The sequence below is a fragment of the Pinus tabuliformis genome, chromosome 1_2 (genome assembly GCF_031772625.1).
Source record: "Pinus tabuliformis cultivar Carrire ecotype Pingquan chromosome 1_2, CPIR1, whole genome shotgun sequence".
NCBI classification, from domain to species: Eukaryota; Viridiplantae; Streptophyta; class Pinopsida; order Pinales; family Pinaceae; genus Pinus; species Pinus tabuliformis.
Genome location: NC_142298.1, coordinates 25,420,950 through 25,493,038, shown reverse-complemented (window position 1 = coordinate 25,493,038; position 72,089 = coordinate 25,420,950). Strand labels below are relative to the sequence as shown.

Here is a 72,089-nt window from a genome sequence, read left to right as displayed (position 1 = left end):
TGGATGTCAAGACTACATTCTTATATGGTTCGATCAAAGAGGAGGTCTAGGTGGAGCAACCCAAAGGATTTGGGATTTATGATCGAGAATCTCATGTGTGCAGGTTGAAGAAGGCCCTGTATGGGCTAAATCAAGCACCTCGAGCATGGTATGAAAGAATCGATAGCTACTTGATGAAGCTGGGATTCACTAGAAGTGAAGTCGACCCTAACCTTTACTTTAAGGTTATAGATGACAAGCCTCTCATACTGGTGCTTTATGTTGATGACCTCTTTATAACAGGTGCAGACCCTCTCATTCACAAATGTAAGAGGGAGTTGGCTTTTGAGTTAGAGATGAAAGACCTAGGACTCATGCACTATTTCCTAGGACTCGAAATCTGGCAGAAACCAAGGGAGGTTTTCCTATCTCAAGGAAAATATGTGGTGACAATATTAGAAATATTACGCATGGTGGACTGTAAGCCCATAACTACCTTGATGGAGCTTGACTTCAAGAAGTTAAGCGGTAGTGCTGCTAGACCCATTTTATGAAACGCTACCGAGTATCGACAACTAGTCAGAGCATTAATGTTCTTGGTGAACTCTTGTCCAGATATATGCTTTGCAGTTAACGCATTGAGTCAACATATGGTTGAGCCTCACCACATACATTGGATTGGTGCCAAGAACCTACTGAGATATCTTCGTGGCACAATCACTCATGGGTTGAGATACACTGTCGGAGATGTGAGACTACTTGGGTATACTGATGTTGATTGGGCAGGCAGTGTGGTGGACCGAAAGAGCACTTCCAGGTGCTGTTTATATTTAGGTTCTGCATTGATATCCTGGATGAGCAGGAAGCAGAAGTCAGTGGCTTTGAGCACCGCCAAGGCAGGATACATTGCTGCTAGCATGACCTCTTGTGAGGCAGTCTGGTTGCGAAAGCTCTTCAGTGAGCTGTTTGGATTTACATTGGATACCACCGTGATTCTATGTGACAACCAGAGCGGGATCTGTTTATCAAAAAAACCCCGTATTGCATGATCGCTCCAAGCATATCGATATTAGGTACCACTATATTTGAGATATGGTGCAGTGAGGAGTAATAAGGCTCCAACATATCGGTATAGATGAACAGGTCACCGACAATCTGACAAAGCCCCTAGGAAAGGTCAAATTCCTGACTTTCCCGAGAACGACATGGTGTCATTTAGAGACCCTCTGATGAGGGTCGAATATGATGTATTGAGCTCTAGGAGCTCCAGGGGGGTGCGAGGTACTTCTTGGAGCAACATGTGACCATAGGGCAACTCACCATCCCCTACTAGTGCACTATGTACAGGGTAAAGGTTCAACCTTCCCCTGTGACACCCCGTGGCGACTGTGGCATATGATTAGTTCTCCTGTGGGCCAGGATGATTCGTTCTCCATGGCCACTATGGAATAGGATGATTAGTTCTCCTGTAGACCAGGAGGATTAGTTCTCTATGGCATCCACTAGACCGGATGATTCGTTCTCTTGTGGACAGGATGATTAGTTCTCCTGTCGAGGCATCCTACCCATGCAGTCTGGGACTCATAGGAAGTACCTCTTATCTGATCAATGAGAAGGGAAGTGAGGATAGGGACCATAGTAGTTCTATTGATGGACCCATCATTATATCTACCATACTCCCTATGCTAGGATGACCTCCATTGATCTGGGATCAATGATATTGATTTGGGATCAGAGAGAGTGGTACACACTCTGAGACTAACTTCGGGTCAGGTGAGGATGGTATGATACATCCTCAATCATTTCTTCTTCTTCATAGTTTGAGCAAAGCAAAGCAGAGCAGAGCAGAGCGGGGTCAAGTTGTACAGGATAGTGCATTTGATGGATGGATAGCAGTGACGGTCCGATAGATTGCAGATGAAGTTCTCCCTAGTTGAGAGGGAGTGTTAAAATTGGAAACTAGGGCTAAACTCCATGTGGGTCACCTTATTTATGGCTGCTAATATTTTTCCTAGATTCCTCTCGTCGAGAGGTGTAGGATTGATCTAAAGATCATCCGATTCCGATAAGTATTTATGAAGATATGAATTTATTTTGATTATGGACAAATTATCAAGGTTGGCCAACAACTTATGTAGGCTCAGAAACCCAAACCGTCATGTTGATTCAACCCCAACGTTTTGCATATAAATACAAGGAGCATTCTCCTCATTTGGACACTTCACTCTCACACACATCTCTCTCTCTCTCCTGCGCAGAAAGAGTCTCTCTCTCTTTCTCACACGTGTGGCTGAAAAGGAAGACGTCCTAAGGCAAAAAGGATGCAGAAACAGGACAGCAAGCATCTTTGACCAGCGTTGACCAATGTTGACCCTCCAAAGAGTGCGGATTGGGTGTGGTTGCCTCTCTTAGGCAGGCTGCAATTTTTGGCACAAAAATCGAGGTGATCTAACCTCTGGTTTGACCGGTATTGACTGCCCTAGTTTAGGGCTACAGTTGACTTCAGAAATATGCACTTTGACTGAACTTTTGGGGCTGTTCTAGGGTTGTTTCTTCAGGCTATTCGAGGACAAGTTGACCAGAAATTGACCAAGTATCTTAGAGGCCAATTTCAGCTAGTTTGACCAAGTTTGACTTTGCTGATCTAGGGTTTGCTGTTGCTAATATAAAATTATAGAATTCAGATTTTGTACTATTTTTCTCTGCTAAACTATTGAAGATAAAAAAAGGTTTGATCAAAGGGTTTCCCCAAATTTGGGGTTTGTCCTTGGCTAGCCACCACATCTTGTGTCTCTTGTCTTGGCTTGTTTTTGGTTGATCATTTAATGTTCTATCTGCACTTTACTTAATGTATATGTGATTGCTAATATGTGGCTAATAAAAAAGAAAATAAGTAAATTGTACTAAGCATAGAACATACCATAATTTAACAACACCACACAAAGGACATACACAGCTTTCGGTAGAGCAGTCGACACAGATGCGACAGTCCCAACATACAGGGTAAGAAAACACAAACAACACTCACGGATCGGTCCAAGACTAGTGTGACAGTTGATATAACAGGGTTCAGAGAAAGGTTTGTCTGGTGTTCGAAAAAGTAGTCGACACAGACGGTGACAACATTAACAACATATGAAACACATTAACAACAAGATTCATAAAATTTCATGTGAATCAGTTCATACACAAGTACGTAAGTTAAACAACATATATCATTAAGGCAACCGGAGCAGTCCAACTACAACAACAACATATGGATGAAAATGTGTTGGCTTTTATTATATAAAGAAGTGTAAATCACAATCATACAATACACCATGTAAACCTGCTAGCCCTATCAGTAGAACGTTACAGCCACATCCGCATGCTCCTCCAAAGAGATGTACTAGCTCTGTGTAGTGGAGAAGCCAAGGCGTGTTAAAAAATTGTCTAAGCCTTCTTCAAGATAGTCTCAGTAGAAGCTTGGCTAACCAAAAGCCCATACAATGAGTTATGAGGGACTATTTATAGCAAAGGGTGGGGTGACCCTTGACATTCCCCTTTGTGTCAGTTCAACTACCCTCATGACTCTTCACCTACTCTATGACTGTTACATCCAACTGTTGACACTTGACTTACACTTGACATGACTCAACATTACAATGCACATGTACTCATGTGAGACAACATGGCTTGAGCAAGCCTTGCAAGACATCACTAACACTCAGTCCGCTGTGGTGAGACCAACTCTTTGACATGATCGTGATGGTGGAGCTGGTGAGCTGATGGTGTGCATGTACCTCATGGTGGCATCTTGCTGAAGCGAACTATGCCTTACCTCTACATTTTTCAGCTTCGAGGGTGAGTTCTATGAACAGACTTGTGGGGTTGCGATGGGTTCTCCTCTTTCCCCTATAGTTGCCAACTTGTTCATGGAAGATTTTGAGAGAAAAGCTTTAGCCTCTGCTCCACTCCGCCCCAAGCGATGGAAGAGGTTTGTTGATGATACTAATATCGTGTGGCCCCATGGTCGTGAAAAATTAAATCTGTTTCTCAACCATCTTAATTCCCAATCTGACTCCATCAAATTCACGATGGAAATCGAGGTAGATGGATGTCTCCCTTTTCTTGATATTCTCCTCTCTAGAATGGATGATGGTATTGTCTCTCACCGGGTTTTTTGCAAGAAAACGCACATGGAACAGTATCTTCATGCCAGTTCTCATCATTTTCCAGCACAAAAACTTGGGGTTCTCAACACCCTTACGACCTGTGCTCTAAGAATTTCTGATGAGAATCACTTAGAAGAGGAAAAATCTCATCTTCAGAAAGTTTTTGAAAATAACAGCTATAGCAGGCAACAAGGCCTCAAAGCTTTTCTAAGGGCTAGTAAAGAATCAATGATTAAACCTTCTCATGATGATACAATCTCTAGTGTTCAACTTCCTTTTATTCAAGGGACCACCGATAATATTTCTCATATCCTAAAAAAGAACAAAGTTGCTACTACCTTCAAACCCCTTAATACCATTAGAAAATCTCTTAGATCCGTCGAGACCCTGAAAACCCTAAAGACATGGAAGGGGTCTACTCCATCCCATGTTCCTGTGGGATTCCATACATTGGGGAAACTGATCGTTCCATTAACCATAGAATCCAAGAACATGCAACAGATATTAAGCATAACTGCTCTCGTTCCTCGGATTTAGCTGAACATGCAGTGAAATCCAATCACCATGTCTGCATCGAGAATTCTCGAGTCATCACCAAGATTAATCACTTCCATCATAGGAAGCTTCAAGAAGCCATTGAAATTGAAAAATCTGCTATTAATCTTAATAGGGACAATGGTTGGAAGTTAAGTAAAAGTTGGATCCCCGCCCTCTTTTCATAATTTTTTTTTTTAATAAATATAATAATTAATAATTGATTATTTTTATTTTTATATTGCAGGGTATATCCTCTTTGACCTCCCTATTAAAACATTATCTAATCTTTTAATGTAATAATATTTAAATATAATTATTGAATATTATTCATTTTTAATAATAACCATATTAAACTTATTTTTAATTATATATTTACAAATATTCAATTCTTATTATATTATTAAATTAATCTAACTAATTTTGAATTCAATATTATTTTAATTAAAAATATTAATAAATTAAAATAAAACATAACAAAATAATAATAAATTTATTCAACTAATTTTTTAACGGCTAATTCATAACAGTTATTTCCTAACGGCTAACTCTGGAACAGATGCATCCTTGCTATTTAAACATTCTGACTGACTGATTTTTTCACCTTTGTCCTGATGATGAACCACATTAGATGGTTCGAAACGTCGACCAAAAACTCATGATGTGATTAATCCGAAAGAATTTATCAAAATCAGTATGGATCACAAAAATCTAAAATCAAGCATGTGTAAGTATGTCATGTCCTCAAAAAATAACAAAAATAATTTTAGCTAATGTCAACCAAAACAAAAACAAAAACAAAAACAAAAAAAACAAAAATTAAATAACCATATAAATAAATATTTAAAAATCGTTGATATTCTGCAATCCAATATGAGGGACATGTGTAAGTATGTAAGTCGTCAAAAAATAATAAAAATAGTTTTCGCTAATGTCGACCAAATAAAAGCCCACGGGGGTTTGGATTGACGGTGAATGGGTGCGCTGTTAAGACACTCCTTGCAATAGGTCACCAGTTCAAATCTCTCGTGGGTACGTAGGTTAGTCTTAATATAGAAAAAAAAAATGTCGACCAAATAAAATAAAATAAATAAATAACCATATAAATAAGTAATTAAAAATAGAAGAGATGCTTATTCTACAATCTAGTATGAGGGACATGTGTAAGTATGTCCCATCCTCAAAAACTAATAAAAATAATTTTCGCTAATGTCAACCAAAATAAGAATAAAAAAAAATTAACCATTAAATAAACAATTAAAAATATACGAGAGGCTCATTCTACAATCAAGTATTTCACTTTCATTCTACTTGGATCTTTGATATTTCACTTTCACTCAACTAATAAATATAATGTTTCCATGTCTATCTTAAATAATATATATATATATATATATATATATATATATATATATATATATATATATTGTTTGAATATCCATATTAACTAATATATTTCAGTATGAACTATCTCTCTATTATGTGTGTATTAATGTTTACCTTAGTAAAATATTTCAATGCTCAAAAGGAAAAAGTAATTAAAGATAAAATAATGTAGTTACTTGTTAATAAGAAAAAAATGTGTAATTCATTCAATTTTTAATATACAATATTAATAATGATAAAATATTCAAAAATACAATATAAACAATGAAAAATTACTACTATAGATCTATCTTAATCACATATTTACCAAGCACTAGAAGGGATTAAATCTCTTGACGTGTAAATCTTTTTTCAAGTTTGAAATTTGATCCCTCTCGACTCTTGGTAAATCCGTGGTTAAAATGAATCTAAAATGGTTCTACAATCCAGTATGAGGGATGTGAAGTATGTCACGTCCTCGAAAAATAATAAAAATAATTTGCACTAATGTCAACCAAAACAAAAATTAAATAACCATATAAATAAATAATTGAAAATAAAAGAGAGGCTCAACAAAAGAACAAAAATTAAATAACCATATAAATAAATAATTACGCCATGAGGCGTTCCCTCTGAGAACAACTCCCCTCCCATGCCACATGTTCTGTCGTGCTCCACTGATTTTGGTGTTAGGCGATTAAAATGATCTCAACCATGGGATTGAAAATAGTTATTGCAATTACAATTTGGAATGGATAATCAAATTTAAAAATTTAAAACATTGAAATGATATAATCACAAAACCCACTGCAACAAATCGCAACCCCTCCTTCCTGTTTATCCTTTGTTGTGAAATTCCTCTGTGACTCATGCTCTGTAGCACAATGTCCAATAAATCATAAGCTTCTTCTCCACTGCACGTAGATAAAGTGACGATTAATCTTTTGTTGATGTTCTGTTGTCGTTGCAAGGAGAGGATACACCCAATGAGGAGGATATGATCGACCCTGTTCTCTAGGTTCTTATTTCCATTCTCTGCTCACTATATTTCACTTATATTAGAATTGAACATTAAGTGGGTCCTTATGTAGTTGATTGCATTTGGGGAGGGACATTAACTAACTTTTGGGTTTTGTGTGCGCAGGAGATGATTTTTCGTGGCACAGACATGACTGCTCCGCTAACAGAGTGGACCATGGAAACATTGGTGTTGAACCCTAAATCTCAAAAGAAAGCACAGGCAGAGTTGGACCGAAGCTTGAATGATTTTGACATCCCAATTTTTTCATACCTCCAACATCCCAATAATAGCATACCTCCAAGAGGTGGTGAAAGAGGTGCTGCAAATGCATCCAAGCGGTGGTGAAAGAGGCGGTGCGAATGCATCCACATGGACCACTGCTATCATGGGCCTGTCTCTCTACTGAAGGTATTAGCATGGCCGACGGAATGTGCATTCCCCCGGGAACGACTGCGATGGTCAATATTTTGTCAATTACTCAGGACCCCAAGATTTGGGAATCACTAGATGAGTTATGTCCCCAAAGGTTAATAGTGTCGGAGGGTGGGGAAGAGGTAGATGTAAAGGGAAATGATCTGAGGCATGTGCTTCTCGGTGTTGGTCATCGAGTATGGGATAGAAAGGAACTGGGCCTTGCCACTGTTAATCTATGGGTTGCTAAATTTCTCCATTTTGAATGGCTTTCACATGCTGAACATTTGGTTGATCACTTCTCTGGATGCTTCACCAAGGCCTATCCCAATGGAGGAGAACAAATAAGGGTGGACAAATTTCTTGAAGAAGACATATTTCTGCTAAATTGCTCCATTTTGAATGGCTTTCACATGCTGAACATCTGGTTGATCACTTCTCTGGCTGCTTCACCAAGGCCTATCCCAATGGAGGAGAACAAAGAAGGGAGGAAAAATTTCTTGAAGAAGACATATTTCTATGTCTTTTGGTAGCTAAACCAAATTGGCCAAACACAATCTCCACTTCTCATTTGGCTCAACCAGTGAGGTCAGGGAGATCTGGTCTTTATTTTGATTATAAGTCTTTAATCTCTAATTTCTCTGGTTTGGTTTTAGTTTTTCTTAATTCATTAATTAATGTATTAAAATAGGAAACAACAGAGAACGAAGGTGAAAATTTGCCAAACACCTTCAAAATATTTTGAAATCTACCATCTAATTAAGTTACTATACCAAATACAAATGGTAAAATTCACACTTTGCTTTTATCTTTGGGAAAATATGATTTATCTCGTGGTGAAATTATGTTTGTGTTGGTCAGGTTTTGATTGAAGTACCATACATATTTGTGCAAGCGGTAGTGTATGGTCTGATCATTTACGCATTGATCGACTTCCAGTGGACAACGACTAAATTATTTTGGTATTTTTTTATGATGTTCTTCACGCTCCTTAACACCACATATTATGGGATGTTGACGGCAGGTCTAAGTCCGAATTCAAGCATAGCTTTAGTTCTCTCCTCAAGTTTCATTGTAATCTGGATGGTTTTCTACATTTTTTTAATTCCACGTCTGGTGAGATTTACTGCCTACTTATGTTATATTTATTGGGTTTTGGTGGACTAGAGATTTTGATAACATATTATCAGATTTTTTTATAAATCAGATAGTGAATTTAAACAATGGAATCCTTATTGAATTCAAACAATGTCTTTCTTGAATCCAAACCAAGTTAAATTTAAGACACAAAACCTTCAGATAATCCAAATCTAAAATCTATTTCTCTTGGTTAAAATCAGGTCTCTTGGATCAAGTCACTCTCTCATATTCACGTTTATTCACATGGATGGTTTTTCTTTTGTGATTGTTGTTGTATGAATAACTGAAATAATGAAGAAAACAAGAAAGCTCAACAGAATAACCAAGACAAGAAACTGAATGGATTGGAATTTGTTATTCAACAATGATTCTCCGCACATTACATTTCATGGGCATTTGTTAGTTTTATATCATCGACCGTCATTACATAACTAATATTTCGGTATAAAACTGTCTAGTTACATTTTACCCAAATTTACTAATTCGTTGTCAAACTAACAAACTCCACCTTGACAACAATTTTCCTAATCTCTTGCCCATGCCCATTCATCATCTTTTCTACAAGCCAAGAGAAGCTAAACACCACCGCAGCTTCTCTATTATAAATGGCTTTGTGAACATGTCTGCACAATTCTCTCGCTTATGGACCTTTTGAAGAGCTACTTTTCCGCCATCGATCACATGTCTCAGAAAATGATACCGTACATCAATGTGCTTGGTTCTGCTGTGATAAGCAGGATTTGTAGCCAAGTGAATAGCGCTTTGACTGTCACAAAGTACATTCACTTTCTCTTGCGTCCTTCCAATCTCATCGAGTAGACCCTTTAACCAAATTGATTCTTTACTGGCATCTGAAGCAGCTATATATTCAGCTTCGGTAGTGGACAACGCAACTGTTTCTTGAAGCTTTGACATCCAACTAATTGCTCCACCTGCAAGAGTAAAGACATAACCTGTAGTAGATCTTCTTTTGTCCAAATCACCTGCATAGTCAGCATCTACATATTCGCAGACTGATCCTTCACTACCATTAAAGATGATGCAATGGTCACTTGTGCCTCTTAGATATCGAAGCACCCATTTCATTGCTTGCCAATGTTCTTTACCAGGATTTGCCATGAACCTGCTGACAACTCCAACTGCATGTGAAATGTCAGGTCTTGTAGATACCATCGCATACATTAAGTTGCCTACAACATTTGCATATGGTACATGAGACATATACTGCTTTTCTTCATCAGCTCTAGGACTCAAAACCAAAGAAAGCTTAAAATGGGAAGCTAGTGGAACATTAACAGGTTTCACATTATTCATAGAGAACTTTTCAAGTACCTTCTCCACATACTTCTGCTGTGATAACCAAAGCTTACCATTTTTCCTGTCTCTGTGTATCTCCATGCCCAAGATATGTTTTGTTGCTCCAAGATCCTTCATATCAAACATCCTAGAGAGTTGAGCCTTTAACCTGTTGATCTCTTCCATGCTTTTGCTTGCAATAAGCATATCGTCAACATACAAAGCTAAGATAATGAATATGCCATTAAAACTTTTGAAGTACACACAATGATCATACTCACTTCTTATAAAGTTCTGGCTCACCATGAAGGAATCAAACTTCTTGTACCATTGTCTGGGAGACTGCCTCAGACCATAGAATGATTTATTGAGCTTGCAAACTAAACTTCTGCTGTGACCTCGTACAAAACCTTCTGGTTGTTCCATATATATCTCTTCGTTCAAATCACCATGTAGAAAAGTTGTTTTAACATCTAACTATTCTAACTCAAGATTAAGCAACGCAGTTAGTGCCAACACAGTACGTATAGAAACAAGTTTTACAATTGGAGAAAAAATCTAATGAAATTCTATACCTTCAACCTGAGACTACCCTTTTGCTACCAGTCGCGCCTTATACCTTTCGATACTTCCATCAACTTTCCGTTTCAGCTTGAAGACCCATTTACATCCAACAACACTTCTCCCTTCAGGAAGCTCTACAAGATCCCAGGTATTGTTATTGGCTAAGGAGTCCATTTCTTCTTCCATAGCCATTTTCCATTTCTCGCTATCTGTATCATCTACTGCTTCCTGATAACAAGAGGGTTCCCCATCTTTAGTAATCAAAGCAAAAGATGAAGCAGAATCTTCATACCTTTTGGAAATTTTCCTTTCCCTTGTAGACCTTCTCAGAGCGACTGGTTGCTGAACTGGTTCAGAAACTTGCACTGGTTCAGAAGCTTCAACGGCTTCCTTTGTGTCGTCAACACCTTTTTCTCCAGAAGTCTCTCCTTCCTTTTGACTGTCACCGAAAGGTCTAGCCTCCAACTGAACTCGTTGATTCGGCGATACCTGTTCCTATTCAAATCTTTCAACTTTGGATTTTAACAGAGAGGATTCATCAAATGTTACATCTCTACTAATGACTATCTTCCGCAATGTAGGATCCCACAACCTATATCCTTTCACTGCATAGTCATACCCAACAAAGACATAACATTTTGACTTTGGATCTAATTTTGAATGCTGATTTTTCGAAATGAGAGAATAAGCATCACAGCCAAATATCCTCAAATGTGAATAGTCACAAGACTGACCTGTCCAAACTTCTTCAGGAATTTTACAATCAATTGCTACTGAAGGCGATCTGTTAACTAAATAACAAGCAGTAGATATTGCTTCTGCCCAAACTCCTTTTGCAAGTTAGCATTGTTGATCATGCTTCTGGCTCTTTCCATAAGAGTCCGATTCATACGCTCAGCAACACCATTTTGCTGAGGAGTATAAACAACAGTTTTGTGTCTAACAATTCCCTCATCCTTACAGTATTGTTCAAATTCAACTGAAGTGAACTCACCACCATTTTCAGTTCTTAGACATTTAATAGATTTGCCTGTTCTTTTCTCTACCATTACTTTAAATTGTTTAAAGACATTTAATACATCAGCTTTCCTTTTTAGCATATAGACCCAAACTTTACGAGAGTAATCATCAATAAACGTTAAAAAATACAATGCACCTCCATATGACACAACAGGGGATGGACCCCACAGATCAGAGTGAATATAGTCTAAAACATCTTTACTATTATGATTTCCAACTTTAAATCTCTGTTTACACTGTTTTCCATACACACAATGTTTACAGAAATCTAACTTCAAGGATTTCAGATCGGGAAGAGATTTACATTTCATCAGTATTTGAAGACCTTTCTCGCTCATATGACTCAATCGCTGATGCCACCGACGAGTACCTGCTTCTTCCTTCTCTGACGCAACCGCTGCTTCACTGACCTGAGTACTTCCTTTTAACCTGTAAAGATTTCCGACCTTTTCTGCCTTCATAACCACAAGGGCACCTTTAAAGACTTTCAAGACGCCATCCTGACCTGTAAACTTATAACCATCTGAATCCAACACTCCCAAAGAAATCAAATTTTTCTTCAAATCAGGTACATGTCTAACACTAGTTAATGTCCTAACTGTGTTATCATACATCTTAATCCTGATATCTCCCATCCCAACAGTCTGACATGACACATGGTTACCCATAAACACAGAACTACCGTTTACATTTTCATACGAGGTAAACCAATTTCTATGTGGGTACATGTGATGCGAAGCACCAGAGTCTAACAACCAACTATCAAAACCCCGAGAGACATTACATTCAGGTGAAGTTTCATCTATCACTATCATACATGAATCGACCTGATTCGCTTCGTTCTTCGGGTTTTCAGATTCCTTTCGTTTCCAATAGTCCTTCTTCAAGTGTCCAAATTTATCGCAGTTCCAACATTTTGCCTTACACTTCTTTCCCTTCGATTTCGATCTGGAAGACCCCCTTGGTTTTTCTCCTCTTTCCTTTGAGCGTCCTCTAGCGACCATGGCTTTTGATGCAGCTGTTTAAGTGCTGGATTTCCTTCGTACTTCTTCAGACAGGAGAGCTCCCACGACTGATTCAAATTTCAAAGAATCAGCAGAGCTGAAGCTGATTGAAGTTACGAAGTGATCCCACGATTCAGGCAGAGAACACAGCAAGGTTATGGCTTTATCTTCTTCCTGTATTTTGACTTCCATATCTGTTAATTGACATATTAGTGTATTAAAAAACATTCAAATGTTTTGCAACGTTTGAACCTTCTTTCATTCAAAGACTGTATAACTGTCTTTTTAGATAAATTCTGTTGGTTAATGATTTTGTCATATAGAGTTTTTCAAGTTTTTCCCACAACCTTGACGCCGTAGTCTCTTCAACAATATCGAAGAGAACTTCATCCGCTAGGCATAACCGGATGGTACTGAGAGCTCGGGCATCCAAGTCCTCCCAGTCTAAAGTAGTCATGGTTGCAGGTTTCTTAGTTGCCCCATCCAATGCCTTGTGCAACCCTTGTTGCACAAGCAAATCCCTAACCTTCAGTTTCCAAAGAGCAAAATTGCTCTTTCCGGTGAATTTCTCCACCTCGAATTTTGCATTCGACATCTTGGCCATTTTCTAAGACTTTCAATCTTCAGTCTAGGGTTTTAAAAAAAATATTTCAATTGTCTCCTTCCAAAAAAGAATTTCCAATTCCAACAAAGGATTTTCAAGTTTTAACTCTCCCTACTTCAATTTAAAAAAAAAATTGCTGAATATTTTTCAGGGAAAAAACCTTTGTTTTTTTCGATTCAAAGAAAACCCTTTTAAAAAAACCTTCTTTTCTCCTTTCCTTAAAAAAAAAACGGCCTTCTTTTCCTCACATGCACCACTTTATTCAAAAAAAATTCTGAAACAAAAGTTTCTCTCAAATTTGACCACAAAAAAAAATACCCGGTCTCAGCAATCAGGCAGATTCACCAGCGTTTTCTTCTGGGCAGCGGTTCCTCGATCTCTGATATGCAACAGCACCACGGATAGAGAAAATACATTTCACTCAGAACATTGCACAACAGACTTGGTTCCTCGCTGGACAACAGCGTCTTCACACATGCAGCTTGCTCATGTAGCAATTCCACACAGCAGGCTCGGTTCCTTGTTGGACAGCAGCGTCTTCACACACGCAGCTTGCTCACGTAGCAATTCCACACAGCAGGCTCGGTTCCTTGCTGGAAAACAGCGTCTTGACACACGCAGCTTGCTCACGTAGCAATTCCACTTGGACACAGGCTCTGTGCCTTTTTTTAACACGCAACAATTCCACTTGGACGCAGGCTCTGTGCCTTTTTTTTTAACACGCAGCAATGAAACTCCTCACGCAGGTCTTTCAGCCTCACGCAGGTCTTGGTCTCACGCTCGATTCACGCACAGACAGACAACCTTTCACGCCTCACTGGTACAGCCGCTTTCTTTCACGCCCAAGCTCACCGCCCTCGGAGCTCTGATACCACTTGTTGTATGAATAACTGAAATAATGAAGAAAACAAGAAAGCTCAACATAATAGCCAAGACAAGAAACTGAATGGATTGGAATTTTTTATTCAACAATGATTCTTCGCACATTACATTTCATGGGCATTTGTTAGTTTTATATCATCGACCGTCGTTACATAACTAATATTTCGGTATAAAACTGTCTAGTTACATTTTACCCAAAGTTACTAAATCGTTGTCAAACTAACAATTGTTGCAGCAGATTCCAGGTGGTGGAGATGGTATTATTGGGGTTCCCCCTTTGCATGGACTCTATATGGACTGACAACGTCTCAGTTCGGGGATAACTCAGAAGAAATGGTGATGGCCAATGGTACAAAACAACAAGTGAACAAATTCCTGAGTAGCTACTTTGGATATAGACATGATTTTATGGGGCCAGTAGCGGTTACTACAATGTCATTCACAGTCTTGTTTGCACTAATATTTGCCATCAACATCAAGGTTCTCAATTTCCAAAAGAGATAAAAATTAACATTATATTTTGAATTTCTAAACGAGATGGAAAAGACATTATATTTTGTTTTACGATATTCACACTATTATTTGCAATAATTATTTTGAACTTCAAGAGATGGTGAAACATTATATTATTATTTTTTTGGCCATGAAAAATGTCAACCAATGTTGTACATAAGCGACAGATGCATTTTCTTGCCAATTCCAGGCAAAATTATGAATTCTTTGTGTATAACTCTTAACGTAATGGGTCTAGCAATGATGGACAAATAATTGTTGTGGCAAAAGTATTAATTTTCTATATATTGCTCTTAACTTAATAAGTCGGTGTCCAACTTAACTTAAATGGATTATAAATTTTGGAAAATATTTAGAATCCCAAAAAACCCATCTTTTTTTTTATGAAATCATTTTTCTTAACCAAATTTTAGAATATTTTCAAAATCCACAATCTACATAAGGATAACTTTATTACTAGACTTTATTATATGTTTTATGAATTAGTAAAATCGTGTAGACCTTTTGAATCTTCAATGTGCTTATGTTATTTTGTGAATGAGCAAATATGCATACGTCATAAGCTCTAAATGCATACATCATAAGCTCTAAATTTTTTCCAATTATAAGTGGATGGATTTTGAATATTGAAAATAAAAAAATTTGTTTAAGTGTAAATTTTATTTTGGAATAAGATTTTTATAATTTTAATTTAATTAATAATTATTATTATATGAATGTTAAGGATTTTTATAATTTTAATTTAATTAATAATTATTACTATATAAATGTTTAGGATCGAATTTCTAATGTATATTTACGTTGTAAGGCATTTCTCTTTGAGAAAAACTCCTCCCTCAGTTGCCACTTTGTACTCCTCTACACCCTCAGATCCATTGTCAGATGATTGAGAGTTCTTCCACCATTATATCGTACTATTTTAATTGTCAACAAAATCTTGATTTGTGCAACCATTCAAGCTTCTCCTTCTCCATTGTAATCATGGGTGACTTTTAGCATCTAAATCTAAAGTTACCAAAAGGGAAGGTGATAGATGGGCCTGCCTATCGCCTCTCGAGAAGATATGGTGTTTTGGGAGCGAAGCACCTTTTTAGTAGAAGGACCAATAGACACTTGAAGAGACTTTGTGCTCCTCTGCACCCTCAGATCCATTGTTAGACGATTGAGAGTTCTTCCACCATTAGATCTTATTGTTTTCACTGTCAACAAAATCTTGATTTATGCAACCGTTCAAGCTTCTCCTTCTCCACTGCAATCATGGATAATTTTTAGCATCTAAATATAAAGTTACCAAAAGAGAAAGTGACAAACGGGCCCTCCTAGGGCCTCTCGAGAAGATATGGTGTTTTGGGAGAGGAGTACCTTTTTAGTAGAGGGACCAACGGAGGCTTCAAGAGCATTGCTTCTTTCTTCACGTATATCCAACTTTGGATGGCGACAAACCCCATGATGAGTGTCTTTGAAGAAATGTTTTTGAGCTTCCTTCATGAACATATAACTCTCATTCTATTCTTATTTATATATCTCCTATATCTAGATGATACCTTCCAATATCTATCCATTTCTTTACTCAACATTAGTTTGGGGTTAAGTCTTATCAAGTCCAAGTATGTTTTAGTAAGTTGAATAAATTTAAGTTTAGGGTTAGTTTTAAGGGTTTAGTCTTCTTAGATCTAGAGGTTCTGTGTGAGTTTTAATTTATTTAGGCTATAAAATTGGTAACTTTGCAATAAATCACTAAATTTCTCTAAATATGGATATGCATTTCATCCTAATAACTTCATTTTTACATCATCACTTTAAAAATTAATCAGTATACATCTATCTTAAGCATGGATCTAAATGAGTGGAGAGGGATCAAATTTTATTAGGTGCAAACTTCTTTTAGAGTGCAAAATACAATGTGTAATTTTTCATTGTTTAAATTGCATTTTTGAAAGATTTTTGTTGTTATTAATAAATTTTATTCATAACCCACATTGAATATTTTATTATATATAACATTAAAATATTTTCTTTTAATAAATTTTTTCTATATATAGATATATATGAAGTTGATATAGACATAAATCAGAGTTAACATAGATCTTGAGATTTATTTAAATCCCATGTTAAAATATTTTTGAAAAGTATAAGGTTCAAATATCTTACACATTTTTTTTACTTCTAATTACTTTACATGAAATTATAAGGTTCAAATATAGATGGTGTATTGTACACCATAAATGATGGTTGGTGCATTGACAAAAGCATTACCAAGAATCAAGTTTGAGTTTTGCAAAACATGTTTAATGTACTAGCTCTTAGTTGAAAATATTTGATTAAGTAGGTGTCAGACTTGCATAAAATATAGCTGAATATTTGGGGGAATTTAATCAACAATTTAGGGTTTTCTATAATAGTAGATAGCAAATCAAATGAATGCAGTGCACATGTACAATGTTGTTGTAGTTCGTCTATAGGTTATTGAGTAAATGTAGGGTCATTTACGATGTAGAGTTTTAGGAGGGATCTTTTTCACTCATATATTTTATCTTTGTTTAGCCGAAGATGGATGAAAAATGGTTAGATTTAGTGTGTACTGTGAACACCCCATTCTCTCTATTTTTGTTTCAATTTATTAACTAGCTATCATTTTTAGTTTCAAAACCACCTACACTGAAGGTTGGTATCAAGAATCATGAATGAAACTTTGTTCAACTTGACCTTGTCATACTTATCAAAACTTCTGTCCGGAATGGGTATCACCATGCACACGGCTGGTTGAAATCCAATTTGTTAATGGATAACAATACCAATGCTTATGCATTGGTCTACCCATTTCTAAGCAGTATGAGAAAATTTGACATAACTTAATTGCACTCTCAAGTTGAATTAAATAAACCGAGATACAAAGAAAACATGGAGTAAATATATTTAAGATCACTGGTATTGCAATAATTTTAACATCACACTTGACATCATCAACAATATTTATATCTATTGTATGTATGTTGACACTTTGTTATGAATGTTGTGGATGTTGTGAGAGTTGGTCGCTTCTTCATTGATTTCTAGTGCAGGAAAGGGGCATCAACATTCATGTCACTGCAGTATAGACATGGATGTTGTGAGTACCCTTGTTCCAGAAGCAATTTTCTTGCACCCAAAACCAATTCCTTGTTTCCAATGGGAGCCTTCCCATGTTGTTCCAGGATTGTCTGAATAACATTACTGAATGCTCCATATGCTTTATTTCGATCCCCTGTAGGGTAGACATCGACAAATGTCTCGTCAGTTTGGCATCTACTCATAAGAATACCCATATGTGGATGAATACTCTGCTTCCCTTGTTGCAACTCTTTGCGGCCATATTCTAGATGGTGGCCTTCCATATGCACTTCCATTTCTTCCAGTACAACAATCCTAGTGTTGAAAATCTTGTGAACTTTAGAGTTATCCTTTTCACCAAAAAAATGAAATAGAGCGATCTTAATTTTATTCTTTATATGCATAGATGAAATAAGATGAGCTTAAATGCAAAACTTTATGAAAATTCATAATCCTTCATACTAACCTTTGGTTTAATAAAGTCTTTTATGAACAAACTATAGTGTAATTGAATTAGTAAAACTAAATACATAATTATCATGTCTTTCCTTCACATTAAAAACATGTGCAACCTTGTAAACATGAGGGCAAAGGAAAGATCCTACCATTACCATTTACCATTGAATGTGAAGGTGGTCATCTTATCTTTTAACAACTCCTTCGCCTTAAAGGTAAATGCGACGTTGTAGACATGGAGACGAAGGAAAGATCCTACCTTCACCGTGGAATGTGAAGGTAGTCATGTTATCTTTGAGCAACTCTTTATTGGCATTGTGGCACTGATTTAGAGCTATGGCATAGGTGTTGTCCTTGATGGCAACTCACTTTGGTGACAGATCTCAGTACAGGCTCTCAGAATGAAAGAAAAAGATATATACGCAGGTTCACCTAGACGAAGGCGCGTATACACGCGGTTTATACGTTACAAAGACGCGTATGCATATACACGCACTTTCACGCAAGGAAAAGCACGTATATGTTGGAGAACTTACTTTTGGTCCGTGGTAGTTAGTCCTTGGTATTTGAACCTATGGTTTTGGACCATGGTATCTCGTCAGAAGTGTTGATCCCAAGTATTGGGCCCATGGTATTGTTCTATTATGGTTTTGGACCGTGGTATTGTGAAAGGCCTAAGACTATAAAAGAGGAAGGAGATCATTTGGCAAAGGATCATCTGAATTAATTGAATATCTAATAAGTGCTAGATCTGAAATATTGGTGATTGGGGTTATGGTGCAGATCTGGATCTGAATGAAGGAGGAACCTTAGCGCAAAGAGAAGGATAAGTTCTATTGATGGGTCATAATCTTTAGGCTTGAATGATAGTATCTTTGTATGATTTTGATCTGTTATATGTGGCGCATGCTTGATCTATAAATCTGATAATCTGGGTTAATTAGTGTCTGAATATTTGAAAGAGTGAATTATCCTTTATAGATCTGTACGCAGGTTCAGTGAAGCGAAGACACGTATACACGCTGGTTCATTGAATAAAAACAGCGTATACGCAGGTTGATCCAGACACAGAAGCGTATGCACGCAGGTTTCAGGTTATTGAAGTGGCGTATATCTTTTGAGTTGTGATCTAGCTGCTTCTGTTTATTGCTGCAGTGGTCTGGGTTTAGAATTTGGTGTGTGGTTACTGTTACTGTGTTTTGGGTACAACTGTCAGAGAAGTATCTACTTGATTCAGTTCTAATTGGTGAAAAGGAGATTGTTTGATGCAGAAATTCTTGATGATTGATTGATGTTCATGGATCCAGTCTGAAAATTTATGAAACGTGGTCCCTGGAAGAAAGAGAAGGTTGTAGCCTTCTGTAGGCCAGCACCTACGTACTAGTATCTTGGCTAGTGCAAGAGCTAAGGGGGTTGTAGCTCCCTTCCAGGAGAAGCTGGAGAACGAGAGAGGGTTGTAGCTCTCTGCAGGTTGCAGCCTGCGTACTGGTAAAGGACTGCACCAGTACATTGTAAAAAGAAGTTTCTAATTGAAAGAAGATAGAGACGAATTGCAGCAGGTGGTTTTCACCCACATTGGGTTTCCACCTTATATCTTGTGTTCTTGTGTGTGTGATTGTCTTCAGATCTGTTTTACTGTTTCTGGTTACTATTTATTTGATCCGGATACACAGATTAATGAACAAAATCAGTAAGATAAATTAAATTATAAGGCTACATTGCATACGCGGGTTTCCTTCTCAACAGTTGCGTATATACACGGTTTTATCTAACTGAAGTAGCGTATATGATCTGGGTTTGAAAAAGAAAATAAGTGACTTGATAATACTGATTCACCCCCCCTCTTAGTATTATTTCCAACACTCTTACCTTCACCTTGAAGGAAAATGCAACAATGGAGACAAAGAAAATATTCCACCTTTTCCATGGAAAGTGAAGTTATTGTCTTATTTTTATCAACTTATTTTTATGATTAGGCTTTTTTAGATTCCATATTTTCCATCCTCTTGCCTAGAGTGATCATTAAGTTGGAAAATAATGAATGAAGTCAAAATTAGATCAAAGTAATTGACTTTACTGACTTCTTATCCAAGCTTCTTTGAGGGTTTATGTGATCACTTCTTGTTTTCACTATATAAGTGATTTCTCTTTATCTTCCAGCTTTGAATGACATTTTGTTTACTAATTTTTATCTTCAATGATTTCTTATATGACACGATTCTTCTCTAATTTATGTCTTACGACGTTTCCTTTGCAACATCTGGTGCAATTGCTAGTTAAAAATAAAAGAGAGGCTCATTGAGCCAAGAGGCTCATTTTACAATCTAGTATGAGGGACATATGTAAGTATGCCACGTCCTAAAAAGATAATAAAAACAATTTTCGCTAATGTCCACCAAAACAAAAAGAACAAAAATTAAATAACCATATAAATAAACAATTAAACATGACCAAGAGGCTTATTGTACAGTCCAAGGGACATATGTAAGTATGAAAGACATGTTTAAGTATGTCACATCCTCAAAAATAATAAAAATAATTTTCCCTAATGTCAACTAAAACAAAAAAAAAAACAAAAAATAAATAACCATATATATAAACAATTAAAAATCTAAAAGCTCATTCTACAATCCAATATTTCGCTTTCATTCTACTTGATTCTTTGATATGTTACTTTCACTCTTCAAGTAATAAATAAATATTTCCATGTCTATCTTACTTAATATAATTTTATATAACTTTATAGAAATAAAGTAATTAAGAATATATATATATATATATTTCTGAAATAAATATCTCAACTTAAATAAATTGTTCGAATATCCATATTAACTAATATATTTTATTGTAAACTCTCTCTCTATCTTATTTATGTATTAATGTTTACCTTAGTAAAATATTTCAATATTCGAAAGAAAACACTAATTAAAGATAAAATAACATATCGTTCAATTTTTAATATAAAATATTAATTTTATTCAATTTTTAATATAAAATATTGATAATGATAAACTATTCATAACTATAATATAAACAATGAAAATTACCACTTTGATCACATATTTACCAATCACTAGAAAGGATTAAATCTCTTAATGTTAGAAAAGATTAAATCGCTTTAAATGTAATTTTCTTTTCAAATTTGAAATGTGATCTCTCCATCGTGGTTAAAATAAATCTATACTAATGAGTTATGAGAATTGACGTAACATTCTCTTGAATTATGTAGATGATAAGAATTGAAATAACATTTTCTTGAATTATGTAGATGATAAGAATTGACATAACATTCTCTTGAATTATGTAGACGACCAACCCTCCTAAACAAACCTCCACCACTATTTTTGATAAACAAACCTCCACCACTATTTTTAATCTTGTGAACCTTAAAACATCATTTCATTCTATATCGAAAATGACTGTAAACTTCTCCTATTGGTATGAGTGCTTGGGCGGTGAAACATAGAGTTCCAACGACAGGGTTATCACTAGAATTCGTGGCCCACACGACAAATAAAAAAGAAATTCAAAAAAATTGAAAAAACGCCTGTCCGCTTCTTTATCGTTGCTTATGGAGTGGATGAGTGACGTAAGTCTGTTGAATACAGGTTGCACGTTAATTTCACGAGGGCCCCACATCGTAGCTTGCAGCTGCAATTTCTTTCAGAGAGGGGATTCGGAAGAGCAGGTTCTTGTAATAACTATGGGACCGTGCAAATCTATAATTGCCAATCTAAGGTAAATACGCCTCTTTCCCAAGGAATCAATTTGTTGCTTTTTATTATAATGTCTGTTCTGGTGGACAGATGACGATAATGGCTTCCCACCTGCTCTCATCTTGGTTGGTCCGCTTTCAATTTCGGGGGAATGCGTGTATTGTGAAATGGTGTTTTATACTTTCGGTTGTTTTTCCTCGATCAGCTAACATATATCAGTATCGATGCCCAGGTGACAGTAATCTGCTCCATCAGAAACTGATACCATGATCAGATTGAGAATCCTCGATAACAGTGCGCTTTTGTTTTTGAAAATGCCCCAACCCAGGTGACCAGATACCCCCCTCACTGCTGCTGATTTGTTAATGCGGGTATGATGGATGAATATATATCAGGGTTCTGATGTTTTACTCTATTCTTTGTGCTGTCACTTCTGCATTGTAGCACAGGTATGACTGGTTCTCATTTGGGAGTGAAGGGGAATCTAGGTTTGATAGTTGATTTCTTGCACTCTGTCCTACCTTTTTTTGATGTAATCTGTTCATGTTCTTTTGGCCGATCCTGTTGTAACTTGCTATCCTGTTGTAACTTGCTTTATGCTTTCGGTAGATTACGGCACCAGTACGGATTGGTATAATCGATTGTCATTTGTAGTGGCATTGACCTTTTTTTTGTCATTTGGTGATGATTGGTAAAATTATCATATTTTAGGCTATAGAGATGCCATCAGAATCCTAGCAAGCCTCTGAAACAGCCTTGTTTCTTGAACAATAACTTGTAGTTTAATGGCAATGTGGATAATTTGTGAGACGCGGGTCTCAAATTTCTTCCTCTCTAGCAACATCAGCGCTCCTCTGTTAGCCATTTACTAGGTTGGCTATCACTTGGATCTTGTGCCTGGACGGCATTAGTGATTATCCATCCTAAGTTTCCATTGGATCTTGTGCATCGGCACCTATTATCAGAAGCTGAAATGCTGTTGTAAACCTACTGGTGCCTAGCCATAAATAAATATTTAACTTCGCAACAGCTACATAACGGCCTTGTTTTTTGAATTTGCTTCCAGATGAGGTGCCGGCGATTATATAATTATTTCGTTTCGGCCTATGTCTCTATAACTAAACCACTGTCAACTGCCCTTGGAGCTCTCACTCTGCAGAATCATTTCGCTCAAAGGAATTATGGCTTTGGATCAGGAGGACTGCAGAAACATGGGCATCAGTGTTTTTGCTATTTAGCGGTCCTTCTTCTCTTCATCTATAGTATAATCATCACATGCCATCGATTTTTTCATCCTCAGTTTCCTGGCGAGGGGTTTATTTCTTCTAGCCAACTCGATGCTGGAGTCAACCATGTCATTCAAGGGTATGGTTCAAACAACTGTGACATTTTCAGTGGGAAATGGGTTCCTGATAGTACATACCCTTTGTACACTGCCTCTGCCTGTCCTTTTGCAGAACTGGGTTTTCGTTGTCAGAACAATGGCCGGGAAGATAAAGACTACCTGAAATGGAGATGGCAACCCCTGAGTTGTGATATACCGAGGTAAATCTAAATAACCTCATTGGCAGTTTTAGCTTTTTTTAACTATGCACCACATTGGAAGACCACAATATCATATGATCTATCTTGTTCCATCTTTTATCATGCTGTATATCGTCTATTCTAATTTGTTAGAAATTTTTTGGCTGTAACTACATATGAATTTACAGTCCAACGACTTTTGGGTGAACACTTCAGTCATCATCAGGGAGCAATAAAGAATATGACTTATGTTAAATACAGTTACAGCCAAAATATTTTCTAACAAATATATAAAACTGTGAAAGCCTATATTCCAAGCTATTCTGTTTTACTATTTTAATTTTATTTCACATATAATCAGGAGCTCTGGAGTCTTGACTAGACTTAGTGTGGATGCAGGTTTAATGCACCTGATATCCTAAGAAGATTGCAGGGTTTGCGTGTTGTGTTTGTTGGAGATTCCATGGCCAGAACACAATGGGAGTCTCTTATCTGCCTTCTAATGCAAGGTGTAGCTGATACGCAGTCAGTTTATGAAGTAAATGGAAACAAAATTGCAAAGCGTATCCCATATTTGGGGGTCCGGTTTAGTACATTTAACTTCACCATTGAGTACTATCGGTCACCCTTTCTTGTACGCCAGGGAAGTCCGCCTAAACATGCACCTAGAAGGGTTCACTCCACTCTTAAGTTGGACAAGCCAGATGTTGCAAACAAAAAGTGGCATGAAGCAGATTTACTGATTTTCAATGCTGGACATTGGTGGACACCTTCCAAAACCTATGAAATGTAGGCATCTTTCTCCTCTTTCCACATTTTTTTCTTTGCATTAAAACTAGGTAAGTTTTTGGCAGCTTTATTTCAGCTTCTAGCTATTGTTTACTTATAGACGAGTCGTTGCAGAGATAATGGGGTGTGTTCTAATATGAATTTAATACTAGCCCGGGTCAAGACAAATACTGTGGATTATTATGATTTGGGATTGAGTAAGCTACTTCCAGGTGTTTTGCACCATGAACTGAGGAAACTATTGAAGGTGGAGTATACACATGGATACTAGGAGACATCAAGGAAAATGGTGCAGACCTTTAACATTACAATAACATGCTTTCAATCACAGAATGTATTTCCTCTGAAGTGCATAACCCTAGGCAACTAGAAAAGAACAGATGATACTTAACTATAGTTACAAATCGACAATGAATTTCAGTTAATGCTAATTATTGCCAGATAAGACAGACACACACCACTTTTAATTTTTAAGTTATTACTATCTGTGCCTGTCAGGGGTTACTTCGAATTTGCTGTTTAGTCACACTCTAGTGTTATGCCTTTTCTATCGGCCTTGTGATTTCTTGTAATTTCTATTTCTCATCACGGCCTTGTGATTTGTTGTAGTTTCTCATAAGTTGTAAATGTCTTGGGTGATGATAAGTCTAGGCATGTTTAATTTAATCAAGTCTGTTTGATTAAACCAAGGTCAGCTGAAACTCAGCACATGTTGCCAATCAATCTGTTTGATTATAGTACACATAAAATTCAGCCAGATTAATTGATAATAAAAATAACTGGCCACTAATTCCTGCAAATTCTTGTTGGAGAAAGCTTGGAGGACCCACACCAAAACTGATAGTTTGAATGATGCCCCACTCTTTCCTTGGTAATCCTTTTGACAGAAGAGAGAACACTGTCTGAAAAGCACAAACAGATTACGATTCAGCCATCAGTGAAGGTTTGTCTCCAGGTGTCCTCAGTCAAATTCTGAAAACAAATATTTACACCTGTTCTTTGACTTTCTCCCCAGTCTAGCAGCAAAAGAGTGATGAAAATTGGCCTTTGCGGGGCCATGACTGAGCTAATTCCAATGAAGTGTTAGCTGTTGGTTTCTTCAATTTAAATTTTAGTTGGGTTTGTTCGTTGAGATCTGCTTCTACTTGGTAATAGGTTTGTTTATCTCCTTATTTTTCCTTACAGTTGTAATACGATGCAGTGTTTTGATGGGGTAGTGCATATAGCAGAGCATGTGGGAAGACAAGTTAAAAATTATTGGCATACTGTACAACTATACTATGAAAGTATTAAGTAATATTACAATATTCATAAGGACTATTAAAAGGACCACCTAAGATAATTGTTTGTTTGCAAGAAATGCTAAGGTAGCAGAGGCTAAGGACTATTAAAAAGACCATTTAAGGTAATTGTTTGTTTGCAAGAGATGCTAGTGTGACAGAGGACAATCAGTTGAGAGATGGAAGAGATGCTGTAGCCTGGGTTGGGGTGAAAATGTTTTGGTGCATGTAAAATGGATTACGTTCTTTTACACCAGGTTTTGAATAGGCATGTATAAAGCCTTTTGGATTTGATAGCCTGTAGAGAGATCCTATTTCATTTCCGTATTGTAGTGTTTTTCATATGTTTTAATTGTTTTGGGACTTAAGGCTATTTCATGGAGAAGGTAATGACATTTAAAAGTTTGGCCAACTATAAGAATGTGCTGCCCACATTGAAATGCCACTACAAGGCAGAGCTGCAGCAATATAATGTTTGGCTAGCTTGCAGAAAAGAACAGCAAGCATTGCCTGTGTTGTCAAATGGATATGTTATAACGCTCAATGGTTATTATGAATTAATCATTGTTATGACTTCTTTATTTGAACCAGAACACATGGAAGAGTTTGTTCTTCTATATATATACATGGAAGAGAAGATATATATATATATATATATATATATATATATATATATATATATAGCCATAGCCAATGGCATTCCTCCTAGGCCAAGAAGCTTCAAAAAACAGCTATCCAGAATATGATCAGCAAATTATTATGTTCAAAAAAATGCAGAAAACTGATTCTTAATCTCAACAAAAAATTCATTATACATTTTCTGTACCAATAGCTTTCAACTTCCGAAAAAGTCACTATAAACCTTATATATAAGTCCTTTCATCCAATTATAACCATCAAGGTATCTCCATAAATATGAGTATGTGTTATATCCCTTTGCAAGGTGAAGTAATAGTTTTAAGGCCATTAGCTCAGCATAATTATTGGTCACAGAGCTTATACTAGCTGAAAAGGAAGTATGATGAACATGAGAGAGATAAAGTATTCCCCATGCTCCCCCCCTCTCCTGGAGGGATTTTCTTGAGCAGCCTTGTCAAGAAAGCCCATGGCAAGTCGAATTGGATAATAATCTTAGGTCGTTGGGGCCTTTGTGAAGTGTCCTGGATATTGTGAAAAGAATCCATAATGGCTAAGCTCTGAACTGCAATTTTTATGAAGGTACCATATTTTAAAAAATAGCATGATTTCTCTCTAGCCAGACCCCGACACAACAGTAAGAGGAAGGGCTCTGTGATGTTTTTTGTGTTGGGCTGAACTACATTTTTAGGCCTTCTTTGAAAGAGAGTCCTTCCCAGATATAAGACTGATCCTCATGATTACGAATTTCTGCCCACACAACCTGTATGAAATGACAATGAAGGAAGAGGTGATCCACATTCAGTATTTTGTGGGCACAGGGAGCATTTGGGGTCCCTGAAAAGAACTTTTCTGAAGGTTGTCCCAAGTCAGTGCTTTATTGCAGAGGAGGAGCCACATAAAGTTAAAAGAGTATTGCTTTCGGAGGGCATTTCAATTTCCATAGTTCTTTTTCCACCAGGGATCGGATGTGGGCAGATGTCCCTATGCCATACAAAGATAGCCAGTTTTGGGGGTGTATCCCTAGTGTGATTATGCACCCATATAGGTTGATCTGGCTGATCAGAGAGAGAGAGACTAATGATTGTTGTAGAGACTAATTGAATATTTTCCAGGTCACAATATGGTGTCCTTCCAACCGAAGTTCAGCGGCAGTAGCCCAGAGTTGAGATCCCTGAATGAAGTCCTGGCAAGAGATTTGGTTTAAAAAGAGAAATCCTTCCCTGTTAAGCCTAGAAATTAATTGGTCTGACAGTGTGTGATTATTTTGGCTGCCAATCCAAGGGTCCTTCCCTATGAGCACCTGTGTTCTGTCACCAATTTTCCATCTGAGTCCTTGTTTGATGAGGGGAAAGGCCTGATTAAGGGCTTTCCATATTATAGAGCCATTCCTTCATGATTTCAATGGAGACTTGATCAATCTGAATTGGAAAGAGGACTGATATATTTCTGATGCTTTACACTGGCCCAGAGTCCAAATCATGGATCAGACGCCAAACATTCTTTGCAGCAAGATCTTTTGAGAACCAGGATAGGTGTATTTTTACCCCCACACTCCTTGAATTTTTGGCAGGTCTATAGATTTCCAGGAAGCTAATACAAAGGATCTTTTTTCTGCCTTTCTATCCCAAAGAAAACAAAGGGATATCTGTATAATTTTATCTAATATCCCCCTCAGAATCCAGGCCAAAGAAGCCCAATATACTGGAATTGCCTCTACAACAGACTTCACAATTACTGACCTGCTTGCACAAGAGAGTCATCTGTTATACCAAATATGATTTTGTTTTTCGATTTTAGCCAGTAGCCATGCCAATCCGATTTTAGATATTTGTTTGGCTTGAGAATATAGCCCAGATATTTAAAGCCTTCCTCAATGTCTGCAAGCTGGAGAGAAAGAAGATTTTCAATTGCTAGAATATCTTTATCAGATAAAAGCCTCACCAGAACACGGAAGATTTTGATCTATTAATGACCATCCCAATAGCATTGAGAATATGTCTAGTAGATCTTTTAAATGCTTCAGATGCCTTAAATTCCCATATGAGAAAAACAAAATATCATCTTCAAAGAACAAATGCATTAAGAAGCAGTTTTGACCGATGGAGACGCCCTTAATTATTTTGACATTTTGCATCGTTTATTAGTCTACTGAGGACTTCAGTCACTGATACAAAGAGCAAAGGAGAGAGGTTTCATCCTTGGCGCAATCCTCTTTCTGCATTAAAAGGAGACAAAGCTGCAGCATTTATCAGAAGGGCAAAGGAAGTAGTGCTGATGCAATTTAGGGCCCAGGTGGATGAGGAGAAGCCTAAGGTAAAGTTGACACAATCCCAGGCGGATGAGGAGAAGCCTAATGTAAAGCTAGCTAACTCTGCCATTAGCCTTTTAAAGATACACCTTAGATCATTGCTTTCTGATATCCCATTTTAATAGAGTGTAGATCTTATTGAGCCAAACTGCTTCGTGAATTGGCCTCCCTCTGAGAAATCTGAATTGCTCGGGAGAAATATTTTCAGAGAGGGCATCCTTAAGATGAAGGGCAATTAATTTTGATATGGTCTTATAAATAGAGTTGTAGAGGGAAATGGCTCTGAACTGATCAAATGAAGAGGGATGGTCGGCTTTGGGAATGAGTTCAATGATGTTAGTATTGAAAGGAGCTAAAATTTTGCTAGTGGTCATGGAGTGTTTGATATCCTTGGGCAGATCTTCTCCAATAAAATTGTAGCATTTAAGAAAGAATTCTATCGGAAGCTGATCAGGACCTGGGCTTTTCCCTAGGCAACTATGGAGGACCTTTTCCAGTTCTTCCTTTGAGAATTCCGCCATAAGCCTCTCATATTCTTCCTGAGCTATATGACCAGTGGTAGCCCTCAATTTTTCAAGGAGTAAAGATTTGAAGTGCCTTGCCTTCATTTGCGAAGTCTGAGAAGGATGTTGTGAGAGATCCATCTGCCCGGGATATATTCCAAATGTTATTTATGGCTTTACTATGATTGGCAAAACAATGAAAAATTGTGTTGTCATCACCTGCTTGCAATTTTTGAGCACGACCCTTTGTTCTTCATTCCTTCTCTCGGACAAGAAGAATTTCCTACACTCATACTCCAAGATTTTTAGCTGAGACTGAGAAATATATAAAAGGACACCCTCAGCTTCTCTGTCTAAGCAGTTCTTTATCAAAGCCCAAGAAAATGGTAGCTGCTTTACCCCTTTTTAGATTTGCTTGAAATTGGATCGGAGGTGATGCTTTGTCTGCAAAATTGTGGGGTCTTCAAATGTTTTTGATGGCCTGATAAAAGGACGGATCTTCAAACCAATGTAGGTTTTTTTGAAGGGACTTGGAGGCTGTGGATAGGAAGAAATCATTTCTAAGATGATGAGACAGTGGTTTGAATCATTGCCCACTAAGATCCACTGACAAAATCTTAATTTAGTTTTAAGGATTGATTTGGAGATAAGAAAGTGATCCAATCTTTTGGCAATCCTTGCCTCCCTAGCTTTGTTGTTTCTCTAGGTGGGCAAAAGTTTAGGTGATTGTATGCCTAGAAGCCCTATTTCTTTCAAGTGGTTCAACATAAAATCTGCTATAGAATCAGGATGAGCAGAAAAGCCCCATATTTTAGATGACCCCAAAGTGAAGTTTAGATCTCCTCCAATAATAATCTGACCAGATTGTATGAGGATTCTTTGTGGTGATTTCACAAAATTCCTTCATATATATGTATGGACCATACAAATTGAGACAATTTTTGGACATGTTCAGGTCTAGTGAATGAAACTCTGTTGCCAGACCCAATTCAATTGACCATGCAAACAAAAGCTTTAAAACATCCTTCAACCATCTCGAGATAAGGCCTCCTAATCTGCTAGACACATCCAAGGCTAAAAATTCCCAATTTGGAAGAGAATCCTTAATTAACTTTACAACTTTGTCACCATCCATCATAGTTTCTTCAAGAAAAAATATCTGGGGAGAATGGATCCTCACGAAACTCTTTATAGCCAACATTTTGGTAGGATTGGCTAATCCTCGATATTTCAAAGACAACATCTTCATAGAGGAAACTTTAAAGGGGTTGATGCTCTAAGGATCCTGATAATGGATTTTTATTTCCCTATTCTAAGTTCTGCATTTGTGTGATGTTGTGTGACAGAAAGATGTGATTTTCGCCCTCGAATAGGGGTTTTGCTTGTGGGTCTTTGATGCGTCACAAATTGCATGCAAGGGTAGAGTCAAGTAAGAGCTCCCCCAAAGTTTTCTACTTCGAAAAGTGGTGATCTTTGATTTTGATTGGAGATTGTAACTAGGAATAGAGACTATTGGGGGAGGCTCCACCTCATGTGGATGAGTGGAAAGGAGGGAATGAGGAGGTTGGATTAGAAAAAGACATAATTGAAAGAGAACAGGGGGGATGAGAGAGGAAAGGGAAGACATGAGAGATTTCTTAGGTGGTCTCCAATAGGGTGAGAAGGAGAGGGGGAACCTAGGGATGTGCCATGAAAAATGAATAAATCAACATAAAGAGAAGCAAAGGGTTGAATACGAGATTCCATACTTGAGAGGGGGGGGGGGGCTCTGAACCTCCAAAGCATCTTGCTAGGAAGATGAAGGGCTTCCAATTGGACAAGTAGGAACTACTGACTTGGACCTCCTAGAGGGGATTTGAAACTCCTTATCCAAGACCTCCTTGGGAACCCATTTTTGCCTTTTTTGGAGAGTGAGCAATCCTTTCCCAAATGTCCATAGGTGTGACATCCACACTTGAAGGGTATACCTTCATAATCCAAAGATTGCTTATGGACAAGGACCCCAAATGTAATGGAGATAGCATCCACCAAGCCTTTTGGAAAGATTTATCCCCGCCAGAATATGTGCCATACCCATGTAACTGGCTTGCAAGTATGAGAAGTCCACTCTGTAGAAAAACCCCAACAATCTCCCAATCTCTTGGAAGACATTTGTTGACTAGAAGATAAGTGGAATCCTAGAGTTGGACCCAAAATTGGGATAATTGTCAACTTCTCCAACCTTGCTTCGAAATCAATTGTCCATTTTTGGTGAAGAGCACTTTAGAGCCCCACTGCCATTGAGACTTTCGAGTTTACTGCTCTTGATGTAATGACCCATCCTAGGATCTTGGTAAAATTGGAGGTGTACTCACCCCTATTATCTGACCTCAAGACCTTGATATTCTCTATTGTCTGGTTCTCCATCTCGGCCTTGAATTCCTGGAGTTGATTGAAGGCCTCATCCTTGGTCTTCATGAAGAAGATCTAGGTTTTCCTAGAATAGTCATCAATGAACGTGACATGGTGTAGTGCTCCCTGCACTGATGCCACTTACATTGGTACATACTACACACACGTCTAAATGGAAGAGATCCAAGATCCGCTTGGATGTATTCGCTACTTAGAAAAGCATCCTTGGCATTCTTGCCAAGTGCACACCTACACATGACCTGTTGCTTAATACTGAAATCTGTGAGACCAATGTTGATCTCCCTAAGGATCGACAACACCTTATAGTGTGGGTGTTCTAACCTCTTGGGCCACAAATTCCACAGGTTGTCACTGTTGTGTACCAAAGCTTGAACAAGTTTTCCCTCTCCAACCTTGATCACTACTGTGGTTCCGGGCTGGTATCCTTTGGACAAACAAGCACTTGCCCATTTATGAACGTGGCCTTATATCTCTGTCCTCCATCACTGAGACTGAGCGCAAGTTCTTCTTTAGCCCTGGTACAAACAACACCTCCTTGTCTTCCAATGTTCCTCTTGAGTTGAGCTAGAACTTAATGGTTCCCTCTCTCTTCATTGCATACTTGGCATCATTACCAAGCTCCACATATATAGCTTGAGTGGGCCTAATGGTCAAGAGCATGTGTTTCCTCCTAAGAGGTCACAGGTTCAAAACCAGAGGGGGGTAGAGTATATATGCCTTCGTAGATTTAGCAGTCAAATAGCTGTGTGGAGGTGGGTCCCTTGTCCCACAAACAAGGGGGTCTCATACACCAATTTGGTGTCTGGCTTGGCTGTGACCTTAAAATTGGATAATAATAAAATAATAAACCCCCAAGTCTTTCTTCGTCAGACTACTAAACAACTCCCATGTTTTTGTCTTATGGTGTGATGCACCATTGTCCAAGTACCAAGCACTCTTGGTGATCGTGTTGGTAGATAGACAAGAGACCAATGAGAAGTTCTTCAACTTTGTTGCAAACACATCAAGCTGTACCTCTGCTGATGCTTCTATTTGCTGTGACTTCCCATTCCCCTTCTTCGACTCTGGACACTGATGCTTGGTGCCCATTCTTGTGGCAAATGAAGCACTTGAGCTTGATCAAGTCCTTCCCGGCTGTGATCCTTCACTATTACCCTTGGAACCCTTCCCTTTGCCCTTGTTGGCCTGGTTGACCAGGGCTAATTTCTCCTCTCCATCTCTTTGCTTGTTGGCTTTAAACTCCTCCCATGCCTCTTCCTGGATGCAATCATTCCAATCCGTTTCCCAGTTGGGAAGTTTTTCGTGAGCATATACTCCTTTGTCAAATGGTCCCATGGCTTGGTGAATCCATTCGGTGCCACATTGACGAGTTATTTCTCATCCACTTTTCTGCCAATGGCTGCAAGCTGATTCCGTATCTGGGTGATCTTCATGAAATCACTGGTAACGTTATCAAACCTCAATATCTGGATGAATCTGAGCTTGCTCCTCAAGATCATCTTCCTGTTCATGCTGTCACTCTAGAACAGGTCCACTAGAGCGTTGAACATCTCTCTAGTCAATTACTTCTTTGCTAAGTGCCAGATCAAATTATTCTTTAGTGTCCATGATAATCCGATGGGCTCTGATGTCCTTTACATGAGCCACCTTATCTGCCGGATTTGTTGGTTGAGGAACAAATTTTCTGCAAATTCCCAACAGTCATGTTCCTTCAACAACAAGGTGACCCTTACCTTCCAGGGCAGGAAGTTAGATGCTCCATCCAACCGGTCTTCAAACTTGATATTGGTAGTTGCCATTTTTAGATCTAATAATCATGCCTTGTGCTAAGTCTTTCTAGCACCCACAAGACTAATAAATGCTGTGAATGATTGTGGATTCTCTGTTTTACTTCCTGGTTGTCTCAGTTTCTGTCATCTCTGGTGGATCAACCATATCTATGCCAAATTTGACTCTTATGTGGAATGATTTGTTTCTGCCTTAACAAATGAATGTACCTGCTAGTCCCTTTGACCTACTTTTGTGGTCTCTTGTGTTGACACTCGTAATATTTTCTTATCTCTATAGTGTTGTTTTAGCCTTTAGGGATCATCTTTATCAAGTAGTAGGAATAAATTTCACACCCATTTAACAGAATGGCAATAACCTGCTTAGCAAGCAACAAAATTTAAACCAAAAGGGATTATCATACTCTTTGAAAGAGTTTTTAACAGAGTGGTAACAACCTACTTTTCAAATATATTTCTGATTTCCAGTTGTGGAAATCAGTGTCACAGTTGGTTAAGGGCCTAATCTGCTGTACTACAGATTCGAGTTCTAGAGTTATGTCCCAGGAAACTTGTTTTATATTCTTTCTATAGCCTTGAAAATGTATACTAGCACGTGTCTGAACCTGGATGGTTTTCTGTTTCTTTCGTTTGCCCTTATTTCCTTTTAATGTGTATACTGCGTGGGGGGGAGGGAATGGGGTATATGTGGTATGTGCATAGAAGTTCTGTAAGCATGTTTTCTGGATTTTTGATAGGAATCTACTAGCATTTTATCACACTAATCCTGGAAACACCTGGATCCAGACAGGGGGTGTTACTTCCAGGTAGGTGACTCTTTGAAGTTGGGCATGACAATTCGTGATGCTTATCGGAAAGCAATAAGTACCTGGGCTTCATGGGTGGAAAGTACTGTCAATACGAGCAGAACCCATGTATTTTTCCGCAGTTTTGAGCCTTCCCATTGGAGGTAAGTAGATTTCTGTACAGTTTGAACTTTGTTATCATTAAGATGAAGCTTTGCTAAGGTGGATGAATCTAACCGCTTATTCCTGGCGTCTTTTAATATAATGCATACAAAGCGGAACATATGTTAGGGAATTACTAAATACTGTAATTTGCAGGAACTCTTTTACTACAAAAGTATGCAAGGTGAGCAAATACCCTATATCGGATCCTGGAAATCTTGGGAAGTATCCTCTGTCTCAGATATTGGTGGATGTTGTAACACGCATGAAAGTTCCTGTTACAGTTCTCAATGTTACAACATTATCTGCGTATCGAAGTGACGCACATGTTGGTCAGTGGAGTGATATGCCCTCTGTGCCAGACTGTAGTCATTGGTGTCTTCCTGGAGTACCTGACATGTGGAATGAGCTTCTTTTTGGCTATCTATTGATGGAAGGACGAGGAGTCTGGGGAACAGATATTACGCTGTAGGAAAAGCAGCAGGGAAATTCCTTCTGTTATATCATAAATCTGTAACATTCTGAATGGTCATTGTGTTGCTATATCGTAAAAGCTTTTAATGGTGGCCTTCCGATTTTCTTTCTTTGAGTTGAGCTATTCAGGCATCTGGTGATAAAAAAAAATTTAACACAACCTTTTCATTTTTACAAACAATCGTGGTTCAATTTATTTAATTTGTAAAATGTGATCAGTATTTTTGTACATATTGAATTGGTGGTTGCAGTTCACTATAAATGAGAATTGATGGGACAAACAAGGCGAGGGTGATGGCATCTTCTTTGCTATCTATAATTATTGATGAGTCTTGTATTGTTGAAGGGATATGCTAAGGATCCGACATGTAGTTATGCTTGTTTCATAAAAACACCCCCTTACAAGGATTGAAACTAAAGACCGTTCTCTGATTAAGAACTAAAGATATTGTGTAATAATTTTTTTCAACAAGATGGCCCGGTAATTCATGGGAACTGAAAAATTATGAACACTTGAAATCAAGCAATACATCCACTACATCAACTGAGCATATACGTTTTTTTGCAAATCACAGTTTTAACTTTGAAAACCCTGAGTGGCTTAGAGGAAAAAATAGATGATGATTAGTGGGTAGATTGCAAGTACTTGGTTATATTTAATATTGCACCTATTATAGAGGTTATTCATCCCACAGACTCAGATCCTCCCAGTCTTAAAAAAAATCATGAGATCTTTGACAACATGATGGATCAAGCTATAGCTACCTGCTATTGGTGGGACCTTTTGGTATAGTTTCACACACAGTAGATCCAAATACCTTCAAAGGAGATGGTATAGGATGAACAAACCACTTCACATTGTTGTATATGCACTTAATTGTAATCGGTATATGGAGAGGCTTGGTAGAGTGTCTATTAGATTTCATGAAGCCAGATTGGATTTAATGTTCGATAAAATTTCTCAGAATAGAAATAAAACTAATTTCTTCAGATATTAAATTTTATAACAAAAAAATATCTGGATTCCTAACTCAGTTATGCACAGCAGAAATAAAACAGAAAACCAAGCACATAAAAAGTTATTCGACACAGTTTTTACCCTGGAAACCCCAATGTGGGAAATCCAACAAACTTGTGCTTTTTATTCAGCTTCAGAAAATTGGTTACAACTCTTTTTTCGGGATTTAACAACAGCAAATAGCTTAGAAATTTCAGCTCTTCGACACAACAAAAAATAGCTGTACAGTTTGATGCAAATCGATTTGTATGGCCCAACCAATCAGTCCACAATTCAGCCTTCTTCAGCCCACACAGATATCCAAATCGGTCCTAGCAAATTGGCTTGATCCTTGCTCAATCAAATTGATCGGTATGACTTGGTATTTCGACCTCCATAAGTCTGTTTGCTGCCCTCGAAAGATAGCCTCTTTGCTGATTCAAACAATATTGTTGCTTCGATCCCCTGTTATTGTTGAATGCCCAACTCTTTTGCCAAATTGAACTGATCTCTCCAACAACCCCTTTCTCTCTTTTATAATTTTCTAACATAATTTCCAAGTGATGGAGGGTTGGAATTGCTCTTTCATACTTGAGATCAATGATCATGATATAATTTTCAGTTGACCTCTTAACCTTTTAAAAAAAGTGGTCAGTAAAATAAAAAAATTAAATTATTGATTCTATACCTAAGGTCCAAACTTAGAGAATATCTAAATAATTCAATTGTGAGAGAAATTTGGTTATTTGATGCATATCATGGCACTTGACCATTGCAGAATCACCTTCCAAGCTACATTTTCAATACTCCCTCTTAGCAAGAAAGGTGTTCTGCACCACCTCCCACTTATTTATGAAGAATGTAAATTTGTTCTTGATCAAAGCCTTGGCCAGAGTGTTTGCACCCTGGTCATTTGTTGGTACATAATGTAGCTTCATTATCCCCTTCTGCACAAAATCTTGAATGAAGTGGTACCTTATCTGAATGTGTTTTGACTTGTCATGAAACCCCAGATTCTCCAAGAGCTTGATACAACTTTGATTGTCACAATAAATCAAAGTTGGTTCCATCTCCTGATCAAGTAACCCATTGAAAAGTTTTTGAAGATATTGCCTCATAAATTGCCAAGCTAGCAACCATGTATTTGACCTTAGTAGAACTTAGTGCAACTGACTTCTGCATCTTGCTGAACCAAGAAACTACCCTCAATTGCAAGCTGAAACAACACCCTATTGTACTACCTACCCATTCAATGTCATTGTACCCCTCTACCTTCAATCCATCCATTTGAGTATATTTCAGCCTGTAATCCGTTGTGCCTTGAAAGTATATCAACACATGTTTTGTAGCCACCTAAGGAACTTGCTTGAGCTCCATTATAAACTGACTGAGTGTAATTGATTGCATAACAAATGTCTGGTCTAGTGTTAATTGAGTACATGAGAGAGGCAATCAATTGTCTATATAATGTAGGGCTCATCGCCTTTGATATGGAAGCATCGATATTCTTCTAAGAAATCACTAGTGGCATAGACATGGGTCTACTGTTCATCATCTTGAATCACTTCAAAATCTCAAGTGTATACTTCCCCTTCCCTAGGGAGATCTTCCCATGCTTTTGCCACATCTCCAAGCGCAAAAAATAATGGATCAAACCTAAATCCATCATATCGAATTCTATTTCCATGTCCCTCTTGCATTATGTTATAAGCCTCTCGCAACTTGTGAGAAATAAGTCATCTACATACAACACCAAAATGTGACGCTCACCCTTGACCTAAATGTAATACAAGTTTGGGTCTACCTCACTCTTGGTGAAGTCCATGCCTTGTGACTAGTTGTCAATCCCGGGGAACCTTGCCTTGGGAGCTTGCTTGAGTCCATACAACGCTCTCTTTTTTGCACTCATGGGAATTCCTTCCATGCACCTCAAAACCTTGAGGCCGTTCATTGTAAATCTCTTCCTCAATCACACCATTTTAGGAGGGCCACCTTCACATCCTTTTGTTGAATACTCCAATTCATCTGCGTTGCAATAGAAATTGTTGCCTTGATGGATGAGTATCTAGCTACTAGGGCGAAGGTTTCATTGTAGTCAATCCCTTTCTTATGTGATATTGCCTTAGCCATAAATTGGGCTCCAAACTTTTCCACACTGCCATTTGCAACATGCTTAATCTTGTAAACCCATCTAGAGCCAACCATAGATTTGTCTTTTGGTTGTGGCACAACCTCCCAAACCTTGTTCTTCATGATGGAAGAATACTCTTCCAACATGACTTCTTTTAATATTCCAATAGGAAAATTACCCTTAAGGTTGAAAAGAACACATGAATCTTCTAATTTCAAACAGAGATGATATTGAATGCACAATAGTGTAAACAAGTAGTTGATTTTACCAACACTATTAGTACATAGCATGCTACAAATTCACAATCTCACTTCTGATGTTGTTACTCATACAAACTTAGTTGTAAAGTACTCATCAATTTATAAATAGTGGCAATCTTCTATTGAATGCACCAACAATATACTCAAGGATTACAACATTAGTTAATCTTATCAATAACAATGTACATTTGGCTAATTCAACACCTAAATAAGCAACTTACAAGATCATCAATTTCCTTGTTGCCTCAGGGGACACCTTAACAATGTCCTTCACTACTCAAATTGTACCTCATGGACTTTGCCACTCCAAAATACCATATCAAACCTTTACTGCCTCGGTAGATATCATAACAGGCTTTGCTGTTGCCTCGCTACTCCCATAAATGCTTTAACAAGCCTTGTTGTTTCCCTAACATACCTTGTTGCTTCCTAGAGAAGCCTTAATTGATCTTTGACGCCCCAACAATGCCTTAATAAGTCTCACTGCTATTTATAGATGCCCTAATAGGCCTCGTTGCTACCAAGAGGTACCCTAGCAACCTATGTTGCATGCCTAAAGATGCCTCAAGCCCGTGCTGCTGCCCCAAGTTTTCCTGAGAAACCCTTACTACCATAGATTAAGTCTCAAAAATTATTTCACTACCACAAATATGACCCTAAAGATGAGTTGCTACCATAAAAAATACTTCAGGAGTAGCCCACAACCACATAAGGTTTTACTCAAATCCTTGCTACCTTAGATTTCCAAGCTGGGAGTGGCCTCAGAAACCCTCATTGCCTAGAGCAATGCCTCAAAAGTCCACACTGTCATAGAATTATGCCTCATGAGCCCACATTGCCACATAAAATCCCTTAAAGATACGTTGTTGCTTCAGACACTGTCTCAAGAATGATTCTCTACCAGGTAATGCCTTAGAACCCTTGCTACCACAAAATTATTGCTTTAGAAACCCTTGTTGCTACAAAATGTATGAATGTTGCCTAAGAAATTATGTTAAACATAGTAAAAAGAAAGATGGATTAACTATGGTGGTATCTTTCACCACCAAAGCCAACCAAAGCGAAGGGGTCTTAAAACTCTCCAAGAGCCTCAGTGAAAAAAATAAAAAAGAACCACAATCCATGATGATCAAAATGGATCTCCTCCCTTCTTTTTATAGATTTCCTTTGTGTTTTTTCCCTCTTAATTTAAATTTTGAATGGCTCCCAAATATTCCTTCATTTGCCCCAAATTTCCTTCTATTGCAAGTTTCCTTCCATTTACCCAAATTATCTAATGTTACCCAAATAACATAAAAAATGGGTTCCCCCCTTTACAAATGGCTATAGTCTACGGGGTTAAATAGACTACACCTTTCATGGGCAATTTAATTAGAAGAGGACATTACACATCCATCCACACTTGATGCTTGGATGCTTCATGAACGCTGCAAGGCTCGACCTCAATCAACTCACTCACTAATGCCATATAGCTTGAATTCTTTGTGGTGCCTTGTTCTAATTGATTGAACATCTAGTACCCATGTACTCTTGTGAATCTCTTAGTGTTTTCGTTGCCCATTGGCCCTCTTCCTTTCTATGTTGGAAGTTTGAGCCTGAGAGAGAGGAACCCTTTGCTCCTTGTCCCGCTCCTCTTGCTTGATGTGTTCATTTAGCTCACTGCCATGTGTCATAGTATCATGCAAAGTCTGCACTGCTTCTATCTTTGGTGTCACCTACTCCTGAACCTCCATTGTAGAGGAATATGTGTTGCAAGACTTCTTGAGAGCCCTATTTTCCTCAAACCTTACATCCTTCCGCAACACTGTTTTCCCAAGTGCTGGAATATATATCTTGTAGGATTTTGAAGTTTCATTGTACCCCATAAGAATTCCTTTCTTTGCAGTAGGTTTCAATTTGGTTCTCTTCTTTGATGGAACATGACAATATATTAGACAACCAAAGATATGAATATGTTACAAATTTGGCTTCATCCTTGTAAAAACCTCCTTATGTGTCAACTTTCCCAACATCTTATGTGGACTCCGGTTCTGCAAATAAATAACGATATTGCAAGCCTTTGCCCATAAAAACATAGGCAGTGCTTAGTGTTGAATAATGTTGTCATTGATGCCAACGTTAGTCTTTGAATGCTCTTAATATATGTACGTGTATTGCGTTGGTTGAAACAACGTAAACTTTGAAATGAGAATTGATACGATTACCCATTTTTGTGAAGTAGCATAAAAATCAACCGATTTTGAAAAGTGCTGATTTAAAAATATATATATATATAAAACATAGTTTTTGACACTTCAATTTTTTTTTGTACATTATTTTTAACATAGCGATTTTCAGGTTGATTTGAAAAAGTGTTGATGTAGCTGCAATCCCTTTTTTTAGAAGACTTATTTTTTGACTTTAAATTTTTTAATGTGTTAAATGTAAATAATTATTTTCTAAATTTATTTTTTGAAGTAATATTTTTCTTCATATTTTTTTGTTATTTCGTAGTGTGATTTTTAGTTTTTTGCATAGTTAAAAAAAAGATCGACATTTTAAAGTTTCGATATTCTACTTATTTATATATCATTATTTATTTTTTCAATGCACATCAAATAATTGTCTCTAAAAAACAATAATTTTTAACAATCGGCATAAAAATACACATTTTAAACATAAATATAACAAAAAAAATTACACATTTTGAGATTTTTTGGCTAAAAATGACATGTCAACATTACAATTTTTATAGGGAAATAAAAAAATGGTTATATATATATATATTATGAATTTCATGTCAAAAAATAATAATAATTACAATTTTTTTATTTTTATTTTTATTTTATTTTATTTTTTCTAAAAATAACGATTCACATAAAAATTAGAGTGAAAATCACATAATACAAATATTGAACCTATAACAACATTAACTGAATACTTGTTCTTCTCATAAAATGTCAAAGTCAAAACATTAAAAGTATAACTAATTTATAGTTACAAAAATGAGCTTGATTTCCAAGCACAACTTAAATTTAATCAATAATATTACGCAATCCATACTCTTCATCTTTTAGAGTTTCATCATTGTCTTCTTTCACAATATTTTCCGCTTCAGTTTGCTCATTTTCATCTTTTGATGGATTTTTGATGTTTGTGAATCTCCCAATGTATTCCAACCATTCCATCTAATGGTGGTTGAACTTCCTTTGCCTTTTTTGCCACATGTGATTCATTAAAATCTCATTTTTTCAATCCAATTTCTTGCATTACATCTTGAAGAAATTGAAGAACATTAATTTTCTGTTGAATATATTTGCACTGTACTGGGATTTTTTCAATGGCAATGCAATTTCTTCATTTTTGTAGGCAACATGCTAGTGTTGTAATTAATTATCAAGCACAAAATAAATAATGACGTAAATTAATATAATTACATATAAACTAAGAAAAAAGATATTGAAATTCAATTTTATATAATAAAACTTACTTGAGCCTGAGAATAAATCCAGAACCCAATCTCCTTCATTTGAATATAAGTCTATAAGATAGTTAATCAATGACTGTGGTTTTTGATAAATGTTAACTATCTCTCTTTTTGCTTCTTTATCTTCATATGCTAGTTTTTGTACAACAACATGATAAACCAATATTTGGCTGACTATTTCCATTTACCCAATTAAGAAGCATATGCTATAACTATCATTTTTTGTCCAACTTTCAACATGATGAACTCACAATCACTTCTAATTGGTTGATTTTCACGATTAATAAGATTTGACTTTTGCTTGTAACATGAAATAGTAAAATTTCAATTAAGTTGTACACAAATGAATTTTTATCAAATACACAATTTCAACATCTTACCATGTAAGTTGCATTTTTGAGTTTGTTTTCCCTTTGAAGTTTGTCAATAACATTGCAAATTGTGTGTCTGAATGAAATGTCACAAATATCCATAATGGTGATCTTGTGACTTCTATAAATCCCGCAATCACTTCACTAAGAGTTTGATAAGGATAAGGGTCACTATCATAGTTAATGTTTGGGATAATAAAACTATGAGGAATATCCGCAATAACTAGGGAATAATCCCTTTTAGGTATGAGTTTAACAATTATTCACAATCACTTTGTATTTTTGATATTGAATAGTCTCAAGCCCATTCCAAATGAAATGAGTAAGACTAAGATCAAGTTCAACATTGCTAAAACGTTGTTTTTTCAGTCTTTCCATCTTAATTTTTTCAATTAAGCTTCTGAAACTATCTTGTGCTCCATTTGTATAATTCTTAATCTTTAATAAAATAAACAAATATATGTATAAGTTATAAAATAAAAATAGTATACAGACGAATAAAAATGAATGTATAAATCAACATACATTTTTAAATGCAAGATACAAATATTTTAGTGTTGATGCAGAACTTGGATATGGGTAGTTGCATACAACATCATCCTAACTATATTCTATAACAATTTAACCGTTTTTATTGTATTTTCATGTAAACCTTGTGATTGAATAAATAAAGTAAAAAAAATATATAATGATATGTATAACAAATACTACCAACAACAATATGTTATATATAAAAGAAATTATAATCTAAAAATAAGTAAAAATAATTCAACAAACTTACTTTTGAAATTTCTCACACATTTCGTCCAATGATAATTCGCCTAACTTTACATGAGATAAAATTGTTTTGACAAGTTCTTGATCATTCACTCTTTGCAATGCTCTCTATGGTGTGATAGTCATATCTTCTAGAAGTAGATTCATTTTAGGACTTGATTTACTGCTGCTAAATATCAATGGTTTAGACTTTTTGACCTTTTGGTTTTTACTGTCAATGTTCTCCCATATGCTAAAAATATCATTAATAAATTCCCATATCTCTCAAGTTCTAAATGCCAATTGAAAAATGTTATCCATACCTTTGAATATATTATAATTTACTTTGCCACCTTTTGAATTGATTTTTTCCTCAATTTGATAGCCTATTCCCATAACTTTCTGAAATGCTAGAATAACCTTTGTCTTATCCCCACTACATTTTTCTTCAAATTCATTATGAATAAATCTAACCCTTTGGATGAAATTCATAAACATCCTATACTCATTATATGTATTATGATCCCATGCCAATAACTTTGCTTATGTATCTGATAAACCAACATAAACGATACATTTCATTGTTTTAAAACGCGGGTTATTGAGATATTCCTCCAATTTCCTTTTAGCTTCTACGGAATGGTTCCCCCTAAGAACATAATATTTGTATTCAAAACATTTTGACTTATCAAATGCTTCTTTGTTGGGAACTTGAACTGGATCAACAAGAAACACGTAATCAACCACATGAGCATATGGATTCTACCTCACCAATGTTTTCAAGTTGTAATATGCAAGTGGTGTGGCCTTTTAATTTTGATATTTAAATTGTCCTTCACTTGGCTTCTAGATTTGGTTAACATTAAGCTGAAATGTACAAGCACCTTCAATTAAGTTTGTCTTTGTCAAGTGATGTCAAATGACATTTTGCTTTGCTTTAATAATGCCACCCTCTAAATCAGCTCATGGTGTAATGATTTCCCTGCTTCTTTTGAATTTTCACTAGGATCTTCACTGTTGGCCATGACTTTGTGAGAATGATCAACTTTTAATTTCTTTCTCCTCTTTTCTTCTACATAAGTAACGTCCTCATCATCAACTAGAACATAGACATTCTTGGACATTTTTTCTTTTGGTTTTTTATGGATCTTCTAATCTCATTCTCATTAATGGCAACATATTCTTCAACTTCAGTTTCAACTTCCTCCTCTTCCAAAGTAACATGTCTAGCTTTGCTAGCTTTATCCACTATAAGAATTCTTTGTTGATCCCTTGGATGTAGTCTTGTAGCATCATGAATTACTTTTTTTTTCTTGTTTTCCATATCTTCTTCTGACCCTGAGTAGAAACTGCTGACAACATTCATAATATCTTGCTCTATAAAATAAATTCCTCCCAACATAATTGAAAGATTTTCAATAAAATTATGTCAAACAAAATATCATATGTCAATAAAAACTAAGTTATAAAAGATATAATGATACAGTTACAATAACACAAAACACATAAATATAAATAACAATACTTATGATATCTTGTGCAATCTCGTTTATGATTTGTTTACACATCTTTGTAGAATCATCCGTCGTGTCATACATTGACAATGAAAACTGATATCTAATTTTGTCATGTGACCTGGACGGTTTTGTAAGTACATAAACAACATCAATATCCGGTATCAAACAGATGTCTAGTACTTTTCTCAACACCTCATAACTTCCACTATCTTTAGGTATACCAGCATATAGATATATCTGCAGATGTTGTTCGCCTTCTCTATCTTTCACAAACCATATAGGTTCTATATGCTTCACTTCTTGTGATTTCTTCTAGTAAGAAGTCAACTTCTTATCCTTAGAGGCACTTGCTAGATTGTAGTTATTAGCTCAGGTCGGGTTCGTTTAACAATATTTTTTGAGGATCCGCCTCCAGTTTTAACAGTCTTTGGTCCATAAATATTCACATAAATTTCCTTTGATGCCATTTTCCTAAAAAAAATATCCACACACACACACACACACACACATATATCAGTAAATTATAAAAAAACCAATACCTCAAGTAAACAAACAAAATGAAACAAAATTTGAAAACGAAAAAAGATCAGAAACATGCACATCGACTCCTATGACAAGTTGGATGTTAGGTTCATAGAAGGAACAAAAAAATATAATTTTTTTATAAAATTTTTCATTTTTTTTTTTATATTTGTCCTCGGTCCCTTGGCAGGCCACCCTTGCTTTCTAGGGGGACATTATGCCTTAGTGTCGTGCTTGTGTGGTGGCCGGGTGCAGGCATTAATGTCAAACGTTCAAAACCAGAAACAATTTCTTCTAATTCAGGCTGAATCTCTTCTTCAATTTCCTCAGGAATATCATCTATCTCTAAAGATATCTATTCCGCTAAATTAGCGGAACTGCTTAACTTTCCCCCAATAGCAAGTGCCTTATAAGTCTTTAAAACATCAAAAATCACAATCGCAAGTCTCTTAGGGTAAGGTTTACTTACTTATGACTGATGCGATGCAAGATTGATCTAATGTTCAGTAGCCTTGGTGATCCAACAGTGACCGTGTGATCGCTTGGAGATCTGCGCAACGTTTAACCGGCTTCACGGACCCGATGAGGTTTATAAGTCCTCAACTTATAAAAGTTCGGGTCCAGATTTTTCCACATGCTTAATTCTTTTGGAAGGGGGCGATGGGGAAACTGTAATATAATTGATGTCGGGTCCGGTTCTTGAGTTAACGTTCACTCATTTCTAAGCCCGATATCCATTGGATAACGATCGCCATTAGGTCCTCTGACTTGCGGGACTTCTATTTAAACCACGAGTTAACACCAGGCCAACCCCTGCTGTTGACTGATTGTAAAGCGTTGAAAATAAAATCAACAGCTTAGGATGAGTGCGACACTTCAATATTGATCAAGGGACCTGTATACTTCCAAACCCCACAGTCGCTAATACACGCGAAAATAAACCCCGAAATTTCTAATACACGTGAAAAGAACCCCGCATATGCTAATACATGCGAAAAGTGATTAAATGCAATCACACAATACTCGAAGTTTTAAGAACTAAACTGGAAATTCAATAAAACACAATGATATTATGGAGGGATGCAACACCTCCGAGATTGACCAAATCTACACAGAAAGACATAGAGAGATATTTTCTGCAACTAGATCATATATGGCAAACAAGCCGAATCAGTAAAAATCCCCTTATTATGATTAATAACTTACATAAGTACTGGTTCAATTAACAACCAGATATTAAATCAAAGGATTGAACTAACTAATCCTATCCAATTTTCATGATATTCTCCTCGAGAATCTCCACTATATCTAACTACTTGAATTTATTACATGATAATCTAAATTCTAGATTCTAGTTTAAATCCTATCTAGAAAGCTTTGTAAATTGACAGCTAAAGAACCCCACTCCTTTGCTTGTAACTTTTTTTGTGTTTTTGGAATAATACGAAGCATTTTTTTTTTAAGCCTCATGCCCTTGCATCAGAATCCTAAGGACAAAATTCTTCATGGGCTCCTATCCATGAGCCCTTGTACAGAACTGCCCAATTTTTGTAGTGTGGCATCTATCACCTAGGTAGCATCAACAATTATTTGATCTTTCCACTTGACCAAATACTGAAAATACCCCTGTCCCCTTATCTTCTTCAACAATTTCTTGTCTAAAATCCTCTCTGGTTGCAATTCCTTTGCTATAGGTAACTGTTTTACCCAATCAATTTCTTGTTTCTCTTGATCTTATGCCGCGTCATATGCATTTTCACCTTCATACTTGTACAAATCAACAACATTGAAAATTGGTGATATTCCAATATCAGAGGGTAATTCAATTTCATATGCATTTGTAGAAAACTTCCTCAATACTCTGCATGGTCCAATTTTCTTGAACTTTAACTTGTTATACTCTCTTTTTGGAAATCTTTCCTTCCTCAGATGTGCTAAAACCAAATCTCCAACTTCAAAGTTAACTTCTCTCCTTCTCAAGTCTGCTCTGCTCTTGTACTTTATGTTGCTGTCCTGTAACTGTTGTTTTACCTGTTCATGTATTGCTTGCATCTCTGAAGCAAAATCTTCCCCTTCAACACTTCTCATCTCAACTTTTCTAGATTTCTTAATTCAAACACTCCTCTTGGGTGCATTCCATAAACTATATGGAATGGACTCTGCCCTGTACTCTTGTTAGGAGAGTCATTATATGCATATTCAGCCTGTGCCAATACTTGATCCCATTGTTTTGGATGTTCACCTGTAAGACTTCTCAGAAGATTACCCAAGCTTCTGTTTACAACTTCAGTCTGTCCATCCGTCTGAGGATGATAAGCAGAACTGAAACTCAGTTTATTTCCAAGCTTATTCCACACTGTTCTCCAAAAATGTCCAACAAATTTGGAGTCTCTGTTTGAAATAATAATCTTAAGTAACCCATGCAATCTTACAATCTCTTTAAAAAATAGATTAGCAATTGAGTAACATCATTGGTTTTATAACATTAAATAAAATGTGCCATTTTTGAAAATCTGTCAACTACAACATAAATTGAATCATTTCCTCTTTGAGTCTTTGGTAAGCCCAAAACAAAATCCATGCTTACCATATCCCAAGGTCTATCTGGAATAGGTAATGGAACATACAACCCTGTGTTTTGGCTTCTTCCTTTTGCATACTGATAGACTTTACAATTTTTCACATACTTTTCTACTTCAGTCCTCATCTTCGGCCATAAATAAAACCTATTCAACTGCTTATAAGTCTTGTTTGCACCAAAATTTCCTGCAAGTCCACCACTATGTTTCTCCTTGATTAAATTTTCCCTCATAGAACAATTTGGTATGCACATCTGATTTCTTTTCCCATCTTGCAAAGAAAAATCAAGCCACTTATTTCTGTCTAACAAAACTGGGTTTTACAATCTTCAAATGCCTCTTTAAAATCTAAGTCTTTTTCATACAATTCCTTAATAAAATCAAAACCCAACACTTGAATTTGACTTTCTTGAAATAGTATGTTTCTTCTACTTAAGGCATCTGCTACTTTATTTGATTGACCATTTATATGCTTCAAGACAAAATTAAAACCTTGAAGATACTCTACCCATTTGACATGTTTCTGATTAAGCTTTAGCTATTGCATAATGTACTGCAATGCATGGTTGTCCGAATAAAGTATAAACTCTTTAGACACCAGGTAATGTCTCCGCTTCTTCAATTATTGCGCAACTGCATAAAAATCCTTATCATAAGAAAAATATTTCTTCTTTGATTCATTTAGTTTCTTACTAAAATAAGCTATAGGTCTGTCCTCTTGAATTAAAACACCTCCAATGGCTTCTCCACTGGCATCACATTTCACTTGGAAAGGTTTATTAAAATTAGGAAAAATCAAAATAGGTTTTTCAATGATCTTTCTTTTCAACAACTGAAATTTCCTTTTTGCTTTAACAGTCCATTTAAATGGATGTCTATATTTCTTTATAGTGTCGATAATGGAAGCATTGATCTTACTAAAGTTCCATATGAATTTTCTATTAAAATTAGCAAGACCACGAAAAATTATTACCTCAAAAACACTTTTTGGCGAAGGCCACTATATGATTGCGTTGATCTTCTCTGGATCCATCTTTAATCCATCAACAGAAATAACAAAACCCAAATACACCAACCATTCCTTCATGAATAAATACTTCTTTAAGTTTAGCAGTAACTTCTTTTGCTGCAACCGTTGTAAGACATAATTCAGATGTCTCATGTGTTCCTCCTTAGACTCGCTGTAAACTAATATATCGTCTAGATATACTATTACAAATTTACCAATAAATTTCTTCAAATATTTATTCATAAGTCTCATGAATGTACTAGGTTCATTTGACAACCCAAAAGGCATTACCATCTATTCATAAAACCCTTCATTTGTTTTAAAAGCAGTTTTCCATTCATCCCCTTCTCTAATCCTTATTTGACGATACCCAATATTTAAATCTAGTTTTGTAAAATATCTTGCTCCACTCAAACAATCCATCAAATATTAAATTCTAGGTAAAGGAAATATGTACCTAATGGTTATTTTATTGATTTCTCTTGAAGAAGTGCACATTCTCCAGCCTCCATCTTTCTTTGGGCTCAAAACTGTTGGCACTGCACAAGGACTCAAACTCTCTCTAACCAGTCCTTTATCTAACAGTTCCTGAACCTGTTTTCTGATTTCTTCATTCTCTGTGGGAGTCATCCTGTAAGTTGCTTTATTTGGTATATTTTCTCCTGGAATTAACTCTATATGATGACTGATTTTTCTAGTGGGTGGTAACTCATTAGGCAAGTCATCTACAATGATATCACAATAACTGTCCAGCATCTCTTGAATCTCAATTGGTAAATCAAAAACTTTTGTGGAAGTAATTATTAACTTGAGTTTTCAAACCAACGCAAAACTTACCACATCTTCCTCCATCTGCTGTAAGTACTCCTTTCCACTCAACAAAAGGGTATTTGCTTTAGGTTTCTTCGATGTATCTTCTTCTTCTATTGGCAGCAATGTATGATTGACACCATCTTTGCTGACTTTGTAGGTGTTCTTTCCATCATGCATAGCTCCTCTGTCATACTGCCATGGTCTACTCAACAATATATGATACACATCCATAGGCATCACATCACACAAAATTTTATCTTTATACTTTGCCAACTGCAAATCCACTTCAGATTGTTCATTTACTAACAACTGATGTCCATTTTGTAGCCATGACACCTTGTAAGGTGTTGGATGTTTCTTTGTCTTCAATTTCAACTTCTGCACCACTTCTGTAGAGACCAAATTATTAGTGTTGCCACTATCAATTATCATCTCACAACATTTTCCTTGAACCTTGCACACAGTCCTGAAAAAAGTCTTCTTTTGTGTGTGTTCAACAAATTCCTTTTCTAGCTTTAGCAATACTTGGTTAACTACCAAAGATTCTCCTCTCTCTGGTACATTTTCTTCTTTTGTCATTGTTGCTGCTTCCTCTTCAGTGTATGCAACAATTGCATTTCTATGAGATGTTCTTGCACTTTCTGGGCACTCATAAGCTCAGTGTACCAACTTGTTACATTTGTAACATCTAACTTCTCTTCCTCTTCCTCTGCGTCCTCTTCCTCTGGAAAAACTCCCTCTGCCACTTGCATCACCTCTTGTGGTTGTATGCTGACTTGAGCTGCTGCTAGCTCCATCTCCAGGTTCTCTTCCCCTTCCTCGGAAAATACCTCTATTTCTGGCAGACTGCTTCGTCATGAGTTTTTCTTCGGCTTTCAGTACCATCTGATAAGCCTCTTCTACTGTTTTAGGAGACAATACACTTATCTCATCTTGAATGTCCATTCTAAGACCATACACATAACTGAAAACCTTCTCATCTGTATCTTGGATTTGTCTTGCTCTTATATTCACTTTGTAGAATTCCTTTGTGTATTCCTTTACTGCCATAAACCTCTATCTAAGATTCTGCATCTGTCTAAATAATGTTCGCTGATAGTCACTTGGCAGAAACTTACTTTAAGTTCTGTCACCATCCTGTTCCAATTCTTAATTGCTTGTTTGCCAAGTCTTCTTCTTTCTGCCTGCACTTCATCCCACCAAAGCACTGCATATCCTTTCAACTTTGTGATAGCAAACTTTACCTTTTTTTCATCCTTTGTTTCTTCATAATCGAAGAATTTCTCCATGTCCTTAATCCAGTCTATCAGCGCCTCAGGATTTAATCCTCCTGCATAAATTGAAACCTAATTTTTGGGTCTAGATGTGGATCTCAACACTGACTGAAAGAATCTCATCTCAGGATTAACTTCTACAAGTTGTTCCTCTTCTGCAACTTCAGCTTCAGGATCACTGACATCCCCAACATCTGCATCTCTCCTTGTTTCCATTGCTTCCAATGTAGCTTGTATCTGTTGCATAGCTTCCATCACTTCAACATTGCAACTGGTCTTCCTCTTCTACTATGTCCTCTTCCAACTCTGAAAACCATAGTGGATTTCTTTCCCTAACCCTTGAGATCCTGTTCAATGTCTTTAAGCTGCTCTGATACCACAAATGGTGGCTGAGGTGCAAGCGTTAATGTCAAAGGTTCAAAACCGGAAACAATTTCTTCTAACTCAGGCTGAATCTCTTCCTCAATTTCCTCAGGGGTATCACTCATCTATCTCTAAAGATATCTATTCCGCTAAATTAGCAGAACTGCTTAACTTTCCCCCAACAACAAGAGCCTTATAAGTCTTTAAAACATCACAAATCGCAATCGCAAGTCTCTCAGGGCAAGGTTTACTTACTTATGACTGATGTGATGTGAGATTGATCTAACGGTCAACAGTCTTAGTGATCCAACGGTCACTATGTCATCGCTCGGAGATCTGCGCAACGTTTAACCGGCCTCATGGACCCGATGAGGTTTATAAGTCCTCAACTTATAAAAGTTCGGGTCTGGATTTTTCCACGTGCTTAATTATTTTGGACGGAGCCAATGGGGTTTATAAACTGTAATATAATTGATGTTGGGTCCGGTTCTCGAGTTAACGTCTGCTCATTTCTAAGCCCGATATCCATCGGATAACGATGGCCATTAGATCCTCCAGCTTGCGGGACTTCTATTTAAACCACGAGTTAACACCAGGCTAACCCCCACTGTTGACTGATCGTAAAGCATTGAAAATAAAATCAATGGCTTAGGATGAGTACGACACTTCAAGCTCGATCAAGGAACCCATATACTTTCAAACCTCGCAGTTGCTAATACACACGAAAAGAAACCCCGCAATTGCTAATACACGTGAAAAGAACCCCGCAACTGCTAATACATGCGAAAAGTGATTAAATGCAATCACACAATACTCGAAGTTTTCAGAACTAAACTGGAAATTCAATAAAACACAATGATATTATGGAGGGATGCAACACCTCCAGGATTGACCAAATCTACACAGAAAGACACAGAGAGATATTTTCTGCAACTAAATCTTATATGGCAAACAAGCCGAATCAGTCAAAATCCCCTTATTATGATTCAGAACTTACATAAGTATTGGTTTAATTAACAACCAGATCCTAAATCAAAGGATCGAACTAACTAATCCTATCTAATCTGCATGATATTCTCCTCGAGAATCTCCACTATATATAACTACTTGAATTTATTACATGATAATCTAAATCCTAGATTCTAGTCTAAATCCTATCTAGAAAGCTTTGTAAATTGACAGCTAAAGGACCCCACTCCTTTACTTGTAACTTTTTTTTGTGTTTTTGGAATAATATGAAGCCTTTTGTCTTTAAGCCTCATGCCCCTGCATCACTGTGCCTGTGGGCAGGCGTTCCCGGTCATAGATGTGCCCACCCATGGCATGCCAAGGGGCTGATTCCCAAAATCACCCCTCTGGCCCTAATCGGGATCGAATCTGGGAATCGACCCCCAGCAGGCCAGGAGGTGATTCTGGGAATCGACCTCCAGTAGGCCATGGGGGCGATTCTAGGAATCGGCCCCGGTAAGCCGCTGTGCCGTGGGTGTGCCCGCACTAGGAAAAATGCCCCCCAGCCAATTCTCAAAATTTACCCCCTAACCAATTCTGGGAATCAACTCCCTAGCCTACCAGGGTCAATTCCTAGAATCGACCCCCTGGCCTACAGAGGTCGATCCCCAAAATCGCCCCCTGGCTGGGAATCGGCCCTCGACAGGCTAGGGGGCTAATTCCATTAATCGACCCCTGGCCTGCTGGGTGCAATTCTAGGAATTGATGTCTGACAAGCCAGGGGGTCGATTCCCAGAATCACCCTCCTGGCCTGCTGAGGACTGACTCCCAAAATCACCCCCTGCCCTGCGAGGGGCCGATTTCGAGAATCGGCCTCAATAGGCCACGGGGCCGATTATGGGAATCAGCCTCAGCAAGCCACGTGGCTGATTTCGGGAGTCGACCCCGGTAGGCCGGGGGGCCGATTCTGAGAATTTCCCCTGTAGGCTAGTTGGCCAATTTTGAGAATTGACCCTGGTAGGCCAGGGGGATGATTCCCATAATTGGCCAAGGGGCCGATTCCTAGAATTTTCCCCTTGGAAAGCCGTGGGCAGTTTCTCCCAGGGCGGGCACTCCAATGACGTAGCGACATGCAGCACGCCCCTGTGTCGCGGGAAGGCGCACCCATCCATAAGCACTGACCTATGGGCCTACTTGCCTTCCCACATGTAATTATGATTGTGGGCAGGCACGCTCTGTAGAAATTTGAATAATATAACACTTATTCACAGAGATTATCCTGATTATACACTATTTGCGAAATGCATGCATAATACATAACCTCCTCTAGCATTGATCATCAATTTGCAGAATTAAGAAACAATCACATGCGCACATTGAAACATCAATCGCACATATCAACATAGTATGTAATGGGGAAAGCATACAGCTGAAAACCCCCAACTATCTGTATATTATAATGATAGAGAACATGTAACAATACATAGTACAATACTCCTCACAAGTACTCAGTACTATCTCCACATGCTACACACAAACTAGCTTAGATCTGAACAAGTCACGGGTTCAAATCTCCTCCACTGTTTGCCTGCCTCTACTGCGAAATCCAAGTTTAGAATAGATCAGATCCAAGTTCGAATTCCCTTGGCTTGTACTGCGCAATCCTGATTGGCAATCTCAATCAATGATTGTGCAAATATCATGCAAAGCTATAGTCACAACTGATAGTAGTCTCACCCTTTCACCCACCTCTAACACTTGTCTCCACTGAACTGTCCATGCACTGAGTTAAATGATGTATTCTTTAGTTGATTTATGAGTTAATAATTTGTGAATTAATTAATAATTAATTCACATCACTCATCACTAGTGTATTTGGCAGTTAGACTAAATACAACTAGTTCAACTAAGTCAAACTGAACACAACTCCATCAACTCCTCAATCAACTCCACCAAACTCAATCACTTGAGTTCTAACTGAAGTCCATCATGCAATAGCTCAACTAACCCTAGGAAAATCATATTTCCTTCTGGCAGTTGCATGTGCCACATCCGTAGCTCGAACTGAAGTGCTGCAAGAGCATAAGATAAGATAAAAATAGAGGTCCATCTATTTTTACCAACATTACCAATCATCCATAAATAGCATCTTGCAACTCATAGACCATGATCCATATGTCTAAAAATAGACATAGTCTAAAAATAGACTTTGCACCAAAAATAGCCTGCGGGCCCACTTAGTGAAGGCGACTTCTTTTCACTAAGCTCCATCATCTTGTTGCATTTTCAACACGCTTGGTCGTGGGCGTGCTCGCCCAGAGAAAAATAGCCCACTGGTAGGCCAGGGGGTCGATTATCAGGCGAGGGGGGCTAATTCTTAGAATCGACCCTTAGCAGGCGAGGGGGCCGATTCCTGGAAACCCCTAGACGACCAGGGGTTGTTTTTCCACGGGCGGGTGGGAAGACACGTTCGCTTGCGAAATAGTGGCTTGCAGCACGACCATTGTGTCGCGGGTGGGCATGCCCACGATTGGGCGCACTTGCCCATATCCACACCTGTTGGCGGGCGTACCTGATCGTGGGCGTGCGCACCCTAGCACAATGACTGCTGCATGACCGTTACGCTGCGGGTGGGCACGCCCGCCCGTAGGCATGACCTCTATTCCTCTGGGTGGTTGTGCCTGCCCGGGGCAGAGCGGCCCCTTGGTAGGAGAGGGGTCCGATTTTGAGAATCAACCCCTTGGTAGGCAAGGGGGTTGATTCCGAGAACCAACCACTGAAGAATTGATTCCTTGGCCTACCATGGGGCCACTCTGCCCCAGCGGGCACACACATAGCCAGGAAAGCCCATGACTGGGCCCATCATGCTCACTGCTGACATAGTGGCCCCCTGTCTGCCAGGGGGCTGTCGGGTAAGCCTGGCTCATGTGAATTTTTAATTTGTAAAATGAATCTAAATTTCGTTAATAATTTTTTTTTTTTTTTACTGGAATGTGTTTTTTGTTTGGTATTCTACGCAAACATAATAACCCAACTGACACATAACTACTTGTAAACCTATGGGAGTTTAAGACCTCCATTTAGCAAAAGGGAAACTGACCTTTCAAATTTGACAATCTCTCGTTAAATGTGTTGTCGATGACAATGTAGTTGCTCCACAAAATCGCTCCAAGTCTTTTAACGAAACCTCGAAAAGTCTTGATGTGATGTGAGGAATAGTGATAATGAAATTTATTATATAGTGGAAATTATGGAATTGTTTTATCATTTCGTGAATGTGGTATTTTTTTTTATTATTATAAAAACTTAATATATAAATCGTGTTATGGCGATATAGTAATTTATATTAAATGTAGGATAGAAGATATAACAAAGATTAAAAAAAAATGTTCAATTGTTTAGTAAATGCTATATTGTTTAAGTAAAATATTAATTTAGGTAAAAGATTTAGTTTAAAATATTAATTTCAAGAGAAAAATTTGGTTAAATTTTTTCAATAAATTGTAGAAGAAAATTTTGGAGGGAAATACATGAAATAAAATTTTTGAAGGGAGAATTTTCAGTTAAAATTTTTGGAGGGAAAATTTGGAGGTAAATTTCCATTATTTAAGCTATATATTATCATTAGGAGAGAGTGCATTTGTATCATTCAACCTCTTCTATTTGAAATCCATGGATTCTTCTAATAGTGAAGTTTCACTTATGAAGCATCAACATCTCCGTCGCATAACAACTCTATTCATATTGATGAATATACCGAAAATTCTTTCACTATGAATAGAGAGTCAAATTTTCCACTTAGTCCTAATCCTAAGGACTATGAGAGAAACATTGATGAAGGGCAGGATGAAGAATTTCAAATAAATAGAGAGTCACGATTTCCACTTGGTCCTAATCCTATAGACTATTAGAGCAACAATGATGAAGAGAACGATGAATAATTTCAAATAAATAGGTAGTCATAGTTTCCACTTAGTCCCAATCCTATGGACTACGAGAGAAAAAATGATGAAGGTCAGGATGAATAATTTCCAATAAATCGAGAGTCACAGTTTCCACTTAGTCCTAACCCTATGGACTATGAGAGCAACAGTGATGAAGGCTAAGATGAACAATTTCCAATAGATCAAGAGTCACAGTTTCCACTTAGTCCTAATCTTGTGGACTATGAGAGAAACAATGATGAAGGTCACGATGAAGAATTTCCAATAAATCGAGAGACACATTTTCCACTTAGTCCTAATCCTAAGGACTATGAAAGCAACAATGATGAAGGTTAGGATAAAGAATTTCCAATAAATTGAGAGTCACATTTTCCTTTTAGTCCTAATCTGAAGGACTATGAGAGTAGTAGTGTCAAAGGGTAGGATGATGAATTTCTAGTAAATAGAGAGTCACATTTTCCACTTAGTCCTAATCCTAAGGACTATGAGAGCAATAGTGATGAAGAGCAGGATGAATAATTTCCAGTAAGTAGAGAGTCACATTTTCCACTTAGTTGTAATCCTAAGGACTATGAGAGCAACAATGACAAAGGACATGATGAAGAATTTCCAGTAAGTAAAGAGTCACATTTTCCGCGTAGTCCTAATCCTAAGGACTATGAGAGCAACACTAACAATGCACATGATGAAGAATATCCAATAAACAGAGAGTCAAATTTTCCATTTAGTCCTAATTATAAGGACTATGAGGGTAGCACTGACGAAGGGAAAGATGAAGAATATCCTCCAAGTTAATATTTCAAAAGCATAGATGATCATAGTGAGGATAATATTCTTCCTAATGATGATGAAAATTCTTATACAGATGATGATTTAATGATGTAGACATTGCCAACAAATATTGTATTGAGGAGTAGGAGTAGACCTTTTCATATCAATCCAAGATGTTCTAGTTATACAAGGGGTAGAGCAGAATATCTCATGAGAAGAAGTTCTATCAATGCTCTTATTTCAAATGAATGTTGTCAAAATGATTGCTTGAAACATATGGATTTCAAGTTTGCACCAGGAGAAAAGGAAGAGATATTTATCAATGAATAAAATCATGTAAAATTCATATTTAGTGGGGTGCATGCAATCTCCATTGTTAGGTTATGATTATCATATTGGGTCTTTATTTATCTATAGAAAGACTTTCAAAATGTTTCATTCAATTGGTAATTTTTGTCTATCAAGAATCCAATTTTTTTTGAAAAAGATCCCACATTTTATTTAGAAGTACGTCATAAACGACAATTTGGACCATTATCAAATACTGTAATGTCATGGATGAAATAATTTTTTTCAAATAATGGAGAGTGTATGCAAAATAGAGAGACAATACATATTCCAAATAATTTCTCAAGATGAGAAATATACAAATTATATAAAGAATATGCAGAAGGTTTTGAAGGAAATGGTCGATTTATTACATATCAATATTTTGTGAAGATATGGAAGAAAGAATTCAATAATTTCCATATTCCTAAGAAGATAAGGATGGGGGTTTGAAGTACATGTGCTTCTCTTAAATAAAAAAGGGATAAATGTGAAAGGGCAAAAAGAGGTAAGCATTCATAACATTATTTTTTAAAATTGTATAGTCGTCAACTATGAAAACATATTTATTAATGACTTTCTTTTATGTTGTGTAGATTCTTTTGTCAAAGCGCTTCAAGAGCATCACGAACAACAAAAAAGTGAAAGGAAAAATTTGTACAAGCATCGAAAAAAGTGTTATGATAATCCAAATAAATATCTGGGTTTGATAATTGATGGTATTGAAGAGAAGAAAACACTTCTACCACATTTTGTTCACACACCCAAAAATTTACAGGAGGAATTTTTTATTTAGTTTCACTTGGTTGGTTGTATGGTCTTCAATGGGAAAATGTTTCCAAGGGTATACTTCACAACTCCAAATATTCATAATGATGCGAATCTGACATTAACCATAATTCATGATGTGCTTTCTCATTGGTCTGGTAATATTCTTGAAGTTTTGTATCTACAATTGGACAACATTTGTCATGAAAACAAAAATCAAATTGTTTTTGGATATGTAAACATGCTTGTTGAATTGAGAATTTTTCAGAAGGTAAAGGTTGGTTTCCTTCTTGTTGGGCACACTCATGACCATATTGATAAGATTTTCAGTTGTTTTTCAGTCACACTGAGGAGGAATGATGTTGGAATCTTTCCATCATTAATTGAATGTATTAAGAAATCATACATGTCAGAGCCTATTTTTCATGTGTTGGAAGAAACTATTGACATGCGAATGTTTATTCTGGGATCACATGGTGAGGAGAAATGCATTGAATAACTTAATTACATTAGCTTCCAACATCAATTTCGTATCGAAAAATTGATGGGAAAACACTAATATGGGGCAAAAAGTATTCAACTACTACAGAATGGGCACCATCATCAGGTTTGTCATTTTTGAATTTCATTCGAGATCATCCAATATTTGCGTCAAATATATTGTTATTACAATCAATTGCTAAAGTTCATAATGCGCACAGGCATAAGAGAGATATACATTATTATGATTTCCCAGAATAAATAAAAAAATATATTAGATATACATATGAGTAATTTGATATTGTTGATTCAGTTTGTTGGGAGTCTTTTTTCAATAATCAAAGTGATATCATTTCAAGAACAACAAATGAAGATATAAATTTGAAAATTCCATTTATTTGGCCAAAAAATGTGTCAACTGAACATGAAGAAAGAAACATTGTTGAACAACAACAATCTCAAGGTATTATTAATTTTTCACAGGTAGAGGAAAGAGAAATGTATATTGGTTCCATAAGGTCTCATGCACAACGTGAAGCCATGGAAGACCTTTATGGGGGTTTAGTACATGATATTAAGGAGGGTTGCATGATCACAGTGCTAGCAGATGGAGATGCCAATGGCTATCAATTCTGGGTTTCTAAGGTTATAAAGGTCATTATAGAAAATGAAGATGTAAGTATATTGTTATGCCACAAATACACATCCATTCAATGGTATCTATAAGCTAGAGAGGGTAGTTGATAAAAAAAATTGGTGGAAAGAGAAAAAGAAATGGTACAAATATAAATCATCGCTGCACAAATCTCTAAAAATTGGAGTATGTTGACATACTTGTTTATGAATTCAATTTAACAAAGAGAGGAACTCTTTGCTTCAGGACGAAGGAGATTCTGAAGAGGTTGTTACCAGAAGGAACAATGTTGAGATGTGAGTCTGCTAAACCCAGTAGTAGATCTAGAAGAATTTTGAAACCTGAAATGGTGGGCATGCATGTGGACTCAGATGGGGCACTAGTTGATGAAAGAGAAGAATATAGAACATCTTCATCTGCATCTAGTCATTCATTTGGTGATGTGAATTATGATGGCGTGAAAGAAGATATGAGTGATTTTGAATAATTGTTTAAGAAAATTTATATAACTGATGTTTGCATCGTATCTTGAAATAAAAATTTTGATTTCCATATGATGTTAAATGAAGTTATGAGTCATTTTTATGTTTTTTGGATTATATGTTTCAATTATGATGAATTTTATTGTTTAGAATATCCACAATGCAACAATAAATTAGAGGTATAATTTATGTTTCATTCAATCTACAAGTATTGATATTTTGATTAATTTAGTCATGTAATTTGTTCATAATGTCATGGTTTAAATGTGTTGAAAACTTAGAGTTTTTTAATTTTAAGGTTGAAAAATTTTCAATTTTTTTTTTAATGTTATTTTTTCCCCAAGGAAAAATCATAAGTTTCACTGATTTAATTGAAAATTACATGCTGTAGATGCTAGAATCATATGTTGTATGAGTGGTCAAAGCCACTGCCTGTGATGTTCTATCCAAAAAATATATCTATCCCAAGGTCGAGAGACTATTAAATAATTAGATATGATATGTTCTTGTAAAAATATAAACATGAAATGTATAGAGCAAAAAGATTAAATACATAAAAAAATTCAGATAAGGCAATAAAATCAGGGCCCATTAGCCCCATTCTGCTGCTAATCCTCATATGGCCGATGGTAGTAGTTGTAGTAGTCATGATTTGACTATTACTATATCAACTAGATCCCCCATGGCTATTGCGAGGCCTCTCTGGATAGTTGATCAGAAATTTTATTGCGTTCCCCGTATATATGATGACAAGAGATATAGTCAAAATATGTTTTCAGCATCATGATTCATAGTTTCATCCAAAATATGTCGGAGAGTGTGAATGTGAAAAGAAGATTGATGATTAAACCAATTTATGATTAGTTTAGAGTCACCAAAGATCTGTAAATGATGACATCCTTTCTCAAGTGCAAAATATAATAAATGACAGAGAGAAATAAGTTCAACAAAATTATTTGTCCCATCCCCCAGACCCATCTATATCATATAGTAGTGATTACTACTGATGTGAAAAAGGATTCCCCCGACACAGCCATGGTGTTGAACCGAGATATCAAAATACGCCTATGGTGTATTCCTGTCAATAATCTCAGCAAAGATGTTGCGCGCTGTGGGGGCTTGGTCTTCCTCCGGGATGCAATGATATAAAGAGATAAGGTGAGCAGAAACATGCGGCCATCGAGGTAAGGTGCCAGAGAAAATGATTTTATTCCTTTGTAGCCAAATACTCCAGTAGATCAGTATGGGAATATTTCGGACCCTGTGTGTTTGTGCTGTCGACCACCACAATTTCCAGGCCTCCAAGATATCCTCCCCTTTCCATCTAGATTGAAGATGAAGAAGTGTAAGTACTTCTTGCCAGAAAGCAATAGTAATAGGGCAAGTAAGAAATAGGTGATCAACAGTTTCCGAGTCCTGTTTGCATAGAGAACACTAGGATGGACCATGATAGGTTCGCTTTTGGAGATTATCCCTAGTAGGAACCTTATTTCGGAGAATGCACCACATAAATAACTTGGCTCTGGGTGGCGCCTTCAATTTCCAGAGAACATTCCACCACCAAGTAGAGACAAGGGGCTTGTGATCCAAAAAGATATGAAGGTAACCATACTTTGGGGAATATTTTACATTTAGTGAGTGGGCCCATATAAGCTCATCCCCCCTAGTGATCTGGTCATGAGATTTTGAAAGAGAATTTGTATAATATTTCCAGTTTTTATGCCATACGGGAGGGATGCCCAATAATTCAGAATGTTTCCAGGCTTGTCTGAAGATAGAAGAGTTTCCTGGATCAGAAATATGGGAAAGTCTAGTAAAACTAACATTGGTGAGATAGTGTAGCAGTTCCTGGGGTAATTGATAAGAATTGCTGCATTCATTCCATGGGTCCAAAACAATATGAACCAGATTTCCATTTCCAATCTTCCATGTCAGTCCATCTATGATATATGCAAGTGAGTTACAGACTGCCCTCTAAACCATAGAAATGTTTGATTTATCCCAAGTAGGTTATTAGATCCAATCAAGGGGGTGGATTGGGGGATATACTACTGGAAGACCACCTCTGCCCAAAGATTCCTAGAGGTAAGTACATTCCACCCCAATTTCGCTGCTAGAGCATTGGAAAAAACTTATAAATTTTTCATGCCCCATCCTCCAAATTTTTTGGGGAGGGAAAGAATATCCCATCTATCCCAAGAAAAAATATGGCCTTCTTGTTTTCCCTTCCATATGAATCTACAACACAACTGTTGTATTCTGTGTAATATACCTCTCAGAATCCAAGAAAGTGACATCCAGTATACTAGAGTAGCTTCTAGGACATATTTGATGAGGACAAGTCTGCCTGCCCTGGAAAGCCATCTATGGTGCCAAATATTCAGTTGCCTTTCAATCTTAGCCACAAGCCAAACCCAATCAAAAATATTGTATTTTTCGTGCTTGAGCCGAAATTCCAAGTATTTTAGCCCTTCATCAAAGGTGTATGGGAACCATTGTTGTGCAAATTGGATTTCATTTTGAGTACATTCAATAGTAGTAAGTGTGGATTTGTGATGATTTAATTCCATGCCGGTGGAAAAACAAAATGATTGGAAGACAAAGGAGAATGTAGTAATATCCCCAATCGATCCATTCAGAAATATGAGTAAATCGTTAACAATAGGAGGTGGGTAAGGATGCAAGTATTTGTAATCTTGATGCCCATCAGTTTGCCTTGTATTTTTTCCTCTGATATATATCAACTTAGCCATTCCATGAAAAGCAAGAAGAGAAGAGGTGAGAGGGGGCAGCCTTATCTGAGGCCTCGCTCAGCATGGAAGAAATAATAGGTAGAGCCATTGATAAGAACACTATAAGAGACATTAGTGATACAACACATAATCCATTGACTTAAAGATAAAGGAAAGCCCAAATGAGTCAATAGCATCCTCAGATAGAGCTAGCCAGTGCAGTCAAATGCTTTAGCCAGATCAATTTTGAGGATCATACCTTTTAGCATCTTTGTTTTGATGGAGTGTACGACCTCTTGTGCAGTTCCAAATACTTCATGAATCTACCTATGGTTGAGAAAAGCAAATTGTTCTGAAGATATAAACTCAGAGAAGATGGGCTTGAGGTGATTTGCTATGATCTTTGCAATGATCTTGTATATGAAGTTGCAGAGTGAAATAGGTTGGAAATCGTTGAAAGTTTGAGGATAATTTGTTTTGGGGATAAGAGCAATAAAGGTAGAGTTAAATTAATCATACATTCGCCCCCCCATCCTGAATTCTTTAATGACCTGAAGGAGATCATTTCCCAATATATCAAAAAATGCAAGATAAAATTCAATCGAACAACCATATAGTATAGTGCTTTTGTCCTTCTTAAACCATTTAAGTGTGCCTTCCATTTCCCCCAATGTATCAGGAAAATCAAGGTCCTCAACCAATTCTTGATTAACAAACCTAGGGAAAAATCTAGCCACCTTGATGATCTCTGCAAGATTGGCATCCTGTGAAGCTCTAAATAGCCGACTAAAATGAGAAGTACTGAGGGAAGCCAATTGGTGGAAGGACTTTACCTATTGGTCGACATCATCCACTAGATGCTAGATGGTGTTGGTAGCCCGTCGTCCATTTTCAAAACGATGGTAAAAATTTGTATTATCATCACCCGACTGAAGCCAAATGGCACGACTCCAGAGTCTCCAGGTTTCCTCTCTTTCCTTCAAAATTCTGTTTTGGTCCGCTTCTATTATGATAAGTTGTTCTTTAGCTTAAGTGGTGACAAATCCATGACCATCCCTGTCCACCAGATTAGCAAGTTCCACTTCAATGTCTTTTAGAGTCTGATCATCCTTGTGTCTTTTTCCCTGGCCCAGTCAATGGATTTTTGCTTGAGAGAGAGCATCCTTTTGGCAAAAGATTTAGAAACAAATTGACCAGGTGTAAGAGGGAAACCCTTCAAATACTCAGTGACCATTTTCAAGTAACCCTCATCTTTGAGGCAGGTGGAATTGAATTTGTAAGGGGATTTAGGCTTACGATAAACACAAGAAAATTATAGGTAAATGGGCAAGTGATCAGACAATCCACCAGATCCCACCCATTGACGATATAAAGAAATTTGGTTCAAAAGAGAGTCATTAACAAGGAATCTATCCAACCTTCTAGCAAGAAAAGCATCACCAGTACTTTGATTACGTCAGGTAGGTTGCAACTATGCCATAGGAATATTACAAAGATGATGATCCTCCAACAAAGAGCTGATATGTTCAGATAGAGGGTCAAGTTGTGCATTATGTCCCTAGGATTACACATGGACAATAGAGAAATTAAGTTCACCCCCAAGGATGAGATTGTCAGCTTGAATATATGAATTATTCAGGAGCTTTTTCCAGAAATGAGCAGGGTTGATATAGGGGCCATATATGTTGATAAATCTCATCTTCTTCCCAAATTCATAGGAAAAAATATCAGCACCAATGATGCCCTCCCCACCCCAAATATTTAGCAAATTTACAACCCGAGGATTGAAACCTAGGGCAGGCCACCAGATTGCCCACGACCATCCAAGGCATTAAAATTCCATCCTGGGGTGAGGGCCTCAAGGGTGGGGATGATCAAAGTCCAAGGAGAAAGTGTTTCCTGAAGAAAAATGATGTCCACTATCTCTGTCTTAATCAAACGTTGAAAGGATAGCTTCTTTGCGAGACTAGCCAGCCCACGATAATTGAAGGATATCCACTTCATGGGGAACCAGGGGGAGGAGATGTCAATTCTCTAAGGACCTTGTCAACAGGAGGTTGTCGACCATGATCCACATCCAATCAAGCATGGAACATAGCCTTACACATATTGGAGTGTCAGCCCTGAGGGGTTTTAGAGGGTGGGGGAGGAGGGACAATACCTATTTGGGATAGGGTTATCTAAGGTCAATTTTGGGGCAAAAGCCCAAGTTTTGGGGCTGAAAGCCCAAGTTTTTGTGATGTAAATTGTAAAGTCTCCGCAAGTTATGGTCGCAGAGTGCGTAGATGTAAAGTTTCATAAAGGGGTTTTACCCTTTTGTTATGTAAGTTGTGTCGGCTGTATAGACCTACCCATGGTCCGTGGACCAGGGGATTGTATAAAAAGGGAAGTCTTAGAAGAGTCTAAGGTAGTAGTTTTTAATGAAGAATGAATGTAATGGGTCAGTAGAAGTGACTAGCGAAGAGTCTTAGAGTAGAAGAGGGGCTCTACAACTATGTGCACAGAGGCCTAGAGTAGAGTCCGTAGTTGAGTGCTCGGATCCCTGCAGCGGAGTGCACATGGTAGTTTTGAGTCTGTAAGCAAATTTGAAGTATCAATAAAGAAATTGTTCTAGAAATATCTGTGTTTTATCCATTTACTTCTGTTATGAATGAATGTGTTTATTGTTGGAATTCTGATACAAGTATTGTCCTTGATGGCAACTCTACAGGTCAACTCAGTTTTGATAAGAGGCTAACAGGAATATTCAGAGGCAATATGGCAGTGGTACAGAGGATCAGGAAGATGGAACTAAGGTCTATTGATCAGAATAAAGAAGTTGAAGGAAGAAGATGATGTAAGAGCAGTCTAATGTTGGAATTATGATACAGGTATTGTCCTTGATGGCAACTCACTCAGATGAAATATCACAATACAATAGGTTAACAACAAAGAATTATAGACCAGTCTACACAAAATGAAGAAAGAGAGGTATACGCAGGTTCACCTTGACCAAGCTGCGTATACATGCAGGTTCACTGACCACAAGTAGTGTATACATACACACACACTTTCACAGAAGGAAAAACGCGTATACCTTGGAAAACTAAGTTTCTGGTCCGAAGTATTTGGTCCATGGTATTTTGATCCATGGTATTGGTCCAAGGTATCTTTTCTGAGGTATTGACCCTAGGTATTTGGTCCAAGGTATTGGTCCTAAGTGGTTTTGGTCCATGGTATTGAGAAAGGCCTAAAACTATAAAAGGAGGAGAAGATAATTAGGCCAAAGTGTATAAGTATCGAATATCTGATGAAGTGTGAGATCTAGTATGAAGGTTATTGGCTTATGGTGTTGTGCTTGATTTGAATCAGGGATGAACCTTAGCGGTTGATGGAGGATAAGATCTAATGATGGATCAGGATCTTAAGGCTTGAAATGAATTATCTTTATATGGTTTGATGATGCTTATTCTAGATCTGTATACTGACGCATGTGTTGTTCTGTAAATATTATGATCTAGGTATAACTAAATTCTGGAATAACTGCAGAATTATGAATTAATATTTGCAGATGTATACGTTGGTTGTCTTTGAGAAAAGAACGTATACACGCAAGTTCAACACATGGAAGTAGCGTATACCTTATAAAATATGTTTCAGTTGTTTCTGTTTGCTGTTGCAGAGTTCTGGGTTCTGGTTACTGTATTCTGGTAACAATATTTTGAATGATCAGATTGATGGGTTGTCAAAGTAATTGATTGATTCGGTTGTGGTTGGTTTATGCAGATGCATTTGATGTTATGATTTTGTTGATGGATCTAGTTTAAAAATTTATGAAACATGGTCCTTGGAGGAAGAAAGAAGGTTGTAGCCTTTTGTAGGTCGCAGCCTATGTACTAGTAAACATATCGGCTAGTACAAGAGTTAGGGGGGTGTAGCTCCCTTCCAGGAGAAGCTGAAGAATGAGAGAAGGTTGTAACCTTCTGTAGGTAAAAGCCTGCGTATTGGTATAAGTCTGCACCAGTACAAAATTGTAAACAAATTTTCTTATTATTAAAAGAAGACAAAGACAATAGCAACAGGTGGTTTTCACCCACATTGGGTTTCCACCTTATATCTTGGTGTTCATGTGTGTTGCTTATGTGTGATGCTTTATTCTGCTTTTACTGCACTATCTAATAAATCTTTGATATACTGGTTAAATTTCAATGCATGATAAATTGGGTAAATCAAAAGTTCTCTGCATATATGCTGGTTGCCTTAAGTACAGTCGCGTATACACGCTAGTTCACTTAGTTAAAGTAGCGTATACAAATCTGTTTGGAAAATTAAATTATTGATATGATAATACTGATTCAACCCCCCTCTCATTATTATTTCCAACATTTAAGAGATACACGTAGGTTCACTTAGTCCAAGCAGCGTATACGTGCAGGTACTCAGAACAGAAATAGCATATAACGTACACATGCACTCCCACAGAAGGCAAAGCACGTACATGTTGAAAACCATGGTTTTGGTCCGAAATATTTGGTCCAAGGTATCTTTGGACCATGATATTGACCCTAGGTATTTAGTCCGAGGTATTTAGTCCATGGTATTTGATCCAAGGTGTTGGTCCCAAGTGGATTCAGTCCATGGTATTGAGAAAGGCCAAAAAGTATATAAAGAAGAGAGGATCATAAGGCCAAATGTGCAAGTGAATAATATTCTAAGGAATACTTCTATCTGAAGTAAAATTTTAGTTGCAGGGTTATGTTTGGGACTAGATCTGAAATATTTATGTGCACCTTGAGTTCAATATTGGATCAGGGTCATGAGACTTGAAATGACTTATTCTTGAATGATCTGATATTGGTTGAGGTTAGATCTGATGTTTTGCGTCTGTTTTATTCATTATCTATCATGATATGGGTTTTTCTGATGTTTGGAATTGTAGCAAAGTTCTGAGTCAATATTTGCAGATCTATATGCAGGTTTGTCTAGACAAAAAAGCATATACACGCAAGTTCTATTCTTTCAAGTAGCGTATACAAAAGAAAGGCTTGATGTTCAAAGGTGACTGATCTATCAGATCAATATTGCTGATTTATTACTGTTGCTATTTTACTGTTGTCTGTCAATGAAGTCTTCTTAGATATGAATGTAAATCTGAATGCATAAGGAGGTTGGTATTTGATTGATTGTATAAGTGAGAAGAAGTGTTTTTTGTTGCCTTCCTGTGTAAAGTTCTGTAAGTTTATAGTAGATCTTCAGTACACTACTGGTTGGTATAGTTTGTAATTCAGAGATTTTATGATTCAGAATCTTTAGAGGTATATGCAGGTTGGGCTGAAGGAAGTAGCATATACACGCAAGTTTTCTTAATTGAAGTAGCGTATACAGTCTGACACATGAATTTTTGAGGTTTCAGTTGGTTTTGAATGTTGATACAGGTTTATGGGTTCAACAAAGTGTTTTGATGACAATGATCTGATTGTTTCAGATTGACTGCATGTTGGTTGATGAAGTTTGAGTTTCTAAATTTCTGATGGGTAATTGATGAGTCAAGGTCTTCATAGGTCTTGATATGTGCCAAGAGCATCCAGTCTAAAGATTCATGAAACGTGGTCCCTAGTGGAAGAGTGGAGTTTTTTATAGGCTAGAACCTACATACTAGTAAACATATTGGCTAGTACAAGAGCTAGGGGGTTGTAGATCCATTCTAGTAGAAGCTGGAGAACGAGAGAAGGTTGTAACCTTTTGCATGTAGAAGCCTGCATACTGGTATGAGTCTGAATTAGTACAATATTGTAAACACATTTTCTTATTATTAAAAGAAGACAGACACAACATGAGTAGGTGGTTTTCACCCACATTGGGTTTCCACCTTAAATCTTGGTGTTCATGTGTGTTGCTTACGTGTAATGGTTTATTATGTTTATACTACACATGATTACTATTTAATGATTGACGAAGTACTGATGCACTGATTAAAGATCAACATATGATGAATTAACTGAATCATAAGTCTACTGCATAAACATTGGTTTCCTTAAAGACAGTTGCGTGTACATGCTAGCTCCCCTCTCTGAAGTAGCGTATATAAATCTGATTATGAAAAAGAAAAATTCTTGATCTGATAATATTGATTCACTCCCCCTCTCAGTATTATTTCCAACAATTAGTATCAAAGCCAAGTTCTTGAGAAGAAGCTTGATCTCTTGAAGGAAGATCCATCAAGATGAATAATCATGAAAGCATGGGATCCATTAGACCGCCAATCTTTGATGGGAGAAACTTTGTTTATTGGAAAATAAGAACCACAACCTATCTACAATCTCTTGGAACAGATGTCTGGGAAATTGTGGAAGGAGGATACAAATTTCCAATAGCGATTCCTATAGAAGCAGAAGTTAAAAAGAAATATGAAACCAATGCCAAAGCTATCAATACTTTATTGGGAAGTTTGTCACAATCAGAGTTTGTCAAAGTCATGCAGCTCAAATTAGCCAAAGAGATATGGGACAAAATCGTTCAGAGCTACGAAGGAGACTCTCAGGTAAAACATGCTAAGCTTCAAACTCTCAGAATTCAGTATGAAACTCTTAAGATGCATAGTGATGAGAATATAGCTAGTTACTTCTTATGTATAGATGAGGTTGTTAATTGTATGAAGAATCTGGGTGAAGAAATAAAGGAAGTTACCTTAGTTGAGAAAATTTTGAGATCCTTGTCTGCTAAATTTGAATCAAAAGTGTCTGCCATAGAAGAAAAACAGGATCTGCAGAATATCACTATGACACAGCTTCACGGAATCCTAACTTCTTTTGAGATGAGAAAAGGAGGTCCATCAGATATGAGAGAAGCCATTTAAAGCTTTAGCAAAAGGAAAAGAAAAGGAATAACACAATGAATCAGGACACATTTCAGAAGAAGAAGATGAGGTAAATTTTGTTAAGAAGCTTCAACGGGGTTCTGGAAGGTTCAGAGGTAAGCTACCTTTCAAATGATTTTCTTGTGGTAGAGTCGGCCACTATGCTGCCAGATGCCCTCATAAAGATAAATATGAAAACGGAAAGGAATACGCAAAAGGGAATCAGAAACAAGTTGTGAATAGAAGGAGTTACTATACTCATGAAGATAGCGATGGTTTATCTAATAGTGATGAAGATGAAACTGGTCAAGATTACAAACTTCTCATGGCTTATGATAGCGATGATTTTTGGGATAGTTTAGAAGAGGATAATGATGGTTTATCTAATAGTGATGATTATAGAATTCCCATGGCTTATGACAATGATGATTTTTGGGATGCTTTAGAAGAGGAAAACTTTCATGAAGAAATCTTTAAACTCAAAATTTGTTTAGAAGAAAAGAATATAATCATAGATACCTTGACATACCAATTTGCTGAAAAAGAAAAACACAATGAAAAACTAGAATGTGAAATTGTGGGTCTAAGAAAAGATCTTGAGAAAAAAAATATCTCAATCTTAGATTTGCTAAAGGATCAGAAACTTTAAATGAAATTATCAAAGTTCAACATTCTCCTCTGATAAAGATAGGTCTTGGATATACTGAAGAAACATCTCAATCATAGAAGCTATCAACCTCCACCAAAAGCTATCTTGATGCAGCAAAGACCAGTGAACAGTATGACAATCGTCAGCAAAGGAATAAAGCTGATCACCAGGTAAATCATACTCAATTTGCTCCAAGGATGAATATCAATAGAAGCCACAACCAACCTCAGGCAAATCATACTCAATTTTCTCCAAAGATGAATATCAATAGAAATTACAATCAATAGATAAATAGATTCGATAGTCGCAGAAAATTCTTTAATGGGCAATGTTTTTCATGTCATAATTTTGGGCACAAAGCTGCTCAATGCGTTGCTTACAAAACCATCATGACTAGAGAAGCATGAAATCAAAGGAATGTAACAAGGATCAAGAGAAGTTCCTATAATAACTTTTCTCCTCTTGAAAATGAATTAGAATGCTCAATTTGTAATAACTTTGGTCATGAAGAATCTGAATGCAGAAGCAAATTTTGGCAAACACCTCAAAAGGAGCAAACGACATTAAATCCAAAGATATGGAGAAGGAAAGAATCTCAAACAGAAAGATGTGGTATAGCCTTGTGTGCAGAAGGATAAGAAAATCAGTCATACATTGACAGTGGATGCTCCAAGCATATGACAGGTGACAAAGAGAAACTTCACTCATATAATGCCTTAGAAAAGGAAAAGAATGTCTCATTTGGAAATGACACTCCAGCTATTATAAAAGGTAAAGGTTCTGGTTTCTTGAAAGAAAAGGTTAAAGCTAGAAATGTTATGTATGTAGATGGTTTATAACATAACCTGTTGAGTGTCAGTCAAATGTGTGATCAAGAAAATGAAGTGGTGTTTCGATCAAATAGATGTGTTATTCGTGAGCTCGATACAGGAGAGACTGTGATCAAAGGTACAAGAACTCCAAACAACTTCTACATACTCAAGGGAGGAAAACAAGAGTGCTATCTAAGTAAAAATGATGAAAACTGGCTATGGCATAGAAGATTGGGACATCTAAGCTTTTCTCAAATAAGAAAAGCATGCAGACTCAAGGCTATTTGTGATCTTCTAGATATCAGCATCCCAGAAAATACAATATGCAAACCATGTCAAATCGGTAAGCAAACTAGAGTTCACTTCATGGAAAAAGAAGGGTCAGCTAGTAAGCCTCTTGAACTTATCCATACTGATTTATGTGGACCAACAAGGAAAAAGTCACCTCGTGGAGAAGAATACTTTATTTTGTTCATTGATGATTTTTCCAGAATGTGTTGGATAGGTCTTCTAAAGCATAAAGATGAAGCATTTGAAAAGTTCCAAGCCTTAAAAGATTTGGTTGAAAATGAATCAAATCGAAAAATCAAATGCCTTAGATCTGATCGAGGAGGGGAATTTATATCGGATGAATTCTTTGACTTTTGTGAAGAACATGGAATAAAAAGAGAATTCTCCATTGTAAGAACACCTCAGCAAAATGGTGTTGTAGAAAGGATGAACAGAACAGTTCAACAAATGGCTCGAGCCATGCTAGATGAATTTGGAACTCCTGCAACCTTCTGGGGTGAAGGTGCATTCACTGCCATGACTATTCTCAACAAAGAAAATGTTCGGGTAAATAACACTCAAACTCCACATGAACTTTGGTATGGTAAGGTTCCTACTGTAAAATGCTTTAAAGTTTTTGGAAGCAAATGTTTTATCAAAAGGACTGATGAAAAACTTGGTAAGTTTGAACCCATAGCAGATGAAGGGATTCTTCTTGGTTATTCTTCCAGAAGTAAAGGATATGAAAGTTATAATAAAAGACTTGGGGAAATTGTTGAAAGCATTGATGTTGTAGTTGATGAAGCATGCAGAAATAAAAAATAGATAAAATCAACAGAAGATTATGAGAATGAGGAAGATGGGGATTACTTTCCCAAATTAAATCAAAATTATAGTGAAGAAGAAACCAATGAAGCACCAGAAGAAGACATAATGGTAGAAGAAAAGACTCCGTCCAAGTATGTTCAGAAAAATCTTCCAGAAACTCAAATTTTAGGAGAAAGGGAGGCTGGTGTATAGACAAGAAGAACTATTACAGGGACCTCAAGCTATCTAGCATTACTATCATCCACTGAACCTCAAAATGTAAATTAAGCATGCAAATATGAATTTTGGGTCAAGGCCATGGATGGAGAACTTGAGAAAATTGAAAAGAATGACACTTGGGAATTAGTTCCTAGACCTCATGATAAAAATATTGTAGGAACTAAATGGATATTCAAGAACAAGATGAATGAAAATGGAGAAGTCATTAGAAACAAGGCCAGAATTGTTTGTAAAGGGTATGCTCAACAAGAAGGTATATATTTTGAAGAAACTTTGCACCTGTTTCCAGACTTGAAGCCATAAGAATGTTTCTTGCTCTTTCCAGTTTTTGGAAATTCAAAGTATACCAAATGGATGTAAAATTATCCTTCCTTAATGGAGATTTAGAAGAAGAAGTTTATATTGAACATCCAGAAGGATTCATTCTTGAAAATGATGCAAAACTTGTATGCAGACTAAAAAAGGATCTCTATGATATGAAACAGGCTCCAAGGGCTTGGTATTACCGCCTTGACAAATATCTACACCAACAAGGTTTTACAAAAGGTTCTACAGATAGAAATTTATATACAAAGATTGAAAATGATAAATTGCTAATTATTATTGTTTATGTTGATGATATCATTTTTGGTAGCAATGAAGAATCCATGAGTTAGAATTTTTCTTCAGTAATGCAACAAGAATTTGAAATGTCCTTGCTTGGTGAACTTACCTATTTTCTTGGTCTACAAGTTCAGCAAACTAAAGATGGTATTTTTCTTTCACAAACCAAATAACTCAAGTAGGTCTTGAAAAAGTATGGAATGGAAGATTCTATACCTGTATGTACTCCAATGGTAACAACACACAATCTCAGCGCAAATGATGAATCAGCAACAGTACATCAACCAAATTACAGATCCATGATTGGCAGTCTACTT

The 72,089-nt window shown here is 36.9% G+C and overlaps 1 protein-coding gene across 2 annotated transcripts; it reads left to right on the top strand.

The window, feature by feature from the left end:
- The first annotated feature begins 21,522 nt into the window (after positions 1 to 21,522).
- On the top strand, positions 21,523 to 34,643 carry LOC149204154 (protein trichome berefringence-like 7). Of its 2 annotated transcripts, none has more exons than XM_089394649.1 (5): positions 21,523 to 21,771; positions 22,816 to 23,294; positions 23,673 to 24,062; positions 33,782 to 33,940; positions 34,095 to 34,643. In XM_089394649.1, exons 2-5 carry the CDS (start codon positions 22,816 to 22,818, stop codon positions 34,408 to 34,410), a joined length of 1,344 nt encoding a protein of 447 aa, XP_089250775.1. In that variant the 5' UTR covers positions 21,523 to 21,771; the 3' UTR covers positions 34,411 to 34,643. The 2 variants fall into 2 exon arrangements, with proteins under 2 accessions (XP_089250775.1, XP_089250774.1); XM_089394648.1 differs by lacking the exon at positions 21,523 to 21,771 and adding an exon at positions 21,782 to 22,198.
- Positions 34,644 to 72,089: the final 37,446 nt, after the last annotated feature.

What these genes read in the sequence shown, in the direction of transcription:
- LOC149204154 (XM_089394648.1), top strand. Translation starts at nt 22,130, where the DNA reads ATGAATATATATCAGGGTTCTGATGTTTTACTCTATTCTTTGTGCTGT. An exon ending in ACTTCTGCATTGTAGCACAG is followed by an intron (nt 22,199 to 22,815) that starts GTATGACTGGTT and finishes ATTTGCTTCCAG; the next exon opens with ATGAGGTGCCGGCGATTATA. An exon ending in CTGAGTTGTGATATACCGAG is followed by an intron (nt 23,295 to 23,672) that starts GTAAATCTAAAT and finishes GTGTGGATGCAG; the next exon opens with GTTTAATGCACCTGATATCC.